The 71,038-nt window shown below is 31.4% G+C and overlaps 2 protein-coding genes across 3 annotated transcripts; one reads left to right on the top strand and one right to left on the bottom strand.

The window, feature by feature from the left end:
- Positions 1 to 14,902: 14,902 nt before the first annotated feature.
- LOC115883617 (solute carrier family 66 member 2) lies at positions 14,903 to 24,796 on the bottom strand. Of its 2 annotated transcripts, XM_030901973.1 has the most exons (5): positions 24,462 to 24,796; positions 24,264 to 24,400; positions 21,408 to 21,476; positions 18,373 to 18,589; positions 14,903 to 16,488 (listed from the first exon to the last, which is right to left on the bottom strand). In XM_030901973.1, exons 1-5 carry the CDS (start codon positions 24,662 to 24,664, stop codon positions 16,296 to 16,298), a joined length of 819 nt encoding a protein of 272 aa, XP_030757833.1. In that variant the 5' UTR covers positions 24,665 to 24,796; the 3' UTR covers positions 14,903 to 16,295. The 2 variants fall into 2 exon arrangements, with proteins under 2 accessions (XP_030757833.1, XP_030757834.1); XM_030901974.1 differs by lacking the exon at positions 21,408 to 21,476 and having other exon boundaries at positions 16,147 to 16,488.
- Positions 24,797 to 25,682: 886 nt separating this feature from the next.
- Positions 25,683 to 34,528, top strand: LOC115883621. The gene is made up of 7 exons (XM_030901978.1): positions 25,683 to 25,776; positions 26,156 to 26,223; positions 26,286 to 26,701; positions 26,790 to 26,980; positions 30,653 to 30,800; positions 30,863 to 31,118; positions 34,058 to 34,528. The coding sequence occupies exons 2-7, from the start codon at positions 26,187 to 26,189 to the stop codon at positions 34,291 to 34,293; spliced, it is 1,284 nt and encodes a 427-aa protein (XP_030757838.1). The 5' UTR covers positions 25,683 to 25,776; positions 26,156 to 26,186; the 3' UTR covers positions 34,294 to 34,528.
- Positions 34,529 to 71,038: the final 36,510 nt, after the last annotated feature.

Here is a 71,038-nt window from a genome sequence, read left to right as displayed (position 1 = left end):
AAAATTATTGCATTATTTAATAATCTTTATACACATATTTATTTAATTCTGTCTTAAATCTTGTTTGGCTTAATAAAATGAAAAATATACGAAATAAAATAAATGTACTAATTTCTTTCGAAAATCGACAACTATGAAAATATGAACCTTTCCTGGACACAAACGGTACATTGTGAGACAGGAAATTGGTAGAGAGAAACAAGCCCTATAACATAGGATACAACATTTTAATGAACAGTGCTTTCCATAAAATCAATCATTTGAAAAATATACTAAATAAAATAAATGTACTGATTTCTTTCGAAAATCGACAACAATGAAAATATGAACCCTTCCTGGACACAAACGGTACATTGTGAGACAGGAAATTGTAGAGAGAAACAAGCCCTATAACATAGGATACAACATTTTAATGAACAGTGCTTTCCATAAAATCAATAATTTGAAAAATATACTAAATAAAATAAATGTACTGATTTCTTTCGAAAATCGACAACAATGAAAATATGAACCCTTCCTGGACACAAACGGTACATTGTGAGACAGAAAATTGTAGAGAGAAACAAGCCCTATAACATAGGATACAACATTTTAATGAACAGTGCTTTCCATAAAATCAATAAAATGAAAAATATACGAAATAATATAAATGTTCTGATTTCTTTCGAAAATCGACATCTATGAAACTATGAACCCTTTCTGGACACAAACGGTACATTGTGAGACAGGAAAATGTAGAGAGAAACAAGCCCTATAACATAGGATACAACATTTTAATGAACAGCGCTTTCCATAAAATCAATAAAATGAAGATATGACGAGACATAAACATATAGAAAATAGAAAACATTAAAAATAGTAGTTAAAAAATAGGAAGCCTGCCTAATATTTTCAATATTAATGTATGGCTCTCAGTCCTGGACAATGAGACAGTCAGAAATAAAATTAAATTGACTAGTGAATTCCATATTTAAAAAAGTACTTTTTCTACGATCGTGCAAATTAATAATTGACTTTTAGCTTAAACACACATTTCTGTCGCATTGATTTAAGGAGTTAAATACTTTTTGATATGTCTTTCCATCAGGATGAAATTTCTTTCAATCATATTTTTTTCCTTGTAACAATACAGGGTTTTTATTTTTCTGGTAATAAACTGAGAAAATTATTGCATTATTTAATAATCTTTATTGACATATTTATTTAATTCTTTCTTAAATCTTGTTTGGCTTATCCATTTTTTGCATTCTTCATTAATTCAATTTATCTCTGTTTATTATTTTTTAACCAATTGTGGAAATAATATAGCACCTTAAAGACAGTTTTAAGCTATTTTACTTAACATTTCTGTAACAATTTTTTCTGAAATATTATAAAAATATATTTAAAATAGTTTAAATGATGGAATGACTTAAGTAAGCATTATAAAAAAATATATAACTAGTTTCCATTTAAATTACTCTGTTTATTTCTCCTTGTTTCCAAGATACAATAAATGTAAAATATATTATAAGACCAGGAAATGTAAAATCCGTAACACAAATCAAACAATAAGAAAAATAAATATGACATAATTTAGTTCATGTAGACTTTGATTTTAAATTTTAAGTAGTAAAACTTTTAACTGTATGATAAATGATGCACGACCTGAATTATTTAATCAATATTTACACTGAAAAATTTATATTTGATAAAAATACTTTATTTTGAGGATTATTTTCATCATACTAATAATTGTAGATATTCTAATGAAATGGAAATTAACCTATTATTTCTAGAGTTCATATTTTTAGAATAAACTCATGCGGACTTTATTTAGAGAGAAGAAAAAAGTCTTTTAGAATAGAAAAAAATAAAAATCTTCTTTATTTAAATTTTTATATTATTTTTTTTATAAATACAGGGTGGAGCCTCTCATATAACGCGGAGACTTCAAGAAGAACAATAGTTTGTATTGAAATGAAATTTAGTGAGTATATGTAGATTTATTTAAAGCATTTTCAAAATGATATAGAGATATACAGTCTCCAAAAAAAGTTACACATCAAAGTAGTCTTTTTTGTAATGAAACACCTTATATGTTAATTGATTTTCGGATTCTAAAAAATAAATTAAGGAAACTTTCATTAGAAAAGCGTGTGACTAAAATGTAAGGTTTTTGATATATTTAACATTTTCTAAAAACGAAGAATAAATTTTAAATTTCAAAAAAGCTACCTAAAATGGAATTTACAAGGTAGCTTAATGAGTAGGATAGCTCAATAAGTAGGATAGCTTAATAAGTAGTTAAAATAAACATTGTAATTTAAATCAAATAAAAACTTAACCCGAAAAGTTATACAGGGTAAGGCAAACTTAATATTGAACATTGGTCACTTTTAAAAGCAAGTTACCCTTTTATTTTTAATGGAACACCCAGTATAATATTCCGATATTTAATGGAGAATTCGTATGTCTCTTCCAAATACGTTTAAATTACTTATACCGCAGCCTCCCCATTAGAGCAATGAGAGAATTTATGTCCCACTTTGAATAAGAAGACTAAGGAAGGAGCATAATGCTATCCCTGTATTCGTGCATGGTGGGCGGAAAAGGCACCATAAAAGCTCTCTAGGGTGGGGATACTTGACAGTTCTGTTTGACGATTCATTTGACACATTTGAATTTGATTTGAAATTTTGTGGATTTGTCAGTCTTTATGGAGCTTATTTTATGTTATTTATTATTTATTCTACTACTGATAGTTGTATAAAGGTAGTAAATCTAGATGGAAATTGTGGCAGAACTTAAATTAACAGTGACACTATCGCGATTTATCGAAAAAGACTCTAAAATAGTTGGTTGTGTAGCGTGCGGTAGATCTCGGCAAAAATTGAGTGAAATAATGGAACAACTTTTCGCTAGTAAGTGACTATAGGTATAATATACATACGTGTAGTAAACCGATCATTTATGAAATTCACTTAAATTAACTAAATTATATATTTTTCTTGCATTTTAGCTTTTATTTATTACTTGTCAAAGATTTAATGTCAAAGAATTTAGATATGTTAATTTGACTTACCTGCTTCAGTAGCGTATCGGATGTTTGTGTTAATAAATACTTATTATAACTTATCTATTTTTATTACAATTATATATTTTTATAACAATTTTAATAACTACCAACATTTATTCACAACGTAAAATAAAACAACAAATTATTGAGTCTACCCCACGTCTACTCTACATCATAGTTTTACATTTTTTAAATAAAATTAGAACGACACTGATAAACCGGAATTTAAGTCGGCCATATTTGAGGCCCATCGCGGTGTACCTAAGATTTTTGATATGCTCCTTCCTTAGTCTTCTTATTCAAAGATGTCCCAGTATTGAAGGAGGACAGAAAATCGAGTCGAATGGTTTCAAGACATAGGTTCATCCTTGTTTAGTCAAACCTCCTACCACACAAGGATAGACTTATGTAGGAAATGCATTGAAATTCTATAGCCATCCTTTAACATCGGGACAGGAATTTAAGCGGTACCCTCCGTATAGGTAATTTAAACGTATTTGGTCTCTTCAAAACACTATGTTAGCCTACCCCTTAGGCAAATATTTCCCTAGATATTTTCATTTTTATGATTTTGTGTCAGTAAGGTAGTAGGTACTGTAAATCAGAAAATAATGGTTTTTCATTATAACACAGAATATATAGCTACGCAATTTGTGTCTTTATTCTATGATTATAGTTTTCTAGATGGACATATATTTATAGACATTATAGAATGATTATCAAAACATTAGTTTTAAGTTACCTACTAAACTACATTGATAAAATACTTATAAGATTAGTTCTATTTATTTTGCCAAACTTTTAGATTTGCTATAGTATGGAATTAGAAAACGACCTTCAAAATAGATTAAAAATGACTATTACATTGTTCTGGTGATCTGGGTTATGCAATTATTATTTAAATTAGGTTGAGTGTATTTTAGTTTTACCGAAATATTAGACGCAAACCCAATTCAATAGAAAATTTAATTTAGTTCATGTGTACATTTGATTTATAAATTTTAAAAGTCTGCATAGGTTTTAAGCACATAAAATGAATAAATTCCAGTTTAAAATTCTATAACATAAATTTTGAATTAATTTTCCAAATGATTTATTAAAACAAAAAGAATTCTACTCTTGTTTATACAGGGTGTCCCAGAAATAAGCGCAAGTATTTTAAGGGACGGTAGATCTGGCCAAAAGAAACATATTTTCTCTTTACCATTTTTAAAATAAATTGATAATAACCGTATTATTTAACTTTGAAAATTTAAAAATATTATGGCAACATTTTGAGAGCCGCCGCGCCTCGTCGGCAGCAATCGATAATCAGACGCGAATACCAAGCAATTACCCAGATCTCCGCTTGTTCGTCGCCCAGTGTTGACACATCGACTAGAAAGACTAGAAACGACTTGGAAAATTCAAATTACAAGTAAAAAACTTACCAAATATTAGAAAACGGGACTGCGATAGATAGCAGATTGATGTAATTAGGTCAGAGCGTCGTTTTATCGCTTTACCAAAAACCGCACTGTACACTTAACAACACTACATTTCACTGCGATACTTGACAGCACTGCACTTACACTTGTATTTGACACAAAATACATTCATATGCCATCTGAATTATTTAGGATTATTTTTTGAGAATTTATACTCCTCTGTTTTTCTATTAATCCAGTAAAATTGCATCGCCGTATAGAGAGTGAAAAAAAAATTACGGGCAAGCTGATTTTTTCAGAGTTTGTCAACGACTGTCTTCCGAGTTTAAAATTAACAAAATCGGAAATTTTCCCCTTGCAGTTTTTGAGCAATAGGGGTAGTTTTTTAAAACTGTACTATAACAAAATAATTAGACGCAATATTATTGTACATAAGAACATTCTCTATAAGTTCGCCTAATGATTTTTTTTATAAGTTTATTATATGTGGACTTTGCGGCCGTTTCATGAGTCCTTTGGCGTGATTTTTCAGAAAGTTTGTTTTACAGCAAATTGACCCGTATGAAAGTTGTTCATAATAAATGGACAAGCAACTTTTCCTCATGAATTTTTTTGTAGCTTGATTATTTTTGGAGATAGCGTCCAGTTCATGAACAAATTAGGGTAGTTTTCAATGTTACTCTTTTTTCAGCAAATTCACCCTAGGAAACTCGTTCAAAATAAGAGCACATATAACTTTGCAAAAAAAAGAAACCAACAATAAATCTAAGGAGTCAATGTCAGGTCCATCACACAAAAGAAGACGATACAAATCAAAAAAAAATCATAATATTCGTTCACTTGATGAATTCCATGTTTCGTTTTGGGGAAATAAATACATATCATAGGGAAGTTTGCATGTAATTTTAATATAAACACCTTTAAGTTGGTAAATTTGTAGAACTAAACAAAAATGAAACTACCCCAATTTGTTCATGAACTGGACGCTATCTCCAAAAATAATAAACTTATAAAAAAAATCATTAGGCGAACTTATAAAGATTGTTCTTATGTACAATTTGCGTCTAATTATTTTGTTGTAGTACAGTTTTAAAAAAACCACCCCTATTGCTCAAAAACCGCAAGGGAAAAATTTCCGATTTTGTTCATTTTACACTCAGAAGACAGTCGCTGACAAACTCAGAAAAAATCAGCTTGCCCGTATTTTTTTTTAAATGACAATTTTATTGGATTATCTCACACTCTTGTTTTTGTGAATAAACACCAAAATACTTGATATATCTATTCGAATAAAAAAACATATTTTACAGGCTTACCTTTACACTTGCCTTCTTTTCGTTTTGTCAGAGGTTTACTGTCCAGAGTAAAATCTCAAATGAATTGGATAACCTAAAAATTCATTCAGCTGATCTGTTTAAATGTAAGTCAAACGTTGACTATTTACATATCTATCCCTGATTGTGAACTGTTGAATAATTGCTATAATTGTTCATTATTTAGTTTCATTATTTCAGTTTACTAAACTTTTAAAAATATATTTAAAATATAATAGACGTTGCACTACACTTAATAATAATCTACAATGATTAAAAAATCTACAGCGAATAAAATTAATTTAAGTATTTTTTTGGTAGAAATTTAAAAATGTGAACTGGTAAACTTATAACTTAAAAACATACAGAATGTGGATAATGTAGGAGGTGGCAACATTGCATTCGCTCGAAGCACTATAAACAATTCCCGGAAATTAAACAAGCGGCACTCAAAAGTTTTTCAATATACTCCCGAAAATTCAGAAACCGTCTACCACATAACGTCAATATTTTGACACGTTTTCTACCAAAATATTTCGGTGAAAAGAATAAACAAGGTGTGTATATAACGAATTTTATTGTTATCCAAAAAAATATAAAATGCACAACATATCTTTTCGAATAATTGACACTTAATGATGACTAGTTAACGACAAAATTAGTACAAATCACAGGAATACAACATAGGCATATAGTTTTAAAAATCATCGGTCAAAAATAGTTATTACGTATCAACAACAATTTTGCAAATTGCATTATATTTATTTCTTGACTGAAAGTTTTCCACCTTTGTGTTTATATATTTTTCTTTTTTTTTATATGTCAATTTAACAATTTTAAACAAAACACGGCAGGTTACAATTTAAAGAAATGTTGAAGAGTCTATTTTTTAAGGGATGCGGCGCAAAAGTACCTAATTTTGTTTATCAAAGTTTTTTAACTCGCTTAATGAATGAACATATATTAATCGATAAAATCCCACCATATATTATTTCTGTATCATATAAAAATAGCTTGATATACTACCCACCACAATGACCCTAGACACAGGCTATTATAATATAATTAGAGTGCAAAAAAATCAAGATTTAAAAAAATAATAAAAAAATCGATTTCAGCTTTTCTATTTTAATCGATTGCTGTTTTGAGTTTATTTTTATTTATTTTAAAACCCTATTTTTTTTATTTTAATCAATTTTCCTTTTAAAGTCCTCTTTCTTAAATGGCTAAATTTTCGTAACTCTGTCCGAAATCGATAATATTAATATTTCGACGGCGCGTGTCGTTTTTCCACATCGGTCACCGATATATTTTATTCTGTAAACTTTGCCGATGCCCCTATTTCCGCAAAAAATCGCCCACTTAGAGCAAAGGGATTTTTTTGAAAATATTTAGTCACGACTGTCTTAAGTCGAGAATAAAATTAGTACAATCTAATGTTCAAAGTGCAAAGTACTTATTGCAGAACAAAATGTCGGTAGAAATTTGGAATTAACTAAAAGACAAATTTATAAATTAAGAATTAAAAAATCCATCGATTTAAATCAAGTTGATTTAAATCACTGCACCCTAAATATAATTATAGTAATTTATTTTAACTCTATTTGTACTAATTTTAGCTTAAATTTTCTTACATTAAGTTACAAAAAGCATTTAAAAAAGGAAAAAATAATGTTTACATAAAATTACCTTAAATATCTGACAAAACCCAGCTGTCAAACCAAAATAAATAATAAAATTAACAATCTCAAAGGGGGAAAACTTTCAATCTTCACTATTTAATACTTTTACGGTATTGACAATAAATTCTCTCCCGAAAAATTAAAAAAAAATATATTTACCTAAAAGTGTAAAATAAAATATTAAAATCTACAGATAACTTTCTTCTTATCTATTTGTATTCTATAAACGTCATACTTGTTTCTTCCTTATCATTATAACGTCCTTACCTGTCCTTACATGTATTAAATCAAGAGAATAAAATACTTTAAAATCTAAAGGAAAGCCTATACGTTACGTCGTGATGTATTGTATATTCCATAAAATTAGCAAGTTATAATTTATAGTAGGGGAAGATGTAGTTCAAGATGCTAAATGAATTACTCGAGTGTCGTGGAGACCTGTATTGTGAAAATTAGATGCTAAAAAGAAATAAAGGTTATACTACGGGCTGCAAAGGTCAGTTTTGGGTCTAGATTTCTGTATGTAAGAAGAGTACAATGCGTTTATAATGTACTGAACTAGGGATCGAAATATTGTCTTGACAAGCAATTTCTTGTCTTGTCTTGAAATATTTTCAAGAATTAAAAAAAATCTTGTCTTGACCATTTCTTGAGAGTTGATTTCTTGTCTTGATTCAAGAAATCTTGAAATTTCTTGATATCTTGACAAAAGGGGAACCCCCGTTTAAAATTCGTTTATTAAAGGGGAACCCCTGTTTAAAAGTCGCGGAGATATTGGTTAATGTGATGTTTATGCTTTATGCGTAAAATCGAGGGTCAGGCATCTAATTTTCAAAAAATTCAAAAACTTTGGGCTCATACTACAGTAGCCAAAATCATCAGATTTACATAATTTTGTTAATTATTATTACTATTATCTAACATTAAAATGAGTGATTGTGATGGTTCGTTGAGCAGCAAATCTGAGCCATTCGTAATTGAATCTGGTTCAGAATACCTACCACCTCAGACACCTGGACGTAGAAGTTTAATTAGCGACCTTGACAGTAGTGACGGTGATAATACTACTACAGATAAAAACAGTCAAAACAACGATAAAAGCTACTCTACTTCAGTGGCGTACATTAAAATGTATTATTTTTTTTATTTTAAAATTTTACGTTCATTCAAAAAGTCTGTATGCCACTGATGTAGATTTTTTCTAATATCGTAGGCCATAACATATCCAAAAAATTATAAAAAAAAACATTTAAAAATTAAAAAATTATTAGGCATTAAAAAAGGTTCCAATTTAATTTGGCCCACAGTATACCAACTTTGGACGTACTTATGTCAACTTTGGACATTGGACATCCGACAAAGTGCCGCTTCGTACAAATATTTTTTGCTTAATAATTTTTTATCCATCAATTAATGGATATTCATATAATATACAAATACCTAAGTAAATGAGTATTTCTTTTTTATTTTATATTTTCAAGAAATTTCAAGATTTTCTTGATTTCTTGTCAAGAAATCTTGATCTTGAGAAGTAATTTCTTGTCTTGTCTTGAAAACTAAAAATCATTTCTTGTCTTGTCTTGAAATCAAGACAAGATCAAGAAGTTGTCAAAAAAATGACGACCCCTATACTGAACAGAGAGAGAGAACAGTAAAAACGTTGCCAAACGTACGAAATAAACCAAGAAACTGTGCACATTGCTAAGAGACGTGGAAGGGGATATAACAGATTCGTCGCGGTCGTATTTAAATTCTAGGAAAGTGTGTACACCATGCGTTCACCTTCACGATTTAATTACGTCCCGTGATACTTTATTTGTTTATTTATTAACGAGTCGTTGTAATTTTCCCTATAGCTTGAAAAATTTTAAGTGCAAGTTAGAAACACTTGCATTTTTGGTAAAAATAAGTGGAATTGCGTTGGTGTTCGACAGTGGTCGCGCTATCGATATCTCAAAATCCATTAGAAACATTTGATTGTAGTTTTTTCAAATACTTTCTTAATATTTCTGATATATTCTCTTCGCAGACAGTATATGAAAATCTTTACAAATAAAAAGTTACATGATTGTTGAAAATTGCTATGCACTAAAACTAAATGGACGGTTTTTTAAATTTTTCAATGAAAAAAAAAAACAAGTCTATCCAATTTTTCTCATTTAAACATCTTGTAAAAGATCCGAACTTCAAAATAAAAAAAAATTAATAACTAAAGGGGTTCTTGAGTTATCGCGTGTTATGTGTTAAAAAGTTGAGTTCTTAAATTATCGCGATTGCTGACGTTTTCTCGTTATAAAAAATTGACACCCTAACGATATTTTTATAATTCCATTTCAGATGCTCAGAAACATATCTAATAATTTTATCTAGTTATCTTATCGAAAAAAAGTATTTTAAAAATAAGCGATTTGCTATCGTGATTTTACCTTACTTGATATGGAAAGACGTACCGGAGAAATGTGGCAACGCCGCAACAGCACACCGTTGCATTTCTCTCATTCCGACTTAATAAGATCCCTATACGATTTACTTCCACACATGTGAATACCGACCCAAAAGTAAGAGTTGCCAGCACGGTATAAGGTATAACTTATCGTATCGTATAGGCTAGCCTTAATGAATTACGTATATTTTGCATTGATTAAGAATTATTTTAGAAATGTTTCATTTTGATTTTTTTTGATAAGGAGGAAAAAATTATTACTTATAATCGAAAATCTATTTTAAACTGATCCAAATGAAGCAACATGTTAAAAGTGGTAAACAAACATAATTTATCAATATGATAATAAATATATCAATAACACACTGGATCGAAATTATTTTGTCTGGAACCAAGAAATTGGAACATATAGTCGAGCCAGAGTATAGAGGCGCGTGACCTATATCGAGGTAATTTATTAATTACAATTAACAGTAAAAAATAATCATTTCTCATATAGCTCTCACAAGGGCAATTCACAGTTCATTTACTCTTAATAAAGTAGTGGGCCTTTTTTAGTAAAGAATACTATAGTTTGTAATGTTTTTTTAATAAACCCCATAAAAGATTTAAAATTAACTGTGAATCGCCCAGTACATTTTCAAAAATTACATAATTCATTTTGTCACATAAATTCTGGAATGTACGAATACAGTAACTTATTAATCATAGTAAATATAATTCATACATTTAAAAAAAGTTTGAACAGATGGTTAAAAATATACCGTATGGTCGAAAAAACGGCGTCCAGTTGGCTTGGAAATGACGATCATTGACATTCTCTATACAGGGTGTCCCATATATAAGTATTTTAAGGGGTGGTAGATCTCGATAAAAGAAACATATTTTCTCTTTATCGTTTTTCAAATAAGTCCAAAATAACGGAGTTATTTTACTTTGAAAATTTCCAAAAAAATAATTTTTTGCTAAAATTCTGAGAACCACTTGATCTTTTTTGGATTTTCTTTCTTGTAAATTTAATCTAATACCTTGTTGCCATATTATTAAGAAATTATGTTTTTTAACTAAAAACTAAAAAAAATTCCAAATAATTTCAAATTTTCAAAAAAAAATTTCGCGAAAAAAACCTCATATTGTGTTTCTGGAGTTGAACTACACTACCAGTTAAAATACTTGCACTTATTTCTGGGACACCCTGTATAATTTTACGTACAAACGACAGTGATCTTCATTTGCAAGATCTGAGGCCGTTTTTTAGATCGTATGCCCAAAAAATAATTTAAATATGTATAAGTAGGATTAGATCAGTTAAAAGTTGTTTAGAATTCAATTTTACGTCTATGTACCAATTCTCATACATAGGGGCTTTCAGAAAATATAACTTTTTGTCCCATAATAATAATGAAAAATTTAAAATATCAATGTTCAATATACCTATTAAATGTGTTTTTTTACATAAGTAATAGAGAATCACATCTTTGAAAAACAAGTCTTTCTAAGATTTCATTGAAATAATAGCATTTAAATGTATTTTACTATGATTAATACACTACATAGACTTTTACAAAAAAAGAATATTATCACCAATAATTCAGTTATTATAATTAAATGAGCACTACAAGTTTTATTGCTTATAAATAAACTAAAATCTAATAACTAGATACCAATTTTCGGTATCTATTATCTGGTTAAAAATACTTTTATTATAGCTTTGGTTAATATGGCTTTTAATAGTCTGCTTCTATTAGTGAGTTACTAAAACGCTAGCAGATAGATCGGTGGGTTTGCAATCTGATAATAGCTACATTGCTAGAACCAGAAATAAAAAAATAATTGGGCCCACCTATTCATATTTTTTAAATAAAATATTCAGGATTTTTGACTAGTAAACTAATCATCTTTACTTAACACACTGGCTAAATAACAGCCGGCGGTATTGTTATACCGGCGGTATACAGAAAGATACCGCCAACCGGCGGTATGAGATTTCTATATCTGTGAATACCGATGGCAAATTAAATTAATTTGTTGTTGACGGCGGTATGCACTTAACCTGGTAGATAAAGGTCATCCAACGGCGGCATAGCATATTTTAAATATCTTATACCGTCGAAATATACTAAATTCAAACCGCTGACTTTAACTTACTATCCCGAATTTACAATCCAAGAGGATCTATACAGCAGCTGACTGAAAATCTGATGTGAGAAGTTCAATTTTAAAATCAAGACATTCAAAGCAATCAAATTCGTATTAAAATTGAAAAAAGGTAGCGGTCACAACATAATCTTTATTTTTGCATTTCAATCAGATGATCAAAAAAAGTTTAGTGTTTGTTGCTATCATATTTTGCATCTAACATGTCCTCTATGAAAACGGCTATTTTTGTACGCATTGTAGTTTTATTTTGACGACAGTACCTAATCGCGCATCTTATGTTGATAAAAACAATACCACATAGAATTTAGTAAAATAAGGGCGGTATTTCTGTTCAAAAAATATGTATACCGGCGGTATAGCTGTATTTAAAAAAGTATACCGGCGGTACATCTGTATTTAAAAAATATACCGGCGGTATATATGCATACAAAAAAGTATACCGGCGGTATATATGCATACAAAAAAGTATACCGGCGGTATATCTGTATTTAAAAAGTATACCGGCGGTATATATGTATACAAAGTATACCGGCGGTATTCTTTACGTATTTAACGACAACGGCCCAAGTTACCTCGTTGTTAGGCGGTATTCAACGGCGATATATCTGTATTTACAAAAAAAGTATACCGGCGGTATATCTGTATTTAAAGAAGTATACCGGCGGTATTCTTTACGTATTTAACGACAACGGCCCAACTTACCTCGTTGTTTGGCGGCATTCAATGCCAATAAATATTTAAAACCGTCGAACAGCGGTTTTTCTTTTGTCAATTGTCTATACCGCTGGCAGTAATTTAGCCAGTTTGTTTTTTACAAATAAAACAATATAAAGTTATTAAAATAATAAGACATGTTTGAGCTACTATATATGGCTAATAAAACTTAACTGTTTTATTACAGGTTTTTAACAGTCATAGATATTTTATGGTGAATAAAATAAATGAAATGAATGGGTCCTCTTATTTCACAATTCATGACAAATATCTTTGGAAGTATTTTTGCAAAAAGACAAATATAAGGAAGTAATTGTTACAACAAATTAAATATATGTTCGTATACAGAACCTAGAATAATATTCCTAACTAAATAATATAGTTATTATTAAAATAGTCAGGTTATTTCAAGAATCACCATTGAAAATAAATTTATAAATATTTTTTTCTTCAGAAATCTTTGTTTCTCTAGCTATTATATTTCTCTGTATACTTTTCTATGTCTTATGTATCATTTAATGTGGTACCCTCTTTGTAATTCAGCTGCTTTGCAGATAATTTATTGTTATTTATGCTAAAGATAAAATAGGCATCTTGAAAAAAGTGTAATAATTAGAGTAATCATAAAAACATTTTATTATGATGTATATTTTAAGGAAGTTTTAGCCTTACAAAAAACCACAGCCTTATACAAAAAAAAATATTTTGTTAACCCTTTGAAATGTAAACCACCTAAAAATGTTATGGTTTATGATTACTATTCTGTAGTTTTTCTTTCACTAAATACCTACAGCATGTAATGTAAATATAAAAAAAATTGTTTTAAAGAAACGAATCTTTAGGTTAAAACTCCACTTTGGTTTTAGAATCACAAAATAGGTCATATACTGTAGCATACCTATTTGTACACTTAATTCATGATACCTAATAAAAATAAATTTGTTAAAACATATTTAAACAAATTTACAATAGTGGTCAATTATATCATGCAGTCAAAAAAAAATCGGCATCGTGGTGGCCTTTGAAAAGATCTGCCAGTGTCTACTGCCAGTTCCAACCATGCCATTCTTACTCAATATACTTTTTCCTACATTAAAGGATATTTTTTTAGAGTTTTATTTCTATGCCAACCTTGACGTCGTTTATTTTCGTATTATACAATATTATAAAGTAATAAATACTTAAGTTGGAATTATATTTAAAAAATTATACCAAATTTCAAGCCTATTTTCAGCGGATGGAATATTTGGAGCTTACTACTGACGCCCAGTTGGTTGCAACACCAAATCATATATATAACCGTGGATTCGTGACACCCTAAAGTTTGTAAAATAACTATAATTTCTATTAGGATTGTTATAGTTTCAATATGGAAGTGCGCTAAAAAACTGTTATATCTATGTAACAGTTGAAACTTGAAACTAACAGTTAACTGTTACATTTTTATTTAGAAATAACAGCGTAAAACAACAGGTTTCTGTTATATTTATCGATTTTATTAATAAGTTAAACAGTCAATATATAAAAAATAAATGAGTACATTTTAATACACATTTCTTATTATGACCATAGGAACATCCCAGTGTCTGTTATTTTCTATTTATTTAAAAATGTTTTTTTCTAACAAACAGCAATAAGGAGCAAAAAGTACTAATATATGATAAAACCAGTACCTTTGCAACCTCACAACACTTACAACCCTACAAAAAAAGTGAGATTGTTATTTACCCGCTATCGAAATTAAACTGTAAGCTTGGAAAATTTAGTCGCTCAGGGATCCAGCTTCATTGAGCTACAGATGACAATGAACTGTTATTTTCATGTAATTGTTTGGAACTAGCAATTGCGGTATTGTTGCGACCCTGAGAAAAATCCCCGTGGCGATGTGAGAGCTTGGAAGAACTTCGTAGCGAAGAGATCCCGTCTTCCCATCATGGGCCATCAATATCGGCGTACTGTTATTTTCATACCTGTTATTTTTTGAAAATAACAGCTGTTCCGAGTCTGCAATCACTCTATCCGCACTGTTATTTCCATATCTGTTATTTCTTGGCTTGGAATTACAACATCGCGAGCCTTCGATGTCGGCAAATTGTTATTTTTTTGGAAGCTAGTCATAGCTTGTCCACACTGTTATTTTCATAACTGTTAAATCGGGAAAAACAACAGTTAGCAGCGAGCTTGCTAAAATTTGGTTGTTTGACAAATCCAATTTTACATTGTGAGCTATAGATTTCAGCGTGCTATTATATATGTTAGTTTTTCTAAGTAACAACTGTGGCGAGCCTGCCATCGTTCTATTCGCACTGTTACTTTCATTTCTGTTACTTTTACGTGAGAACAAGATACCGGCTACACATCGCGAACCGTTGATGTCAGTAAACTTTTATTTATATAACTGTTATTTTTTAGAAGTAATAACTGCAGCGAGCGGTATCTGTATGTCCACTGTTATTTTCTTACCTGATATTTTTTGGAATTACAACATCGCGAGCCTTTGATGTTGGCAAAATTTATTTTTTAGAAATAATAACTGTTGCGAGCCAGTCATAGCTTGTCTGTACTGTTATTTTCATACCTGTTATATTGAGAAAAAGTTGCTAAAATTTGGTGGTTTGACAAATCCAATTTTACATCGCGAGCCGTTGATGATAATAAACATTTATTTATAATCTGTAATTTTTTAGAAGTAATAACTCTAGCCAGCGGTATCTGCAGGTGGACTGTTATTTTCTTATATTATTATTAGTTTATTGAAGTAACACCTGTTGCAAACTTTTTTTTAAATAACAGTTGGGAAATACCCGAACGTTAAATAGCATTGCTTCTCTAGGCAGGAAAAATATCGTTAAATAATAAGAGGGATTAACTTAGCTTTACCCACAAAAGTATATATGATCTAGTGTTGTAACAAATCTATTTTCACTTATTCACCAAGAAAAATATGTTTTGTTGTTTTGGCTACGTATCAATGACCACTACTGCCTTTAATCTAGAACCTTAGTCTATCATATACCCATGGCAAGCTGTACGGCTTGAAAACGTCCAAAAACGGAAGCACTAAAAGGAATCAACTAGAATCTTTCGTCATAATGTATGCCTGTGTATAAGCATGCTAACGTTTGCGCTCTTCTTATAAGTAACGTTGCTAGTCCGTACTTTCTTATCACCACCCGCATGACAGTCACCGTTAACATTTCTATACGTGTTCTCTACTACACAGTCGTTAGTATTGTCACCTGTCTCGAAATTAACACAACTCTCGTTATGCACCTCCGCACTAACTACTATGTTATTACTATTCTCCGAACCGGTACCGCTGGTACTTTTCAAGTCTTCCTGTTCGTTTCGGCACTTACCGTTACCCAAAGCGAACTCTAAGTTATCACAGCTGCCGCTGATGCTGTTATTCTCGGAGACCAGCTCGTTGACGACGGTGATTTCCGGTTGGCTTGGTTTGTGCTGCTTGGATTCGTCGTGAGTCCACATGATAATCACTCAGTCTATCCTGTGCGGCCCGAGTCGAGCGGTGTCCGGGTTGCCCTTGTAGATGTAGACTTGGAGGAGGATGAGCAGGTCGATGGCGACCTGCATCGAACCGCACACCCAGAACTGGAGAGGGGCGGATCGGAGCAGGAAGTATAAAGTCTTGAAGATATCACCGCAGGTCCACAGCACGACCATGGTCAAGCTGGAAAGGGAAAAAGTAGTAGGTAACGAAAAATACTAAGTAAGCTTTTAAAGGGACTGTTGGTTATGACTCAATAAAGTGGGACGAAGTGGTCACGGATTGTGTGGGAGTTAGTAAAGGTTATTAAATTAAACAGGTTGCCTCGTAACTTGACATTAGCCGCCATATTGCGCGTCATCGAGTAATACTTGTGGGTGGTACTTTCGTTTACAGCTTGATTACAAATATTTTTATATTGTTTTCCGTGCATTAAGTGGACTTTTCATGTAATAGAAAAGTTTTAGTGGACTATATTATTTTTAGTTTTAGTGTACTTAACGTATTATAATTGATGAACTAGATATTTTTTATTATTTGCCAAAATCAACCACAAGTATTATACACATGACTATAATATGTTGCACTAACCTTCCCCGACCCCCTAAAAGAAAACAATTAAAAAATAGTAAAATATACCCATCACTTTTAAACTAAGTGTTGCAAATTTGAGAGCGATTTTGTTTAAGCAAAAAATTATGGCTATTTCTTTATACCTCTTAGGTCTTTCACACACATAAATGGGGTAAAAAGTGTTTTTTTCTGTAAATTGAGAACCTCAAAATATTCGGAAATGTACTTTTTCAACCAAATCAAATAAATAATGACTAATTCGTCTTTTCAACTTTTTTGAATCCGCTATTTTGTCTTTATGAAAAGAAACACTAAATTAAGATCTTAACAACTGCAATGTCCAAATGTCAAATTAAGAGTCAATTGGAAAAGTGTGAGATGGTAAAAAATTTCTTACAAAATTAGATTAGATATACAGGATGGTCCGAACTGTATTCAAGACACTTCAGCAGCATGTTCTGTATATAAAAATAAGTAAAAAAGTTCGTATAAATGTATGTCCTAAAATGCTTAGTTTCAGAGATACAGAATAAAGAAAAAAACTATTTAAAATATTTAAATTCAACTATTCGAGAACACACAAGTTTTTTAAAACAGATACTTCTACAAAAATCGTTGACGTTCTGTTAAAATGACATTATATCAAGTTAAACTTCAAAATTAATAATTACTATCTGATAGCAATTACTTATGGCGATTTCGACTGGCTGCACTAAGCCGCACTCAATGCGAACTCGAACAGAATTACAATTTCGACTGGTAAGAGCAAAGCAAGAGCAATGTAAAATTGTGTTCAACTCGCGTCGCACTGACCCGGTGCGGATTGTTTTTTCGTTCGGCTGCATCAGAGCAGTTTCGTAAACTAGCACTCAGTGCAATAATTTTGGAACCGTAATACATGGTCGGTTCTGTCTAGTTCGCTCCAGCACTGTGCAAGTGCAACTCTTTGAGCAGTTGCTCGCCCTGAGAGCATTCGAATAGAACCGGTGCAGCCCAGTCGAAATCGTCACTAATAAGGCAAAACCAAAAGCCCCAAACTTTCTGTATGATTATTTTTAAATTTTACGTATGTTATGTTCTTTAAAATCAAAGAAGCGATTGCCATACATTACTAACATCTACAGATGCATGAGCAATACATTTATTTTTATTATATTTGTAGACGTATCTGTTTTAAAAAAGTAAAGTGTTCTCGAATAGTTGAATTTAAATATTTTAAATAGTTTTTTCTTTGTTCTTTGTATTTTTTTGCTTCCGACGACGGAAAGAGATAAACTTTCCGGAACGTTCAGCATTTTTTTCTTTGTTAGGCAAATTTGTATAACTGCAAACCTAACTTCTGACAAGTAGTTTCCGTTTGGGTTTAACGCAGAAGTGTTTACAAAAAATAACTATTTTATTTTGTAGATTTTTTTGTTGCAGTGGCGAAATACCCATATAGGATTTTTTGGAAAGACTTATTAACAGAGTATTACTTATACGGTACAAACATACCTCATGCCCTCTGTGGACTTGCTCCTGTAATTCTTGATAAGTTGGGGCACGCCGAGCAGCGCCTCCGTGAACACGGCCATGAATCCGACCAGCTCGACGAAAATCTTATACTCTATAAATATGTACATCAGCAGCGAAGCGAGTATCGTGAACACAAGCATACAATCCAGGTACGAATGAAAATCCGACCAATTCCAGAAGTTTTTCGCTTCGAAATCTACAACATAAAGTTAAACGATGGGTATACGACGTAATGAGAAAAAAACACATGCATATCCCTCTATGATCACATTCCAACAAAAAAAGTCAATCAATATGATTTTAATAGCACAGCACTGCAGCCTTAACAGCGCTTTCACATGCGACGGATCGTCCGTCGTGTTTTTTCAAGATAGCCGTCGGACGAACTCCGTCGGCCGGAGCATACGCGCCCATGTGAAATTGTTCATATAAGGTCTGTTCTCAGAAGAATCCCTGACTAGTCAGCACGTTTCTCATTGGTTAAATGCATAGAAACCTGATTGTTAGTCTGGTTTCTACACATTTCAACCAATAAGAAACGCGCTGACTAGTCAGGGATTCTTTTGAGAACAGGGCCCTAAACTCTTGGTACTTGCTCGAAGTTGCGGACGCTCCGTCGCGGACGCTCCGCTCCATTTGAAAGCGCTGTAAGGCTTATTCTTCTTAGTTATTACTCTGAATCCTTTTTATACCTGAGTGACTATTAATAAGCTTGATTATATCCATATATCCTCTAAAATAGTCTCTTAAGTTCCTTAAACATTGAACACGTCGCATTATGTTTTTATAATTAATGTTTCTTAGGTCTGTCTAAGTCTTCTAATTTCATCTCTTTATTACCTTTTTTAATTACAAATTCTAAATTAGAAAATAAAACAACCGATCGGATACCAAAAATAGTTTCGTTGAATCTTCTCATTTGAAAATATTGACAATATAAAAAAACGAAATACCGCCACTTTTTTTATTTAAATTTACAAAATAATATGTAGCATTTTAAAACATATCAGTGGGTCAGACTTCATAGAACACTTACACTTACTGTCCGCTAGATGGGTTAAATGTAGAATGTATTAATTAGTGTGGTCTCTGGGAAATAGTTGTCAACCATGTATGTCAGAGGTCCTGAAATGACGTTTTTTTCTTATGGCATAAACTCTCTTTAGACATATGTCACTCAAAGATATTTCTTCTGATCATATGATAGAAACCACAGTGCTACCAGAATAGATCTATCAAGAATACCAATCAATAGTAAAAACTATGATGATCAAGCAAATATTGAATTTTTCGCTCTTTGTAAGAAAAAAAAATATCTTTGTGTATATTCAATGAGACTGCAAAAAAAATGATGTCCACATTCAATCAATCATCCCCAACCTCCAACTAGTTTTTATACAGATTTATCTACAGTGTGTTGAACTTAATATGAAGACATCCACCTATGATTTTAATATCCCCACAAGTTTAATTTAAAAAATTAGTAAAAATAAAAGAATTATAAAAATAATTTATTTAAAAAGTGATTACACACATCATGACAAAAATGTATATACCAACCTGCATAAATATATAAAGATGTAAACCTTTATTCTTTAAAAGATAACAAAAAATTCAAAGTGGTGTCAACTTAATTGCAACATACTGTATATACTTCAAGGTATAATTTTTTTCTTAAAGTAATGTAATAATAAGCCTTAAAACTAAACGAAAAACGAGTTTTAATAACGTCACCATTTTTGAAATACAGGGTGGTCCTTAAATAAATATGTCAAGACAATTTTGAAGTTTTAAATTACATTACTTACATCCCAGTTATATCCATAAAAATAATATAGACGGTGTTGCATTTAAAAAAATTGAGATATAATATTTTAAATATTGTGATGTTAAATGTTGTGAATATCTAATAATTAAGATATTAATAACAGTGAACAAGAAACGATGATTCAGTGAAGTCATGGTAGGCTTTGAAAAAAAGTTGCTTTTGACGTAATAGTATAAACGTCAAATTGTTATTAGATCAACATTTTGATAGTCTTAGCAGCGTTTTTTATCTTTTGATTGCTTTTTCAAAATTCCAACAATTTCACCTACTTCAAATAATAAAGGAAAAATATGTTGGATTCTGATCATAAAATTTTGTTGGATTCTGATCATCCAGTCCGGAGTTATTAACATTTAAATAAAGATAGATCTAACCTTCCACCACCACTTTATTTAAGCAGATAGGGGAAAATGGTTCTAACAAAGAAAATCCAAAATTTACTGAAGATTATGAAGCTATTATTTATAGTACCCATTATCTAGGCAAAATTCTGTAAAAATTCTATTTTCTTATTTTCCATAGCAGTTACGCCCCCTAGCGGCTGTTTTACAAACTTGAAAGTAATTTCTCATAGCCCGTTTAGTTATAAATATTTTTTTCCGTAAGCCCTACGGCTAATACTTTCCGAGATATAGCCGAGAGCTATTCTTAGTGGGACACCCTGTACAGGAAAATGAGGAGTGCATTTAAAAAATAAGACTTTATCATACCTTTTTTTGATGACACCCTGTATTCAACAAAATATTTTTAGAATATGCCCCTTTATAAACCATGCAACACCTGTGTAAAAAGATTTTTTTTGTATATTTGGCAACGAGGACGATATTGGACTTCCTCGCACTAATGGGCCACCCTGTATATTTTTTTAATTTCTGCTTAAATAAAAAAAATAATAAGTTAATACAGCAAAAGGAGATATTAATAACAAATGCTATATTTTGTTTCTGTTTTAAAATTATGTCAAGAAATCTAGCCCCAGCCAAATTAATTCCACATAAATGTACTTTAGGACCACCCTGTATAAATTATGTGCTTCACACCAGATTAATAACGCCCCTCGATGAAAATGAACGAATCGAAATACGAACACAAAACTTAAAAATAATATGTTAGTATCATTTTTCTTGGGGGGTTAGTCGAAAGCAGAAAATTTAGATGGATAAGCAGAAGCGTGCAGGCCAATTACCACAGATACGTTGAGGAGGGCGAGGCTTTGCGGAGAGAAGTTTTAATCTCTTTACTTCTTGGGTATTAGCTGCCAAATAAAAAAGTAAGCATCAAAAAAATTGAGCCAATTTGTAAAATAAAGTAATTTATACACATATAATAATCACTCTATGTGATAGCATATTATACCGTATGATCGAAAAAAAACGGCGTCAGCGATGGCTATGAAATGAAGATGGCTGTCATTTTATATGTAGGTAAATTTATATGGGAAATCATCGATAGTCATTTCCCAGCCAACTGGACGCCGTTTTTTTTTCAGGTAAAAGACACGAAAAGGTAAAAGACACGAAGCTTTTTTTATTTAAATATAAAAAAGATAGTTAAGTATGTTGTTTCTTCTAAAATGATGCTATTTAGAGCTTAAGTAATATACAGGGTGGTCCAAACTGTATTCTGGAAATTTCGGCAGTATAAAAATAAGTAAAAAAGTCCGTATAAATGTATGTCATAAAATGCTTAGTTTCGAAGATACAGGGTGGTGAAGTTTCATTTTTATTTCAATTTTTTCCAAATAATTTAAGTAGGTAACGTCAATATTTGGATGAAAATTGGTGTCTGGGAGTTCTTTAACGTAAGAAATTTGATTTTGATGTCATTATGACTCCCATTTGTAGAGGGCGCCACCTACATATTTTTTAAATGATTTGAAGAGTAATAACTTTTCGTCCGTAACTGTATAAAACTACTGAGTAAAAAAATATTCATTTACGACGTTTTTTACGTAAAAAAAGTCTCTTGGTATAAATCGCTACGAGTAATGGTTTTCGAGATACTTATTTGGAATTGAAATTATCAATACCTGTCATCATTGACATAAATTAAACATGTTGACTAAATAGTTATTAGACTGAAATCATAAATTTTAAGTGTTTTTGTGCCAAAAATTCAACAGAAACTGTTTTATCATCATTTTTTCGAAGAAAAATTTATTATTAATTTAAAAAATAAAAAGTTCCGAGAAAAGTTCTCAATTTTATCATTTTAGTCGTATAACTATCTACTCAACATGTTTATTTTTTGTCAATAATGACATGTATTGACTGTTCCACTGTTGAAATCACGGAAATATATATTTTTTCACTCATTAGTTTTATACAGGTACGGACGAAAAGTTATTACTCTTCAAAACAGTTGTTAAAATACATGTAGTTGGCGCCCCCTACAAAGAGGGGTCATATTGACATCAAAATCAAATTTCTCATGTCAAAAAACTCCCAGACACCAATTTTCATTCAAATATTAACGTTACTTCAGAAATTATTTGGAAAAAATCGAAATAAAAATGAAACTTCTACACTCTGTATCTCCGAAACTAAGCATTTTAGGACATACATTTATACGAACTTTTTTGCTTATTTTTATCTGCAGAATATGCTGCCAAAGTTTCCGAAATACAATTCGGACCACCCTGTATAATAGTAATTAAGAAGTACTAAATTAAATCATTAATGTTTGCTAATGAATAAAATTATTGGTATTATTTACAAGCTAATTAAGTAATTAGGAAGCTAAAAGGGTATAGATACAATTATTATATTTATTAAATACCAGAGAAATTCTATAAAACTACCATAGAATTAAAATTTTTAAGTCTATAAAAACTATCCATATCTATACAAGGTAGCCAAGCATTGTAAAAAAGATCCATTTGAGATTTTCTATTTGGGATTTTTACCTATTTTTTTGTAAAATACAGCGTGTCCAAAAATTATGCAGTCAAAGAACTACTATGTATTTTTAGAATCAAAATAAGTTAATTGCACACAATTTACTTCTATACGAAAGTGCTTCATTTGTCCTTTACAGTTAAAGTTCAGTATTACAAACAGTATGCTTATCATAAACGAACCCAGGTTTTACCTAATTTAGATAAGGATTTCCATTTTTTAAAATTTATATGTATTGAATAATTTTTTAAAATACCTACAGCACACAATTTGCCTACCTTTTTTTACTTAATATGAGAATTGTCTCATTGAAAGATATATTATCTAGTAACAACAAATTTGGGGATGTAGTGAAGATGTTTTTTTTTGGAAAATAAAAATTATTTTTTGATATACTTCACCAAATAAAAAAAATAATCAAAACATAAAGTTGAATAATAACTACAACAATTTAGTTCATAAAATACTGGGTGTTCCATTAGAAACAGTGAAGAAATATAATACAAAATATAGGTTTATCCAACCCTGGAATATTTTTTTTTTAAATGTATTTTTTGTATTTTGAAGTGGAATATAACATATTTTTTTAATATAATTAGTTCAAAAATGTATATCACTTCATAAACCACTCAATAAAGATTAGATATGACAATACAGTAATTACTGAATAAAAATGTTAATTTCTTTTTAAACATGTGTAACCAATGCTAACATAGTTTATAAAAAAGATGTGTAGAAATTTCTAATTTAAGCCTTAAAATGGAGCTTTTTTGTAAAACTGAGATACCTTGTATAGCTACTAATAAATCTATTATGAAGAAAAATAGAGGGCCCTTTAATTTATACATTTTTTAGAAAGATTTAAACCACTGAAATTCTATAGAAAATACTAGTTTAGTTTTATATCTATCTACACTGTAAATGTACTGTAATATGCTTTGACCTTTCCATCTATGATAATCTCGATTATCAAAAATAGTTGATTTATATGGACTAGCTTACACAAAAGGATTATGTTTTACTAAAATTAGATTTCCCTGTCGCAGTCATTTACATGTGACCTTTGAAAATATCAGGCTTAAAAGTCAAAAGTTCAAATTAAATACTACAGAAACAGAAAGATATTGTTACTAACAGAGTCGTACCTGTAAAAATCCTTTGCCTAGCCTGATGCAGCTGATTCTTGTTTCGAATTCTAACACACAAATGGATCATTGCGAACATAGTAACGTTCATTATTAAACTTTGAATTAGAAGTGGGTATTCAAAATGTTTTCCAAACCTATCAATAATGAATGTTTAAAAAAAAGGTTCAGGGGTTTATTTTTCACATAATTAATTACCAAAACATTATCCTTAAAGTATTGGCTATAAGTAGGGCTAAACAAACTAGCAGGGAAAAACCTTCAGCATCTTTGGTTCTCTTTATTTGCCTGTATTGGGGTATATATGGAATTACACCCCCAATTATCATAGCTCCGGCGCTGACCCAGCCAACGACATGCCCAACGGTCAACGACAACTCATCAGAGATTACCCAATCCATTCTTGAAAATGCTTGTTGAAACTATTTACACGTTTTCACATAATTTTTACAACAAATTAATTGAACAATATATTTTCAACATGACAGACACAGATCACAGATTTTTTAAATTGTCAGTGTTCTGTCTGTGGTTCTGTGTTCTGTCAACTATTGTCACTGTCATATGACTGTCATAAAACCACAGAAAATATAAAAAGTTTCAACCGTTTTCGATTACTAAACTTGGTTTTATAGATATCATATATAATTATAGTCATATATTTTATTTTTAAGAAAACAGCAATTGTATATGATTTTTTCTTCAACCGCATCAAATAAAATGGAACAAGTTCTCGTCCTCGAATTAAATTGTTTTTTTTTTTAAATTTGAGAATGTTTATGCTCCTTTACTAACCATACGAATAATAAACAAACTTACACTAATAATATTAAAAAATTGTAATTTTTTAACCGGTCACAAAAATATAACCGAGAGAAATCGTCCAAATCTTTTCTAATTTAATTAAATCATGTTTCTATTGCTCTGCCAGATAATTAATAAAATATCAACTATAGCAAGCTTATCACGATAAAGAATTATCCGCTTCCGTAAAAAAGTACATAATAATCCATAAATAAACAGTAAATGACAACAAACATGAATCATTAACTTTAATAACCGGAAAAATACCTAGAAAATATCCAATATCCAATTAATCCAAGTTTCTGGTGCGTATAAAAAAACAAAAGAACAAAAGTCAACGTCATCAACAGACTTTCTACTGAGAACTTTCAATTTATTGAACGGTTAACAATCTAAGAATACTACCAGTTTTAAATTTATTAAGATATACTTTTTAATAAACTCAAAATTCTACAATCTATACAGAAATTTAAAATAAGCAGAAAAGTTATTTAAAAATGAAAAAATACCGCCATATTCTTTTATATCTCCTAACCAAAAGTACTGTGACGTCATGAAACCATTCTCCGACCGAGTTTTTCGGTACCCGAGGTATTGATTGGTTAATAGAAATTTCTTTAAAGAACGCTTCGTCGAAAAAAGGTGTGTGAGGAGTGCAAAGCCGAGTCTGAAAAAGGTTCTAAAATAGTGTTTTTATCCAGGATTACAGGTAATTATACATATTTATTGTTTTATTAGACGTTTAGAAGTGACAAAACATATCTATGTCTTGTTTAAAACGTCAAACTAACCTGAAATTGACAATATTGACATGACATTCGTTGACATTTACTGAAATTTTTGTCATCTATCATCCTAATTCAAAAATTTCCTTATTTATTTGTTTATTTCACCCCTTGTGTAACAATTTTGTTCGTTGTTAAAGTCTTGGGCCAAAAAAAATGAATCCTCAAACCCCTCCCTTTTTCGTCGACGTCAGCCATTGCTACAGCGTTGCCTTACGCAGTTTACAAATTTTCTATATTAAATAATGACATAGTTATGTACTTTGTTATTAAACATTATAACATTAAAAACAATGTTTATAGGTGATAAAAGGGCAAACTACGTTAGAAAAACATGTCGTCTTCGCCTCAGTATGAGATACAAGAAGCAGGTGAGTACAATGCATGTACTTATATAACAGTAAATTTATAGCCATTTATTTCATTTGCCTAGATGCACAATATGTTATTACGGAACAGTCAAGATTTCAAACAAGTAGTGCTGAAGAGAATGAGTCTGCTTCTGATGAAGAGCAACAAATTCTCTATACACAATATGAGCCTACTTATGAGACCCAATATGAGACCTATTTACCAAGAACAGTTAAAAGAAGAGGTCATTTACCGAAAGATTCTGTAAAAATTTTGAAAAACTGGCTGTATGAGCATAGGTTCAATGCCTATCCAACAGAAATAGAAAAGCACGTTCTTTCACAAGAAACAAACTTGACTGTTTTGCAAATTAGTAATTGGTTTATTAATGCCAGAAGAAGATACTTGCCAGATATGATGCGGAGGGAAGGATATGATTCTATGCAGTATACTATCACTAGGAGAAGAAAGGCACCATCAAGGAGAGGCTCAGAAGAGGTAAAAATGTCTACATTACTATTTTTATTCTAACATTGCAAAAAACTTGATTTAATTTCTTTTTTTCTTAAATAATTTTTTATCATAGGTGTTGTATCAAAAAGGAAATAAAATAATGCGCCTTCAAAGAGTCAAAAGTGTTGGGGATGGTGAAGAATATGAAGACAACGGTAGTGAATATCTTATTGGTGAAAATGGAGAAATTATTACGGAGAAGAGGTTTAATCCCTGGAATGCTGATATACATTATGGACTTACGGTTAATCCAGCTGATAGGAGGTATGTATTGATCAAGAAAAACTACTATAATGTTTTCAAAATTCTATCTAACAACTGTTTATTTTGATGATTTTAATTCTATAGCTTTGAAAGTTATTAAAATAATAATATAGGTAGCTTGCCACTTTTATTTAGTACTTTGAATAAAAATCAGTAAATTTTATATGACGAAAAACTTGAACCAACCGCACTTTTTTAAACTGCATACTTTTAATCAAATTTGTGACTGAATTTTTCATTTGGCAACGTTGCCTAAGTCGCGTAGTAATCTTGCTTAAAAAAGTAGGTTTTATTGGGTAGTTTTTTACATTGTATGAAAACGTTTACAAATTAATCAAGTTTCTCTAAAAACACTGTTAATGACCTTTGTAAAAAATAGATCTTAATTTATTTCGCTATGTTTGGTCACTTTATTGATAATATAGGTACATTTTTATATGTAGAAATTTAAATTTAGGCAGAAATAATAGACAATATATGCTGGGAAGAAAGACATATTATCGCATTCTGTTTATTTTTTTACGTTTATGACGTGTTTTTACATATTTTTACATATTTTTACTGTTTTTACGTTTTTTTCCTGCATTATATTACAAGCGAAAACTAAGTTTGTTTAATGCCATAAACATACTGAATTTCAATGAATTATTTCAATATATAATGTCTTTGGGCCACCCTATACAAAATGGGTCTTAAATAAATGCAAATATTTTTAGCGGTGGTATATTTATTTATTTATTTATAATAAATATCTTTCTTGATGAGAAAATTAATTTCTTGGTGAGAAAATTGTTTTTTTTTTATTTTTTGGAAAAAATCTAGTGGTTTTCAAATTTTTTTTCCATTTTTTTTTATTTTCAAAGTAAAATATCTGGGCTATTTATCTCGACTTATATTTGAAAAACGACATGGAGAAAATATTTTTTCTTTATCGAGATCTACCAGCCTTGCAAATGTTTGCACTTATTTAAGACTCTCCCTGTATAACTAAGTAACTTTGGCTGTATTCCGCTGTAAAACCAGCTTAACCAGGTTGGTACACTATAGTAAGAGTCGGGTCCTGAAAAATATCGGTTTAATACGCAGCAGTTTGATAAAATAGTAGAAACGTCTGGAAATGTCAAATATTGACGTTTTTTGAGTTTCAATATTTCTTTTCATTTCATGCTTGATTCGTCTTTTCAATAGAGTTTAATGTCGAAAAAATAATTTGTAAATGAGCTGTTTAAATCGTCAGTTCAAGTTATTTTACAACAAAAAAAATTGAAGGATATACAGGGTGGTCCGAACTGTATTCCGGAAAGTTCATATAAATGTATGTCCTAAAATACTTAGTTTCGGAGATACAGGGTGTAGAAGTTTCATTTTTATTTCGATTTTTTCTAAATAATTTCTGAAGTAACGTCAATATTTGGATAAAAATTGGTGTCTGGGAGTTTTGTGACCTAAGAAATTTGATTTTGATGTCAAAATGACTCCTATTTGTAGGGGGCGCCACCTACATGCGGTTTGACTGTTTTGAAGAGTAATAACTTTTCGACGGTACCTGTATAAAACTACTGACTAAAAAATATACATTTCTATAACATTACGTAAAAAAATGTCTCTTGGTAAAAATCGCTACGAGCAACCGTTCTCAAGATATTTAAAATGGAAATAGTCAATACATGTCATTATTGACAAAAAATAAGCACATGCGTTGAATAGAGTTGTTTGACTGAAATAATAAATTTTTATTTTTTTAAATTAATCATAAATTTTTCTGCGAAAAAATGATGATTAAACAGTTTCTGTTGAACTTTTGGCACAAAAAGATTTTAAATTTAAGATTTCAGTCTAATAACTATTTGGTCAACATGTTTAATTTGTCAATGATGACAGGTATTGATAATTTCAATTTCAAATATCTCGAGAACCATTACTCGTAGCGATTTTTACCAAGAGACCTTTTTTATGTAAAAAAAGTTGTAAATGTATATTTTTTTACTCAGTAGTTTTATACAGGTATGGATGAAAAGTTATTACTCTTCAAACCAATTAAAGAATATGTAGGTGGCGCCCTCTACAAGCAGGAGTCAGATTGACATGGAAATCAAATTTCTCATGTCCAAAAACTCCCAGACACCAATTTTCATCCAAATATTGATGTTACTTCTTAAATTATTTGGAAAAAATCGAAATAAAAATGAAATTTCTACACCCTGTATCTCCGAAACTAAGCATTTTAGGACATACATTTGTATGAACTTTTTTACTTATTTTAATCTGCAGTATATGCTGCCGAAGTTTCCGGAATACAGTTCGGACCACCCTGTATAGGGTTGTTCACCACATACTACACAGAGTATTGTAGCTAAACGATTAGATTTTTACAAATTGGAAGTTTTGGGTTCGTTCAAGGATTATTAGAGCTACAATTTAAAAATAATTTTACAAGATACAGAGTGTCCCAAATATGTAAGTAAAAAATTTTATAGTTGTTTTTTTTTTAAATGGACCTCGTATATTATTCTATTTTTAGATTCTACAATTGAAATAAATATAAATTTGATTAAGGTTTATCACACTTAAACCTTACCGTTTTTGAAATTTTTTCAATTTGGTGAAATTGCAGTAAAAATTTTAAGGGTTTATTTCTCCAAAGGTATCAAAGTTTTTAATACTAAGTAATTATTTACTGAGGTTTATTTATTGTAAATATAAGAAAATGCATTTTCTACGAAACTTGAAGAGATAGGGAAAAAATGGTATAATACAATTTGATAGCCAATTAAATTGTGCATCTGATTCACTTAAAATATACAGGGTGTTCTATTTGAATTAAACAAGTTATTGCCATTTAAATCTAGTAATTATTTAATATAAATTTTTGGATACTCTGTATAAGGGTGTATAATTTTTATTATTGCAACACAATATCTGATCAATAAATAATCTTCAGTAAATATTTAGTTTTAAAACCTTTAATACCCTTGGAGAAATGAAGCCTTACATGTTTTACTGCGATTTCACAAAATTGAAAATATTTCAAAAACGGCAAGGTTTAAGTGTGATAAACCTTAATCAAATTTACATTTATTTTAATCATAGAATCTAAAAATAGAATAATATACAGGGTGTTGCATTTAAAAAAATACAACTATAATATTTTTTACTTATTGGGACACTCTGTATCTTGTAAAAATATGTTCAAATTGTAGCTCTAATAGTTCTTCAACGGACCTAAAACTTACAATTTGTAAAAATCTAATCGTTTAGCTATAATACTCCGTGTCGTATGTGGTGAACAACCCTGTATAACCTTGCAGTAGTTGCAGTGCAGTGGCGAAATACCCATAAAGGATTTTTTTGGAGAGATGAATCCGCCACATAGGTATAGACATTTTTTACAACCCTGTATAATTTCAAACAAAAAAAAAGCCTTTTTTGCGCTGGTTAATTTGGTGACAATAATGGCAGATATTTTTCAGGAACTGTGTTCTTTGATAATCAAAATTCCAGCCAGTTCATAGAAACAAAATAGAAAACCTTAACCAGGGTTGCAAAGGAATACAGCTTTTAAATAGTCCTCTCCCCTTTCCTTTTAAAGCAATCATCTTGTGTATTTTTTCACAATAATTAATTTACACCATGTATATTATTAATATGAGATTTTTTTGTATTTTTATCTAGTTCATCTAGTATTGAAGGAACTCCAATTGCGAAAAGCAGTACACAGACCGTTACAAAACAGCCTACATTTGCCTCAAATTTGGTTATGGTAAAAACAGCCTCCGGTAAAAACGTAATCCTAAAAGTGGTTCCACAAGGAAGCGGTAATGTGAGTCTTCCTAACCTCAAATTTTAAATATCTTTATTAATTTATTATATTGACGTGTTCAGTTGCCCAAAGCGGTTATTCTGAAACCAGCAAAGATCATTAAGAAACCGGTTGTACAAACTCAAGTCGTACAAGAGGAGGAACAGATCCAAGTGTTGGAAGAGGAAGAAGTGGGCATCGACGAGAGCGAGTTTGCGTGTCAGTCTTTGAAACAGGAGATTTTTGTGGACGATCTGGCAACGTCCGAACCTGACGAATCGCTGGTGCACGAAGAGGAAGTGATTCAAGAAGAGGAATACATAGAGCAGGATCCAGAAGGTAATTATTGTTTGATTAATAGAGTGTTTATATTTTATGTATGATATGATAGCAAAATATAAACGCTATATCACCACAATACACCAAAACACTTGTACTTTTACACAGGACGCGCATTTCGCAGGTCATCAGCAGGTCATTATAAACTAAACTACAATCTACAATTTGAGCGTTTATATACTCGCTCAGTGGGCACCGAGTGGGCGTGGCAAGATCTAGCCAATAGTAGTAGGAACAAAGAACTTGAAGGAATTGGACCGTTGTTTCTGTTCATACTATCTTTACATTTATTAATTCTGATGCTTTGATATGCATCTAATCGCCTGCAATTTGAGACTTGTTTAATTATTTTAAATTATTAAAATCTATACATGTACAACGCAAGATTTATCCGGTCTACCATATCTTATCTGAGCTAAATATTTAAATCTAGTTAATATTGATCTTCTAGTTTGCCCAACATATTTCTGATTACAATCTTTACAAGAAATTTTATAAATACCCGACCTTTCCAGTGGAGGTGTTTTATCCTTTGGATTACCTAATAATTGTTGTAATTTATTATTAACACTAAACACAAGTTTATAATTGACATTCTTAAACATTCCTTTTAGACCACGGGATAACTCTCATCAAACGGTATTGAAAAATATTTTGACGTATCTTTCTCCACTTGAAAAGTCGAATTTTCAGAAATCCTTAACCTATACCTACGTTTTCTAATTATTTTATCAACTAGTGAAGGAGAATATCCATTACACTCAGCTACATTCCTAATGTAATCTCTTTCTATTTCATATCTTTCGTTGGACAGTGGAAAACTAAGTAATCTATGAACTAAGAAATTTAAACTAGCCATTTTATGTTCAACACTATGATATGATTTATTGGGAATATATCTACGTGTAGTGGTATTTTTCCTATAGATATCAAAATTGCCTGGAATTTGAGCGTTTAATAATTGAACTTATCTTTTTTATTTCCGGAAATATGGCGGAAAACTTAAAAAAACTGAAGTCTGTATAAGTAGTTTCTCTTAAAAAATGCATAAAGCTTGATTTTCATGCATCCGTTGTCCGACGATACGTTGATACAATATTAATTTTATTGGTAGAATTTAAAGACTTTGATTGGTTAGAAAATAACGCAGTTTTTAAATTTATTGCATTTTCATGCCTCCGTTTATCGGATATACGTTGGTGTGATTTTATATTTTCGTTTCCATAACGATTTTGCTATTTTACTTATATTTTTATTAAGGTTAGATTAAATTTGTCAAAAAAGTGTCAAAACGTAGAAAATTAATTTTCTACGTGTCGTAAACTCTAAATATTATTTATATATAAATTTATAAGTAAAGGCGCGAATAGTCAGACGCTAAATTGATTTATGTGGTAGATGGAAACTCAGAAAACTACTTCTCTTGCTTAGTATGAAATAAATGAACCAATCTCGAAGCATTTCTCACGCTTGCGTAGTTCAAAGCTGTTGAACGAAAAGGACCGACTTATGTGGATTTGGTATAGTTCCATCTCAAAAATTTGGCTTCAATTTCTGTTCCTTACTAGCAATATAGCCCTATAACTAGCGTGTACCAGCGACTTCGTTCGCATCGAATTAATCATTTGTAATGGTGATGATAAAGCAAAGCAAGAATTTCCATTAACATACAAACTGGATAAAATGTTCTCACATTTATGTCAGCATGAGAAAAAACAATATGGCGATATTATTATATAACTTGGTAATATTTGAGAGGTAGTTTCATCTCGTTGGAATTTGACTTTCGAAAAATCCGTTTGCCAAAAATAAGCTTTTTACGTCAAGTAGTTTAAGCAGAATCGTGGTTAAGAAATTACCCAACTTTTTGGAACACCCTGTATGATTTTTAAAAAATTTCAAAATGTGTAAAAAACCAAATAAATTATGCTTGTCTAAGCGTTTTCCCGAAAGACTAACCGTTTTTTAAATAACAAATATTGTAATATTTGAGGGGCGTTTTCACCCTCTTGGAATTTTAGATTCGAGAAACCCCTCCTTATCGAACCTCTACACCCCACAGTCAATCCGTTTGCCAAAAATCAGCTTTAAACGTCGAGCAGTTTAAGCAGAATCGTGATTACTCAATGGTCATATTTTATGAAACATTCTGTATAAATTTATAAAAAATCTTAAAATATGTAAAACAACAAAATAAAATATACGTGTTTAAGAGTTTTTCCGAAAAACTCACCGGTTTTTAAATAAAAAAATATTTTAATATTTGAGGGATAGTTTCACCCCCTTAGAATTCGAGTTTCGAAAAATCCCTTCTTATCGAACCGCTACACTCTAAAGTCAATCTGTTTTCCAAAAATCAGCTTTTTACGTCAAGCGCTTTAAGCAGGATCGTGATTAATCAATGACCAGATTTTTCGAAACACCCTGTACACATTTTTAAAAAATCTTAAAATATGTAAAAAAACAAAATAAAATATACGTGTTTAAGCGTTTTTTCGGAAATTTTACCGTTTTTTAAATAAAAAAATATTGTAATATTTGAAGGGTGGTTTCACCATCTTGGAACTGGAATTTCGAAAAATTCTTTATATCGAACCTCTACACCCTAGAATCAACCTGTATACCAAAATTGAGCTTCTTACGTTGTGTGGTTTGAGTAGGATCGTGATTAATCAGTATGTCAGTCACTTAGGGATTTTATATATTAGTATAGATAACTGCACTAACTAAAACGCAAAAAACTAAAATACTTAAATATTATGACAAAACCAAGATTTTAATATTACATTAATGCGGTCAACGTGACGGCGCGGCGCTGCGCCGACGTGAAATACATTTGATTTCCGCTGTTGAAGCGCTGCGGTCGGAATTTGTTGAAATCAACTAAAATGCACCAAGCCTGTACTGCACTAAGTCGACACCTTATATAATTGTTACAGGTGTATTTGAAGAAGAGCTGGTTCACGTCCAAGAAGAAGAGGAGGACGAGTCGCAAGACGAAGAGGTGACCATAGACGAGCACACGTTCCTGAGCGAGAACATTTTCTGCGAGACTGTCCATTCCGAATCCGACGAGGTCGGAGTTCGAGAGGTGTGCGTCAACGAGGTCACGCTAGAGGAGGAGGTGAACGAGGTAACTATAGAAGAGAGCAACGATGTCGCTGTTGACAATTAGATAAAATATTTATTTATGAGTCTGGAGAGGTACCGCAACAATTTAATTTATACATTTTTATTGATACAGAATTTGTAATGTTTTTGTTTTTCGATTAGGGAGGAGTTTGAAATTGTAGGTTGCGCAGAGTGTTTTAGAATAAAAGTAAAAAATTTCCTTTATTTTGTTCAAGGTGATATATTTTTTAAATTAAAAAAAAATCACCCCATTTTTGTCGTATTATTATAGAAAAAGGGTTTGTGATACTTAAATTTCAAAATTATTGAATTTTTTCCTATTTTAGGTTATTTTAAATTTAATTTATCAAAAAACTTTTTAAAAATACGAAACTTTCAACATGTTTTTTTTTTCGCTATATAACTTTATACAGGGTGCTACAAATTCGAGGTACGAGCATTGGTAACTCGGAAACCGTAATAGATACGAAGATGGTTAAATTGGGGCAAAGTTGCGCCTTGGGATAATCACCAAGATGGCATCAAAAAAGTTTCAAAAATTTCAAGGATTGCTGAGTTTTTTGGAAAAAAACGGATTTTTTTGAAAATCAGTTTTGCTTTTTTCCTGTCGTTACTTTTTAGAAAATCAAAAAAACAATTGCACATTCTCATGGCCACTTTATTAGGGCTATCTGATAGTATTTTTAGATTTTTAAATTAGCTGATAATTTGTGAGATACAGAGGCCAACTTAATTTTTTTTAAATACGGACCTGCATTTTTTATTTCAGGTTTTGAAAGAATTTGGTCTCCTGAGTACAATGATATGCCACACTATACTATTTTTTTGTTTTGGGTATTTTAAACAACAAAACTATTTAATTATAATTTAAAATAATTTCAAGTCCGACTCTGTTTTTTTAAATTATATAATCTGATTATATTCATCGCAACAATATTGATCGGCGCTAATTAACATTGAATTAGGAAAATCCAGCCAATAGAAAGAATTCAAATAAATAATATCCAGGTCAGCAATTTAAAGATATAATTTTATAACTTTTTTTTATTGTGAATTTGAAATCTCAGTGGACGATCTAATAATATGCATAATATTAATGGTAGTTATAAGTCAACTATAATTATAAATAAGTCAACTTCTGCAGACTACTTTCTAATTCCCTACATGTTTGAAAGGGTTACCACCCTTCCTATTGTACAAATTTATTATTCATTCAATTTTATTTATAGCTCTTTGGACATATCTTCTTATACTTCCGAATGCATTTTGTACTCTTTACTGTAAATGTTGAAAAATACGAGGTAAAATATTGATTTGGTTTGGTTTGGATTTTTTATTACATTTGATTTTCTATTCAATGTTTTACCCCACATCATGTTGTCACGTTTGAAGGCTTATCAATATTATAATGATGAATAGATTAAATATTTAAAATAAACAGAACCGGACTTGAAATTAGTGTAAATAAATTGTGGTCAAATGTTTGAAACAAAAAAAAAGTATCAAGTGTGGCATATCGTTGTACTGAAGAGACCGAGTTCTTTCAAAATCTTAAATAAAAAATGCAGGTTGTATTTAAAAAAATTAAGTCGGCCTCTGTATCTCAAATTATCAGCTAATTTGAAAATCTAAAAATACTGTCAGATAGCCCTAATAAAGTGGCTATGAGAATGTGCAATTAGTTTTTTGATTTTCTAAAAAGTAAGACAGGAAAAAATAAAATTTATTTTCAAAAAATATGGTTTTTCCTAAAAACTCAGCAATCCTTGAAACTTTGAAAAAAATTTTGATGACGCCCCAATTTAACCATATTCGTATCTATTATGGTTACCGAGATACCAATGCTCGTACCTCGAATTTGTAGCACCCTGTATACGTGTTTCTGGGTCGAAATATACCACCACTAAAAATACAATATGATCGAAAAAAAAAACGGCGTCAGCGATGGCTATGAATTGAAGATCTTGGTCATTTTAAATGTAAAATTGTATGGGAAAAGTCAATATCGTCATTTCCAAGCCAACTGGACGCCGTTTTTTTTCGATCATATGGTTTTTGCACACTTACAAGGGCGGAAAAATAGTAATAATTGGTTGCACTTTTAGGTAGAAAAAATAATACCATACAATCGAAAAAAAGGAGTCAGGGTTGGCTTTAAAACGGAGATCACTGCCATAAGGTGAATGTCACTGATTCTCATTTCAAAACCAACTCGACGTGATTTTTTTTGAAAATACCTTATTTTTATAAAAATAAAGGAGATTTAACCAAAAGCGTTTAACAGACACAAAGACTTAAAAATATTAATTTTAGAGCTTTAAAAAAAATATCGTATAATCGGAAAAAACGGCGTCGGAATTGGCTTGGAAATGAACATCGCTGTCATTTTATATTTAAAATTATATGGCGAATGTCATCAATCGTCATTACAAAGCCATCTGACGCTTTTTTTTAATCATACGATTTTTTCAAGCGTGACATAAAAACAAAAAAATTATTACTACCATAATAATTTTTATTCATGTTTTTATGTGAATTTCATCGCTCACTCTGACGCTTTTTTTTTGATAGGGGACATTAAAATTAAATTGAAAAATGATGAGAATTATCATTTTACTCGATTTAAAAATACTACAGATTTTTATTCTGAAACATTCTGTATATACTGTATAAAAATTGACAAATTGTCGTTAAGTCTGTTCAAATTATGTGTTTTTCTCCAAGCAAAACACGATGTAAAATAGTATATTTTTTTTATGCTACTATACTAGTGAATTTAATTTTATTGGTATAATGTTACATTTAGGATAGACTAGCTAATTAATTATTTTAATTATCATTTTACACAATCGAATGGAATCCATGAATAAGTTGTAATGCTTATATTCCCGCTTTATATGTCAAATCTAAGTTACATAGCATCAAGTAAGTGTCATTAAACTATATAGGTTGCTTGATAACTACTGTCGTTTTAATTCAGCTGTATTTTCTGTCATTTTTTGGATGTTTTCTGTCAAAATCATCACTTACTTGTTGGACATACTATACCTAGTTATTACCAAACCTTTCTATTTTAATGACACTGAAAAGAAATAAATATTTTGTTATAAAAATATGTTGATCAATTAAATAAAAACTTTGTGTGCACTATGTGCACTTATTTGAAGTGGAACTTCTTACTAACAGCTACTAAATTGGAGTATATGAAGGACACGTTTGAAAAAGTGACATACAATGCTGTTTTAGTATAAATATTATTTTCAATTTATTTCTGTAATCTGTACATTTTCTGTTTCCTCAATAGCTTGCAAATTTGTGGAATACCACCCAAAATACACACTTTTATGCAAATACCTAATAATGTTAACGCTTAAATTTATTTAAGAAGAGAAAAAAAGTTGAACCTAACCAACAATTTGTATTTATAGTCGTTATACTGGTACCTTACCACTTTTTTTCTCGCTAGTTCATGCTTCAAGGCATGGTCAAGGTCAAGGCCGTGGTGTGTGACGGCCTTGAATTTTTACTCCCATCGCGCGTAAAGAAGTTTCACTTCACAATGTATCACAAAGTCAAAATTAGGGATATTAAGTATGTATTTGGATTCTAACCATCTCAAATTTGTTATTTTCAATCTTATGAAATAGTATAGATGTAGGCCACTATTTTTGTCTTTGGATTTTGGTATCATGTGTAGATTTTAGCAATAAGAAAATGGTTATTAAAGGCTTTTTTATTACAACATATAGTTAAAGTCATTTAAGAATCCCTGGTTTTGACATCTTCTGTTTTATCACTAAAAATAAAGTGAGAAAGAAAATGTTAATAAAAATAAAGATATCTTTTATGGGAATTCTTAAAAGACGCCGACTATACTTATTTGTACAGCAGGACAAACAGATTTGATATAAATAAATTACCGTTAGATGTTTTTTCTTAGATTATTTGAACATATGGTGTTATGCTTTTAGTTGTATGGAGTGTATCTACGTATGTAATATATTTATTAAAATGGACAACTAGAACGATAAGTATTTAAAATTGGTTTTGTTTATTTTTTGGATCCCCATTAATATTGGAATTCTACATCTTTTAAAACATAGACTAAGTAATTGATTCTAATTTTGTTAAATGTAGGTATAAAACTGAGTAGTTTTATTTTTAGGCTATTGGCTTCTAGCCTGGTATAAACAATGCTTCTAGTCACTTTATAAAGACTTAAAGAGATTTACCTAGCAGTGGCGTGCATATAATGTATGCAAAAAGTCTTTGCCTACCCCAGGTAATATCATAAAATCTTTTTTTTATATCATTACATTTTAACTTATTATTAATCCAACAAATAAAAAGGGTAAAGGATCTTCCACGTACTCTACAGACCGCAATGACTGGAAGGCCAATGTGTAAGAACGAGATTGAAAAAGTAAGTAACGCCTGGTTTTTGCCAGCGTCGCGCATACTGCTGCCTTGTGCAGTGATGCCAAATATGAAAAAATTTTCCCAATTTATATAAAAAATAATTATTTGGGCTACTTAATTAAATACTTACGCTAACCTTATTTTATTATTTTGATAATTGTCGTAGCCTTCTTTGGGTGACGTCACGCTAAAGACGTGCGTTAGGTCTTCTTTTCTCGATGGTAATGGTCTCGTCAAAGTTTTATTTTATTCCGACTGGTCAGGTGCTTTAGGAATTTTCTGCACTTGTTTTGATTTAGTTTTGGTGTTAACAAGTAAGTTGAGAACAAATTAAGAATTACTGATTTTTTACATTATCTTAAGCTGAAGGGAATTACTGAAATTAAAGGAGACAGATTTATATTAAAAAAAAAATAAAAGGCTCAAACATGCTTTTTTAAATTAATTGCTTTTCAATATAGAAGTAACAGAAATGAAATAAATCTGTGGAGTTGCATTCACAGTATTTACACATTTGTTATAAAGCAGTGGTGATCGAACAAAAAACAGCGTCATATTACCTTATAGATGTTAGTTTTTGGTATTCGTCGTATAAAATGTTGATGGCCATTTCTTGGATAATTTTTTATTCTATCAATATTTTTGCAAATAGCGTATGCTATAAAAAAATGGCGTCAGCGATGGTTGTGAAATGAAGATCGCTGTCATTTTATATGTAAATTTATATGGGAAATATCATCGATCGTCGCATTTCCCAGCCAACTGGACCCCGGTTTTTTCGATCATACGGTAGCTAATCAATAAAAATATAAAAATAGAAAAATGCAGTCAAGTAATTTATATACTGTAAAATATTTATGATAAAATTGCAGCAATAAATTACACTATCGCGTAAGCTTATAAAAACACACGGGTACTGGCACAGCCTTTCATTAGACAGCCAGTCGACTTCGCTTGTTTGAGAGAAGAGGGAATCTATCAATCTATATAAACTAAGTGTTATGCAGGGTGAGTCTCAAAGAAGTGCAAATATTTTCAGGGCTGGTAGATCTTGATTTAACTAAAAATTTAATAAATTTCCAAAACTTCAAAAAATTCCAAATTTTTGTTTTTGCAAAAAACTCATATACGTGTTTTTGGGGTCCAAATATACTACATCTAAAAATATTTGCATTTATTTAAGACTCATCCTGTATAGTAGACTTCTTTTAATATCAGCGAGGGAAAAATGTAAAACACTGTACGCGGACTGGAGCTGTTTGGACACCCTGTAAAATACAAGTAATATTCTACGTATAAACGTGCTTTGGTAAGTTAACTGCACATACGAAAAATAATTTTTATAGCGTGAAAGCTTTTTGAAAAAGTTGATGTTTTTTTTTGTTCACCCGGCCTATAAGACAAAATAACATATGATCGAAAAAACGGCGTCAGGGATGGCTATGAAATGAAGATCGCTGTAATTTTATATGTAAAATTATATGGGGAATGTCAACAATCGCTATTTTTAAGCCAACTGGACGCCGTTTTTTTTTCGATTATACGGTACCTTTTGAAGGGAACCCGTATATTATTTTTACTTAATTTTATTGAAAACTACTTTGATTTTTTGTAATAAAGAAATTTATCAAAATTAAACACTAAATTCAGAGCACAATATACCAAAACACTACTTTTGTACTGGCCGCGCGTTTCGCTAACCATCAAAAGTTAAGTGTTTTGGTGTATTGTGGTGAATTAGTGTTTTATTTTGTTGTTGTAAGACCAAAGGTTCCAACCCCCAACTGTAATTTTTTGTCGTTATTTATTTATATCCAATTTTTTTTCCAAAAATTTTACTAAAAAAATCCGCATTAAACTAAAAAAAATCAACTAAAAAATTCGCATATGTATCTTTTTTTGATATATAAAATAATATCAGTCCTAATCTTCTAAACACACAAATTATAATTTATTACAATTATTCAAACTATATCACGAAGAAACTCCGATTAAAACGAGATATTTTGAAATTTAAACAATTACCAATATTATCGCACCAAAAAATAACAATAAATTTTCCCTATCTTTAATCGTTCAAACATTATGACGTAACACCGTATGCATTTGCAGATGCCAGATAAAAAACATCGGTCATGCACAATATTTTTTCAGTTACTTTTTTTTTAATTCAGTCTCCAAGAAAGAAACGTTAAAATATTTTAAGGGTATGCAACCAGATATACACAACGCGATTTTTGAATTTATTTTTAGTAGAATTTTAGCACGTTTGAGTATTTTCTTAGCAAAAGTGTGTTGTATTGTAAAAGAGAAATGTTCTTTGATAGAATTAGGATGAAAAATGGTTAGTTTGTGGAAAAACAAGTGAAAAAATCGAGGTTTCGGTCGGCGTCTTGCCGATGGCATCGCGAAAAACTTCAGGTAGGCCGCGCGCGCCGGTTCCATCTGATCCAAATAGCGCTGATGCGTTTTCGGACCTTTTCTGCTGCTTTCTGGCTTTTAGTAGCGCATTTCGGGTGGCGTGTAGAGGGTGATTTCGAGGCCCGTTCTTCTCTCAAAACATATCGCTCGCGCGAGATAAACGAAACAAGAAACACTGACTGATCTTCCAGAAGCCATGACGACTCGCGTCGGCTTTGCGGTTCTAGTGTTGGTGTTGTGCTCTAGTAGTGTTGCCAGGGCGAAAAACGTGGATAGCAGGATCAGGAGGCGGGATCTGGGCCCCGAATCCTGCGATCTGAGCTTCGTCGAGTCGAGGAATTTGAGCTTTACCGCAGGACGCATTCAGAAAGGTGAGTTTTTTGTGGCTCTTGATTTTCGGCAGTGTTTTTTTTTTGTTTATTGTTGAATATAAATAAACACATGTCTTGATCTGTTTGAGAGTTTTTTATAAATATAATTATTATTGTTTATTATTAGTTCTTTTAACTAAACGCATTGTAATTTTCGATTCAAATTTTAAATATTTAAATTTAAAGTCCTTTTTAGGAATAAACACAACTTTGTTTTTATTTGTCTGCAATGCTCTTTTAATATTTTACAATTATTACATAATTTGATTTTTTAGTAACCTACACATAGTTGAATATTTTTTGTCGAATATTTAACTCGCGTTTTTGTTTATATTTGTGTTATTTAATATATAATACATGAATTGGTGTAGTAAGTAAAATTTTTGGTATATTGTGGTGAAATAGTGTTTTATTTCGCTATTGTAACACCAAAGTGAAATCAAAAATATTATAGCATTTTTTGAATGAAAAAATAGTTGATAATAATTAATTTGTAACACTCTGTATATTGATTATATATGATTATATAATTCGTATTAACTGTTGCGGTTAGATTGTTTTTAATGTTTTAAGTGATTTTTTATTAGAAATTGTGCAGCAAAATCGAGGGCAAAATAATACCGAGCAAAATAATATATAACTATAATGTAAATAAAAAATTTGAAATTCGATTTTTTTTCAAAAAATCTATTTGAAACCTGTTCTAGACGTTAGAGGGTAAACATTACAAATAAAAGTGTAGGATATACCGTATGATCGAAAAAAAAAACGGTGTCAATCGATGATAATTTTGGCGCCTTCAATCTCTAGTAATTTACTAAAAGTTGACATAAAACTTGTCAAAATTTAAAACTAATTATCGAAAGATTAAAAAAGGATAGAACGTTTTCAGACACATAAATCTATTTCCAAAAACTATTTTTTTTCGAATATTAAACTACGAGTACACCATTTAAAAATAATTTTTACTCAATATAAAAATTTAAGTTACAATCTTCTTAAAACCAACTGGCAGCAACTGCCATTAAAAAATAAAGAAGAGAATAGGCCATGTAAATGACATCTAGTGCTTGACCTCGCTAAAATTTTCATTGATTGTCATTCCCCTGCCGTCTTCGACGCCGTTTTTTTTCGATCGTATGGTAATATACCTGTATGTTTAGTTTGTTAAGAAAATATAAGAAATACTGGCTTGCGAAGATGTTATACAAGTATGTTAATGAAAAACTATTAAAATTTTTATTAGAAATTGAACAGTAACTAGGAAAATAATTAATTTAGTTGATCTTATTTTTATAACGAAAAACTTCTGTTGATTTATTACTTTATTTATGTTTTAGCCTTGATATGTTTTGCTTTTAATAGCTTTATAATTACATTATTAATTTTTTTCAATATCGTTCATTTCCGAGTTCCCTTAATTTACATTATTAAAATTATCTTATAATAAATATAATATTTAAATTATTTGTGAGATGTTAAAATAATATGTATTTCTTTCTAATTCCCGGTTGATTAAAAGAGATACCATATTATCAGAAAAAAAGGCGTCACAGTAGCCTTTATGAAATGACAATAGCTGTTATTTTCTTGTACATCGACCTCTAGTTGGTCTTTATTGAAATTTGTCATAAAAATGCGCCAAAAATTAATAAGTAAAAAAGTAAAAAGGTACGATCGAAATAAAAACGGTGTCAAAGACGGTTGGGTAATGACAATCGATGATAATTTTAGCGAGGTCATTTACCTGGCCCGTATTCTTCTTTACTTATTAATGGTTAAAAATTATTTTCAAATGGTGTATTTATACATATTTATTTTTTTTTTGTCAATTTTTAGTAATTATATATGTCAAATTTTAACATTATCGCTTAAAAAATAATCATATTTTAAATTTCAATCTAGAGCGCCATCATGGTTGTGTTAAAAACACTAATTTTTAATCAATGAGCCTTGGAAAAATAGATTTGATCATCTAATGTTTTTAGTGTCTTGTCCTGGCCGGCTAAAACATGCCCAAATCGTATTTTTAATCAAATCTCAATGTTTTCAAATGGAACGAGGGTGGCTCATTAGCATATTTAGAAAAAGCATTTTTTTACAAATAATTTGGTACCACACACTTGCTATTTCGAGTCAAATTGTCGGTATGAATTGCATGTTACAATTTCAAATAAAAAAATAGTGTCATCATTTTCTATCGAATAAAGTAAAAAAATATAGAGGGTGTCATTTAAAAATCAATTGTTTTAGTTATTTCCACGATTAAAACATATTTTAATGTAATAAATCTTGTATTTTTGTCTGAAAAAAAGTTATAGGGGTGACCACTTTTTAGACCACCCGGTATTTTGAGTGCCTGTTTTTATATGGCGCCATTTTCAAAATATTAACTTGTAAAAATAGATTAAACTATAATATAGGTACAATGTCATAGAGACCTATATTATACTTATTTGTTCAGCCGATTTATGTTTAAGAGGATTAAAATAAATCATATAACAAGTATAGGTAATACAGAAATAAATATTTGTAATTATACAGAATACAGTAATCGCTTGTAAGTACTTAAAGGATTTTCTGTTTGTTGAATTTTCGAAATAAATGAGGATTTTATATTTCGTTTTGTACAAATTTTACATTACACGTGTTTTCCCCAAGGATTAAATAAATAACCTTACGAACATTGTGATTTTTTTCATAGTCTATAAAGTTTGAGTTTCCTTTGAAGCCAAGTTTATAGGCCATTGCTTTGGCATTTAATAGCGGACATATTGGCATTCTTCTTTGTTAAAAATAGAGTTATATTTATTTCACTTTTTTTTGTATGTATTTAGTGATTTTTTTTGTATGTATTTAGTGATTTTTTTTGGATCGCAATTTATTTAACACTAGTTGAAGCCTGGCGCATCCGCCACGACATAAGGAAAAAAATACTTTTTATTTTTTTTTTACCAAACCAAATCTGGCGACGACAGTTTTTAGAAGAGCCAATTAGCTATCTTTTAGTAAAAAAAGCAACTTTCTAGAGCAAGTCGTTACTTCAGTAGAGACGACACAGAAAAACATTAGCATTTTATATATCGTTGGCTTTATGACGAAAAGGCGTATCTCGATTTTTGCTACTTTTCAGGAGAGCAATTTAAAGAAAATCGCTTACTTTATTTGTCCAATAAATGTAAAGTCTTTAATTTTTTAATAGTGTTTTTGTATTAACACTTAAAGGGATACATTGAGGAAACGCTCTGAAGATAAATTGAGCGTAAATTCTAATAAATAATTTATTTTTAGTTGTTTAATAGAGATAGGCCTTTTTATTATGATAATAATAAATTTATTTCCGAACGAATAGTATACATACGCCCATGTAAAATAAATTTAAAAATGACGGTAAAGTGTTCTTAATAAGAAAAAAAAATACAATATTCACATTATGGAATACTTACAAGAAAATACAATACATACATACAAGAAAAAATCTGAAAATTACCAAAAAATCAGAAAAAATATTTTTAAATACTTTTATTCGCGTTGGATTAGATCAACTGAAAACAAAAGCAATTTTCATTCCAGAAGCAAAGACAATAATCAATTAAAATACTCTTATCTAGCTTATTTTAATAATATTGTTTTTTTATACAAAAATGCATTTTTTAACTAATATATTTTTAGTAATTATTTACTTAATTGAGGGCGTTTATACAGGGTATTTAAACTCACGGTTCATTTAATAAAAACCAAACTAAACAAAAACAAAACATGTTTCTTGGAGGAGTTTCTTTTGTGGAGTAACAGTTTCTGTTTTCCCTGTTCAATGATAACAAATTCGACTTCCATTCTACGTGTTTATGCTGGATGATGATAGGCACAATAAATAAAATTTTCCAAATATTGGCAGGGATGACAATGCCAATGGCCTGACAATGATAATGAGATAAAAATTATTGTATTTTTCGGGCAAGTTTTTGGTTCGCTAAAATGTTCTTAGAGAAATTATGATTTCGGGAAATTTTCCATCAGGGCAATTTTAGTTTCGTTGTTTTGCTTTCGATCAAAATTTTCCTTTTATTCGGTCATTTATTCTCGGACAATCTTTTGCATACCCGATACAGCTATGTGCACAGTCTAGCTCATTCTAACAATGGTTTTTGGCAAAAAAACAGACTCTAAAATCACACTGTAAAAGAGAGGTGGTGCCATGATAGAAGTTTTATTTTGTCCCAAACAACCGTCAGAAAATAATTAGGTAGAATGGTGTGATTTTCTCTCGCATGCATTTTCATATCTTAAAATAAAAGGACCTATCTCAAATTCCATCTTTCTTGTAGTATAATAATTGGTATAACAATAATTGATATAACAAAGAGCCCTATCTCAACATACGTCTCTTCGTCATAACGAAGAATTGGAGTATTTGAGATGGGGCAAATTTTTAAACGAATATAAAATGAAAAAGGTACAATATTGAGATGCGCAATTTCGCTATGTTAAAATATGACCCATTTGGCATGTTATGACGTTGATATCTCAAAATCGCCAAAAATCGAGATACGCCTTTTCGTCATAAAGCCGACGAATATGTAGATTTTTGTAAAATTATATCTTCATTATTAAGTAATGAAAGTCATCTCATTTTATTTAAAAAAATAAAAAAATATAATTAAATAGGATATCACATTAAAACAAAAAAAACTTGTATCACAAATTTTTTTGGTACATACTGTATAAATTGTTTGTTGAATTATTAAGTAATTCATTTTAAATAAAATCTTATACCATATGATCGAAAAAAAAACGGCGTCAAAGACGGCTGGGAAATGACAATCTATGATAATTTTGACGTCATTTACTGGGCCCGTATTCTTCTTTATTTTTTAATGGCCACTGCCAGCTGGCTTTAAAGAAGGTTTTTTTTATTTTTATATTGAATAAAAATTAGTTTTAAATGGTGTAGTTGAAAATTCAAGAAATTTTTTTTTGGAAATAGATTTGTGTGTCTGGAAATGTAAATTTTTAGTAAATGATGTCTAGAGATTGACCTCGTCAAAATTATCATCGATTGTCATTCTCTAGCCGTCTTTTGACACCATTTTTTTTTTCGATCATTATCTATCTTCTATACAGAAATCTTATGATATTTAAAAAATATAAATCTATGTAGTTTTAGACAAAGAGTACTTAGAGCTTTTGTTTAAAAAATATTTTTAGTATCTATAGAATTACATTATCAGGAACATTGAATTTTTATTATTAAATAAAGTAGATATTTTTGCTATAATAACCTTCTTATAAGATTAATATTGTTTTAATTAATACCGATAACAGAATTCCTAAAACCAAACAATAATTTAGATTATTTTTTTAATGGATCTATTCAAAATCTGAGGATTTAGACATTATTTTTTTAAACAATACACGAGACAATACGCACGTGGTTCAATTTGATATTGTAAAATGTTTAGTCACATGTATGATGAAAATAAAATAATTTCTTTGAAATAATGAAATATACAGGGTGTCCATCCCAGAAACACGCCCATGAGGTTTTTTAGCCAATTTTTTTTGGAAAATTTGAGATTTTTGGAAAAAAATTTAGGAACAATTTTTAACACAACTATATGGCCACATAAGTACTAGATTAAATTTACAAGAAAGGAAACCCAAAAAAGATCCAGTGGTTCTCAAAATTTAAGCGAAAAATATATTTTTTTAAATTTTGGAAGTAAAGTAACTCGGTTATTTTGGATTTAAAAACGGTAAAGAGCAAATATGTTGACGCCTTAAAAATATTTGCACCTATTTAAGACTCACCCTGTATAGTGAGTGACTATATAATTCAGAAAATGACCCTAGATGTTATGTCACGAGTAACGAGAATGATAGGTTGGGAGAAACACTACGCTCGATATGGTTAGTAAAGAACAGGTGATTGAGAATGTCGGGTTGCTGTTATGTAATCCTGAGTACTACGACGGAATAATGGAGTTATAAAGGAAATCCAGTTTTTATTTGGAAAATACGCACTATATTCTGATATCAGAAGTGGGATATACCTACTAAAAAGTACCACAAAAGTTCTGAAAAGTGCCAATGTTGTGTGTGAATCCATTAGTGCTGGAAAATGTGAAAAAAACATAAATCAACAAGCTCAGCAGTGTTAGTGAATAAAAAGGATCATATAGTCCCTACAGGAAAATTTGGAAATTGGCTATTAAGTAAAAATTCTTTGGAAAAATATCACACCTATTTCAAAAATGGTAAAACCCAAGGCTGTTACGATGTGCCAGATGCAAACTACAAGTCATATTTCCTAAAGGTCCTAAAAGGTCTTTTGGGTGGCCATGTTAGCATAAAAACTAAAACAGTGAAAAAGTAAAACTTCGCAGGATACATTTGAATAAGATAAGTACAGAAATATCAATTAAGTTTCGAATATGAAAGGTTTGGTTGCTTGCTTGTGTTTTTTGAAATTAATATTCCAATACATATACTCAAGCAAATAAAAATAAAAACGTTCAACAAAAGAATCCAAATAATCAACGATATCTTATTTATTCATCATAACCGTCTGTGTGATTTGCGAATCACTCAGTAGAGACTATTAAATATTAGGAGATAGGACAGTGACATCCTGTATGACTAAAACAGTATAATAAGACGCAAATTGAACAACACATTACTGTCACCATTTTTTTTAGTATATAACCTTGCCGAATATTAATAGTTGCTTTTGCCATATTTTTAATTAATAAAAGTGAGACTTTACTTTGTTACATTCTATTCCATATATCAAAAAAAAACTTTAATTTAGACTATATCAGGTCATTTTTGAGTACAATAGAAATTATCCACTTTTTTTAAATTCTGCTTATAAAAAGGTATATCAAGATCTTTATCTGCTGAGATAATTAATTACATTTCAAAGGTAATCTGTTTAATAAGTAGTCGTGTTTTAATTGAATAGATATCAGAGTAGATACACCAATTATTTTACAAGTAAAAAAATTCTGTTATCTATATCTATTGAATTGAAAATTATCACTGTTTCAAGAGTATTGACATTTGTGGTATTTTTTATTGTTTTGTTGTATAAACTTAAGGACTGATTAAGTTCGTTTATTTTACTGACATTTTACACGTAAATGTTTCTATTCTTAGTGGTAACTTTTAAGTAAAACTGGCTTTATACAGTACGTCCCCGGATCGTCTTTACAAAAGGAAAAGTACCGTTACTTCGGACAGTTTTTGAGTTTTTTTGTAAGTTTCTTGACCTAAGTGTGTTCAAATTCAACCAATATTTTTTGTGTTGGTTATTACATCTTTCCCCTATGTCTAACTAAAAAAATGTTAAACTTTCTTTTTCTAACGTATATATTTTTTTGTTTGAAAAATGGTTTAAACTTCATTAGAGTTGAAGGTTTCTTAATTCCCAACCTTAACACCATCAGAATTCAGTAGCGTGGCAAATTCTCGCGGGGCCCCCCCGCAAACTTTTTTAGGGGCCCCCTTAACTATACTCAAACAATCCTTCAAATACATCATTATTGTGATATCTGCTTGAAACATATTCTGTAACAAGAGCCACAATGTGATATTTTTTATATTTTGATAATTGTTTTAACCTTTATTTATTTATTATTATAGTACTCTTAAAATACTTAAACTAGAAAACAAACATTTATGCTTCTAATTAATCAAAGTTTTACTAGAAAAAAACATCTCAGCATTTAACTACTAATAACTAAAACACAAATGTGAACAAGTAAATTTTAAATATTTATGAAGTTATTATGTTATATTAGAAAGTCTATTCCTTTTTCCTCGACCTAAACAAAATGAACTTGTTTACGAGGCTGTCCAAATCTACCTCTTTTGCTCGATTATTCTCAACTGATATTATGGCCAGTGAGCTTAGGCGATTTTGGGACATAGTAGACCTCGCAAAACTTTTTATTATTTTCACCTTAGAAAAAATTCTTTCTGGTTTAGCGGATGTTACAGGGAGAACCAGAAACACCTGGAATACAGTGGAAATCTCAGGTATACTGTTAATCAGTAATTGTTTTTTTTTCAAAAATAAAATCAGAAAACTCTCTGATACTGTGAAAATTTTTGATTTTTTCATAAAGTAAATTTTTTGCTTGAATTAGCTCCGATGCTAGATTTTGTGTTAGGTCGTTAGGATATTTGTCTACTAATACTTTGACATTAGCTAAAATATCAGATTCCTGGGATTTTAACAATGTTTGTTGGTTTAAAATTTCAAATTTTGAATAAATATTTTGAAATGCGTCACACCTGATTCTAAACTGAGTTATTATTATATCTAAACAAGCATAAAAAACTGTGACTGTTAAACGATTTTTAGGATTTTCAATGGGCTCATCAGCTGCTATTTCATCAAAAAAATTTTGACTCTACGAACTCTTTTGTTTTTTAACTGAGGTTCAATATTCCAAGATTTCGCAATTGAAATTGATTTATTGATGACATATACACACTTTCAAAATTGTCTCAAAGATTTTCTATTTTAACAAGAACTGATATTAGATCTGGCCAGTTCTATGTCAATATCATTTTTTTGTGAACATTTTGAAAGCAAGTTAGTATTTTCCAATATTGGAAATTTAGTAAGAAAATAAATTCGATATTTTCTATTTTATCTAACATCTTGGCCTCATCTCTATCAGTACAATCGTACGTTTTTTTTTCAGTATTAATCTTAAATTTGATAGACACTTGACGACGAGCAAAAAATTAGTTTTTATCGATAGTATATGTTTTCGTCGCAACCATCTAGTTGGACATAATTTTTTAAAGTTAAACAAACAGCTTTACTATTTTTTCTTTCGCAGTTTAGGCTTTGCCAACGTGGTAGACTTTCACTGAAAAATATATAAAGACTCTGAACCGTGTCAAAAAAATTTCTTATCTCGCTAATATTGCTCACAGAGTCATTTAAAATAAGTGTGTATTATGGAAAAAGTCTACCGATATGATACTTCAAAAACTCCGTGAAAACATGATAATCGCTGTGTGTTGTGTCTCCTAAACATATTTACAACTAAACCCAATTCCAAATTGACCCGTACAATAATTATTATTATTATATTTTTATAGTTTTATATCAGCCTAATTATTGCTGAAAAAAGGATTGTGTGCCTAAATGTAATTTCAGTTTTTGGTTTGTTTGATAATTGTTTTTGAAGGATGAGGTGCGGGGGCCCTCAAATTACACGGGGCCCCCCCGCCTAGCTGGGTCCGCGGGGGCCTTTGCCACGCGCCTGTCAGAATTGTATATTTTTTGCTGTTTTAAAATGTTAAAAAAGCACAAAATTTATAATCGCCCTTTCCGCAGCATATTGAATTAAATAAAATTTGTGCTTCCTTAACATTTTAAAAGAACAAAGAATTTAACATTAATCATTGTATATTTTGTTCGTGTATTTCCAGATTCCGTTTTACAGACCTTTTAAGAGAATTTCAAACTAATCTTATTATTTGGAAAATTTTCAGAAGAAAATATCTAATTTTCGCCTTGATGCTTCGCGTATGTTTAGATTAGACCAATCCAATTAAAGAACAACAAACAAAAACCATTTAGTAAAAATTCACTAGTACTGGAAAATGGAAATTTTTTTCTGGAATCGGAAAATTGAAAAACTTTTCGAAGAAAAATATTCTCTAAATAATCTGTTTATTTCGGATACTGACTTTTAAGTACAATTTTCACATCTGTGATTCTTTTTAGTCTCAAATATTGCGAAATATGGTAATATATTTCTTTGGAAGTCTTGCTGATTATTTTTGTAGCATAATATTTTTTTACACAGATTTGCAAATTGTTAAAACATATAATATATATATTTTTTCCCACAGCTATAATACCGTATGATCGAAAAAAAAATTTGAAATGACGATCGATGACGCTTCCTAAACAGGGTGAGTTTCCTAGGATGTTCTCTATGAGTATCTCGGAAACTACTGGAGATAGAGAGTCGGTTAAATAGGGAAAGAATTGCAGTTTTGTGGAGTCATAAACATGCGCCTTTCAGATTTTTGAAAAAGTTCATGACTTACTAGATATTTCGAAAAAAACAAATTTCGCTTATTTCAAAAATTCTCCCTAATTCCATAATAATCTATTTTAGACAAAAAGTTTTCACATAAAAGTTGTAGATAATAACATCCTTAATGATATTGTGTCCTCCGTTTTTTTCTCTAAAGCATGTCATTTTTGACATATGACACACGCATATGTTTTTTTAAATGGAAACTATAGTTGGCCGCAACTTCATAAAAAGCGCCATTTTTTAAGCTTTTTAGCGATATAAGCTATATATAACACGTTTCTTTCGAAAAATTATTCAGTTATAGCCAATTCTTATAATTTTTAAACAATTTCACATAGTTAGCCGTGGGAACAATTTCAGTCGTCGTTGCTATCAGTAATGTGAAACTGTCACATCCAAACTTTGTAAATTAAAATAAACAGAAATTGTAAATATGGATTTTTTAAATGAAGAAAAGCGTGTAGGTAATTATTGGTTCAACTTTTCTTGGCTATACATTTTAGGAAAAATCTCAGAACACAAACTCATTAGGGATGTGATTATCTAGAACTTTTATATGAAATTTTTTTGTCTAAAATAGATTATAATGGAATTAGAGACAATTTTTAAAATAGCCGAAATTTGTTTTCTTTTCGAAATATCTAGTAAGCCATGAACTTTTTCAAAAATCTGAAAGGCGCCATTTATGACCCCACAAAGCTGCAATTCTTTCCCCATTTAACCGACTCTCTATCTTCAGTAGTTTCCGAGATACCCATAGAGAACATCGTAGGAAACTCACCCTGTATAATTTAACATATACAGAGTGAGTCTTAAATAAGTGCAACTATTTTCAGGGCTGGTAGATCTCGATAAAAGAAACATATTTTCTCTTTACCGTTTTTCAAATAAGTCCAAAATAACCGAGTTATTTTACTTTGAAAAAATGATTTTTTGCTTAAATTTTGAGAACCACTGGATCTTTTCTCGGTTTTCTTTCTTCTAAATTTAATATATTACCTGCATTGTCATATTATGAAGAAATTATGTTTTTTAACTAAAAATTTTCTTCAAAAATTTCCAAATCTTAAAAAAATTGCGAAAAAAACTTCATAATCCTGTTTCTGGGGATTTACGCAAAAACATTTTTAGCTTAAATTTTTAGCAATTATCAAGAAATTGTGTTTGTTTTGCTGCCATATATTATCAAGAAATTATGTTTTTAACTAAAAACTGAAAAAAATCCTTTTTTTTTCAAAAATTCAAATTTTCAAAAAAATGTTTTTCGCGAAATAAAACTCATGGTCGTGTTTCTGGGGTCGAGATATACTATCCCTAAAATATTTGCCCTTATTTAAAACTCTTATTTAAGACCCTGTATTTAAAAAAATATCTGTGAAGAATAAAATGAAAAAATAATATCTTTGATGTCATGCTAGGTCCATAAAAAGATTGGTAGAAACACAGGCGTTACTTTTAATACTAGTTTGGACATGTCTAGACCAGTCCGAACCAGTAACCCAGAGATTCATTCCGATTCGAACAGATCCTCATCCTTCAAAGAAGAAATACCGAAAGTATTAGTAAACCTTCTCATTCAAGAGGGTCAAAAACAACTTGGCTATGCAAACTTTGACGTAGTAGAGGGTTTATAATAACTGAAACCGCCACAGATTAGTCACAAAATTCAGGAATGTCTACAGGTAGTTTAGCCTGTTCGGCCGTTTTATTTTCAGGTAATAAAAATTCCGTGTCGAGGAACGAAGAAAAAAAGGAAAGGTGAGCGAGCCTGTGAAATGGGCCCTTTCTCATCTCGGTAATGATTTATTACTGTCTCTTAATTTTGAAAAATCTATACACAAGCCGAAAGGCCCAAAGAAAAATGGACGGAAGTTATTAAAGTAGGCGAATGACATCACTAAAAACAGGCTTTTTTCTGTGTTGGGTATAATTTGATTGTTTGGGAAAATATGAGGTGGATGGTGTTTTTACACTGATTTGTGGAATTTCTGATGTGCTATCTTTATACTGTATGTCCCCGGATTGTCTTTATAAAAGGAAAAACTTTTTCGTTATTAATATTTTGAGAAAAATGGCATTCTTGAAAGGCTACTTAATTAGTGGTTTCAATTATACTTTATATTAAGAATTTACGATCAGGTTCAATGTCTAAAGTATTTTTTTTTCTTATGAAGAGACATTAAATTTGGTGGTTTACGTGGATATGCGTACTTATTGAAAAACAAATAAATGGAACCAACACTGTTCATAGAATAGGTAGGTACTACAGAGATGTCATGTTTATTATACAATGTTTTCCAAGACAAGGTAATAAATTTAAACGCAATTGTGCGACGATGCCAATTCTATACAAGTCCGATCTCTTTTTAAAGAAGTACCCTCAATACAATAGGTAAACGACCTTACCGAAAATATCTTGAATACAATACGCAAAACCTCTTAGAGATAGGTATATATAGGTAGATAAATATAGGGAGATTTTCTAATATATATCATATAGCTGTGATAAAAACAAGGTAATTATGCATAACACATACATAAAACTCACAGTCACTGCTGCACAACCACAGTCACTGCTGCACAACAGATTTTTTTCCATCACGCCCTAAAATCGAACCGATTGTTACCTTTACAAATGCACCGCCGCGCCGCAGTGTCCCAAACGAAAATCCAATTCTCTCGCCAATTTGGATAAGTTAAATCGGTACGATCGGTGTAACGACCACAATTCCGCGGGCTATAATAACCTCAGAGTGGTAAAACAGTGGTAAGTTCTGTACAGAGTGTCCCATTTTCGGGTATTTTACGGGGTATCTCGCTTATGTGTAGAGATACAAAGATGCGTTTTCACATCACTGTGCGTTTTTAATTTTTTTATGAAACTAAACTCTTAGTTCCTGAAATACAGGGCGAAATTGAAAATGTTGTATTTTTCCCCGACCCCCTTAATATCTAGGTTATCTGGTAACTTATCGAAAAGGTGAAAACTGAGCCCAGTAGACATTTTGGCGTAATTAGTTTTTCGTTGGGAGCTGTCGTTCTCGAAATATAACCTAAACTTATGTTTTTTTTTAATGGGATACCCTGTACAGTATTTTTTTATTAAATTTTCCCACAACTATAATACCGTATGATCGAAAAAAAACTTTGAAATGACGATCGATGACGCTTCCTATACAGGGTGAGTTTCCTAGGATGTTCTCTATGAGTATCTCGGAAACTACTGGAGATAGAGAGTCGGTTAAATAGGGAAAGAATTGCAGTTTTGTGGAGTCATAAACATGCGCCTTTCAGATTTTTGAAAAAGTTCATGACTTACTAGATATTTCGAAAAAAACAAATTTCGGTTATTTCAAAAATTGTCCCTAATTCCATTATAATCTATTTTAGACAAAAAGTTTTCACATAAAAGTTGTAGATAATCACATCCTTAATGATATTGTGTCCTCCGTTTTTTTTCTCTAAAGCATGTCATTTTTGACATATGACACATATGCATATATGTTTTTTTAAATGGAAACTATAGTTGGCCGCAACTTCATAAAAAGCGCCATTTTTTAAGCTTTTTAGCGATATAAGCTATATATAACATGTTTCTTTCGAAAAATTATTCAGTTATAGCCAATTCTTATAATTTTTAAACAATTTCACATAGTTAGCCGTGGGAACAATTTCAATCGTCGTTGCTATCAGTAATATGAAACTGTCACATCCAAACTTCGTAAATTAAAATAAACAAAAATTGTAAATATGGATTTTTTAAATGAAGAAAAGCGTGTAGGTAATGAGTTTTCTAAAAATATAATATACCCTAGACTTATTTTTTATAAATAAGGTAAAAAATACATTTTTTAACTTTTTAACATTGGCAGCCGGTTTATGATAATGAATCATGACAATTGAATAATTTATTCAACTTTAAATTTTGGCTATTGTCTTTTCCATGCTAGTTTCCGTGTTGTGTTTTGATATACTCTAGGTGAACATGTCAGAACAACAAAATTTTGATTATTTTGAAAAATATGACATGAATAAATGTTTTATATTAGCCAACGAAGATTCTGATGCAGCGGCAGAGTAGGTTATCATGTGGACAGGTAGGGTTTCCAGGTACAGGTATCCTTGTAATTAAAACATTTTAATAATTAAAATGTTTTAACTAATTATTATATGAGAAAAGAGCATATTTCGGAAAATACAGAGCAACCTAATTCAATAAGTATGTTTTAACAAACCCAGATCAAAAAGATATAACAAAGAAAATGAAGCATCTGAGGTAAATGTTTTGGCATCAGTTGAAGCCACACCAGAGACATCTTGTAAATGCATAGAGGAAGATGTGGGTGTATCTAAAACCAAAGTGCAAAAAATGTTAAAACAATTTTAATTCAAACCTTATAAATATAAACTTGTGCATCATTTTTACTCTGGGGATTCTGCGCGTAGAGTTTTGCAACTGGTACATCAACATATGTGTGGAAGAGTGAATAATTTTCTCAAGATCATTTGGTCGGACAAAGCGTGTTTTACTAGCACGGGTATCCGAAATAGGCAGAATTCAAGATTTTTACTTATTCTGTATTTTTATTTTGAAAGTTGACAATCAAATCTAAAAGCTGCATAAATGACCTAAATACAAAATATTTTCATGGTGTCTGTCTGTCCGTCTGTAACACGATAACTCAAAAACCGCTAAATCGATTTTAACCAAATTTGCCACAAAAACACTGTGGCACCCGAGAATCTGGCTATTAGTTTTTGGTGGGGGTGGGGGGTTGGTAAGGGGGTATGGGAGGAGGTTAAAAATTTAAAAAAATCGTAACTCCAAAATTAAAGTAGCTAGCTAACACGGTTTTCAATTTAAGATTAGAAATAATATTTGCAACAAAATTTGTAATAACATCAAAATCAATCAAAGTCGCAGTTTTTGAGATATTCCGTGTTTCCGTAGTCCGTTTTTGAGAAAATCCGTGTGGAGAACTTCAAACTCCCATCGGACGCGACCCCAGGTGGCGGATAGGGGAAATAACCGCGGACCAAAATTGGAAAAATTCCTTTTCTTTGAAACTAAAAGAACTGCATACCAACTTTTTATTAACATATTTTAGTATGGGCGGCTATACGTGCCTCCCGGCGCCAATTTTTTTACCTTATTTATGAAAATAAGTCTAGGATATATTATATTTTTAGAAAGCTCATGACAAAGCAAATTTAATAAACAAAAATAATATACAGGGAGTCCCATTAAAAAAACATAAGTTTAGGTTATATTTCGAGAATGCCAGCTCCCAACGAAAAACTAGTTACGTCACTGGAGTTCTACGTGAAAATGTCTACTGAGCTCAGTTTTCACCTTTTCAATAAGTTATAAGATAACGGAGATACGAAGGGCTCTATATATTTATATGATATGTAGCATCTTTAGTTTCATAAAAAAGTAGCACTGTGATGTGAAAATCGCATCTTTGTATCTCTACCCATAAGCGAGATACCGTGTAAAACACACGAAAATGGGACACACCCTGTACACTTATTGAAGTAACAGCTGAAAAGTTGAAATTAAATATTGTCTTGGACTGATATCGTCTTTCACATTGAAATTACCACAACTTTTTACTCAACTGTATCACTAGATGTTATCAAATGTTACCTAAACTGAATTGTAAATTGTATGTATTTTCCATCTCAATAACAAAATACTATTTATTAATAATAGTCACTAAATTGTCCATCCTGTCTTTTTTTGTTATATGAAATTAAATGTCAATGACAAAGTAATTATAAACTGAAGGCTCTCTGAAAATAAAAGAATTAGAGGAAGACCTCAGATGATATCGGCGAACCATCTGAGGAAGCATGTAAGAACTCGATGTACTATTAGAACAGGAGCAACATGATGACAGACACAGAAGAGTGGAAAAGCTTGGAGGAGGCCTATATCCAACGATAGACCCAAGAATGCTAAATAGATAGATAGTTTTATTTAGTAAATAATAGACAGGTTTAGTTTATTTAAATTAGTTTTTTTTTCAAGCAGAAGCACAAATTTGTTTGTCTACGTGCACTTGTACACTCATGCTCTATCCGTGGTCCATTTATCTTGAATTTTCAGGCTTCTTGAGAATAGTCCTGTATTTAGTCTTCTACTCTGCCGTCTCTGTGACATTGTCGATAATAAAATATTACGATTATTCTCCTGGCACCAGACTATGTTTCCTTATTACTCTGCGGTAATAACCGACCTGCAAACACTTCCCGATGAATTATCGTGATCGGGGCGACCAGTCCTGCCGGCGGCCGGACTAATCCTGAGGCCCGCATGGAATAAACAGCCATAGCAACGTGCCGCCAACGACGACAGGCAGACAGGTAGACACGGAGTGGCAGGACCTGTTCCTGTTCGATTTTCGCAGAGCACGTCTAGACTGGTAGACGGTGCTAACGGTACCGCCACGCGGAAAACTATCATTTATTCGCTTCCTTTATTATTTTCCATGGGGGTAATCGTATTAGGCTCTACAGTACTCTACAGGCGTCGATTGCGAAAAGGCATTAATTTGAATTTTCAACTGGCGCTACTATAATACTATACTGGCTGACACGGCTGAACCTCGCACCGCCTAAGAATGAAGTAAATGAGATGTGTTTTTGTCCGTCTTGTGGTACGGATGAATAATTGACTGAATGGTCTGGAATGATTGAGACTAGTCGATTTCACAGTTGTCATTTCGACCCAAGTCAAGTCAAGAGTGTCACATCATGGATCACTGAGCGATCCCTTCCTAACAAATACAGGAGTTAGGCAGGGATGTGTCTTAGCGCCTCTCCTATTCAACATATTCATGGAAGCGTACATTCCATTATAGTGGACAGCAAACTGCAGGGGAGAGAATTGATTTTATGGAAAGCACTGTTCATTAAAATGTTGTATCCCATGTTATAGGGCTTGTTTGTCTCTACAATTTCCTGTCTCACAATGTACCGTTTGTGTCCGGGAAGGGTTCATAGTTTCATTTTTGTTTATAGTTGTCGATTTTCGAAAGAAATCAGTACATGTATATTTTTCATTTTATTGATTTTATGGAAAGCACTGTTCATTAAAATGTTGTATCCTATGTTATAGGGCTTGTTTCTCTCTACAATTTCCTGTCTCACAAGGTACCGTTTGTGTCCGGGAAGGGTTCATAGTTTCATAGTTGTCGATTTTCGAAAGAAATCAGTACATGTATATGATTTCGTATATTTTTCATTTTATTGATTTTATGGAAAGCACTGTTCATTAAAATGTTGTATCCTATGTTATAGGGCTTGTTTTTCTCTACAATTTCCTGTCTCACAATGTATCGTTTGTGTCCGGGAAGGGTTCATAGTTTCATAGTTGTCGATTTTCGAAAGAAATCAGTACATGTATATTATTTCGTATATTTTTAATTTTATTGATTTTATGGAAAGCACTGTTCATTAAAATGTTGTATCCCATGTTATAGGGCTTGTTTGTCTCTACAATTTCCTGTCTCACAATGTACCGTTTGTGTCCGGGAAGGGTTCATAGTTTCATTTTTGTTTATAGTTGTCGATTTTCGAAAGAAATCAGTACATGTATATTTTTCATTTTATTGATTTTATGGAAAGCACTGTTCATTAAAATGTTGTATTTTATGTTATAGGGCTTGTTTCTCCCTACAATTTCCTGTCTCACAAGGTACCGTTTGTGTCCGGGAAGGGTTCATAGTTTCATAGTTGTCGATTTTCGAAAGAAATCAGTACATGTATATAATTTTTTTTAGTTTCTAGACTTCGCAACCAAACCAAACTCTTCGAAGAAAGTAACTCGAATTTGTTTTGTTTAGATTACTAAAGAAATAAAATAAAATAAACAGTAATATGCATTTGCATGTTCTGTCTGTCTAGACCTAATCGACTTCCTCTATTCGCAGACCATCTTCGTGCCTATAAGGAAAGCGACGAAGACCGATTGTTGATTAGTACCGTGGAAGAAAATCCGTAGGTACTGCAACAGTACATAAAAAGTTCTTCTTTTATTTGCTAATTAACATATAAATAAACTTCCGTGTGATCCAGGAAATTAGCTTTTTCGTAAACGAATTTGCATCGAATTATTAGAAGATAAAAAATGTTCATAAGGCAAACAATAGATGTGTTATTCAATTCTATGTGATGTTTTATATTCTATGTGCCTCAGAAAAATAATATAAATAGATAAACCTTACTGTACAATACGAAGGTACAAATCAGATGTAGACAAAGAGAAAAATATGAGGTTGTAACTTATTTAATAAAAAAGTTTGTTAACAAAGATCATATATTTGATTAATACATAATAATAATGATTCGGGATAACACTGTTCTAACAACTTAAAGAGGTTGAGAAAATAAATACAGATCCTCCAGTCTGTACCTCAGCCCAGGGGGGTGACAGTGAAATAGGAAAATTGGAAACAGTCATTAGTGTCATTCCTGTCATTCTCCTCACGACAAGTATGGCCGCCGAGACAAGGACAGCAATGTTTCTGTCTAACTATTGTCTAACTTCACAGTGTTTAGAATTGACAGATTTCAGTTTCAGAGACAACTTCAGATTTCTCTACAACATGAAGATCCCCATGCCCCATGTATGATGAGTTCACTCAAGAAAGGGGGACACAAGGTCTTTCAGGTGGCGATGGATTGGTTATATTAACCCGCCTTCCACTAATTCTTCATTCTACATAGTATTTCATTAAATTATAGTAATTTTTACCACACATTTTTATTTAGCGTGTACGCTCTCGTGTCATTTATGATTGAATATACCTAAATACTAGTCAATTTTATGAATTTTACTTACAAGTAAAACCTATAATAATAATAATATATAGCTCGCGTATATAGCGTTTAACGCCTTGGGAGTAGCAAGGTACAGCTTACCTGGCTTGCCATGCTAGAGCTGTTCGGTATACAAGGAAGGTAATGTGGCTAGTACTACGCTTCAACCGCCTATTATTACCTCAGGATTGTGAATCCCAAGTACTCATTTAAGGCTGAGTCGACCTAGGTACCCAAACTATTTTTATTTTATTAAAAATAGTCGGCTGATGAAATGCCGGCTGCAGGATTCGAACCCACAACCTTGAGATTGGTAGACGAGAGCTGTACCTCTACGCTACCGGGTACCTACAAGTAAAACCTACTTACCTAGAAAATCGTGGAAAGTTCAAAAAACATATTTTTTTTTAGTTTTCTATGTATAGGTACCATATCAATTATTAATGTAATGTATAAAAGCTTATACAAAGAAGAAAATTAAACATATTTTTTCTTGAAATAAATCAATGTAGAGGTACAAAAATTGATTAAAATTATCGAAAATTTGACAATCTTACAATCGATTAATTTATCCTTCTATGTTAAAAGCCGGCTTTTAATTGAAGGCGTCCGTCAGCGCCGAATAAGGCAATAATTGAGGAAAAATGCAGTCCAAACGACCACTTAGCGGTATACCATAAACAGCTATATAATGGAGCTAATTGGAAATAGACAGGAGAATTTGTATATGACGGCGCTTATATTACTTTTAATCAGCATATTCGATTATATGATTTTATTTATATCTAATTAAAAATTATGAGTTAAAAGCGGTATGTTGTGGGTGTCGTATCGGGATATTTCACGTGTCATTAGTCTCTAACTGATTGGTCAAATCTTAGTAGAAGGTGGAAATATATACATGTTTAGTGTTAAATTTACATTATTAATGTTTAGATTATTCCTAATAAGTAAAATAATTTTTGTTTTTTTCTGTTATCTGTCAGTTGCTATTTGCATTTTAAATATAAAACAACGTTGCTTTGGTTTTGTCATATTTTATCAAATTAAAAAATCTTTGTAATTTGATAAAATACTGTAATTATTGTAAGAAAGTGGAAATATATACATGTTTAGTGTTAAATTTACATTATTAATGTTTAGATTATTCCTAATAAGTAAAATATTTTTTTTTTGTTACCTGTCAGTTGCTATTTGCATTTAAAATATAAAACAACGTTGCTTTGGTTTTGTCATATTTTACCAAATTAAAAAATTGGCGCCGGGAGGCACGTATAGCCGCACATACTAAAATATGTTAATATCTCGAAAACTGCGACTTTGACTGATTTTGATGTTATTACAAATTTTGTTGCAAATATTATTCCTAATCTTAATTTGAAAACCGCGTTTCGCTAGCTGCTGTAATTTTGGAGTTACGATTTTTTAAATTTTTAACCTTCTCCCATACCCCTTACCCAACACCCCACCCCCCACCAAAAACTAATGGCCAGATTCTCGGGTGTCACAGTATTTTTGTGCCAAATTTGGTTAAAATCGGTTCAGCGGTTTTTGAGTTATCGTGTTACAGACGGACAGACAGACAGACACCACGAAAATATTTTGTATTTAGGTCATTTATGATCCAAATAACTCATTTTGGGTGAAATTAAAAAACTTTTTTTTTCACGATCATAATAGCCTACCATACCTTGGTATGGTCGGTAGAAGAAGACCAATTGGTTGAATAAGCTGAAAATGGTGATGATATTGTTTGTATATCATGGGTACCTTTCATATCTATTGTATAGCAAACCAAAGTTCCAAAGCACATATTTTTATACTATTATTAGTATTAGAAAATGTTATTGCTTATATATTCCCACAATTTTTGAATATTCCTATACAGAATGAGATATCAAGGGTAATTCAAAAAGAGCAAAAATGTAATTGTTGACAGAATAATAATCATAAAATTCCATTTTTATTAAATTTTACGTTTGTTTGTAAATAGTTTCGATGTTACAAATTGCAAAACTGTTTAGGCATTTATCGTATTTTATACGTGTTCGAATTTTCGCTTAAACAGAAAATTATGCAATTAAATTTGATGTTTGTTTTTCCGGAAAAACTTCATTACGAATGTGGAAAATTGCCGACGTTCTATATTCCTGATAATGACTTTTCCGATTTGAACAGTTTGGAATTAGTAGAAAATAGTAATGGGTAGTTATGTCTTTATTTTGTTAAAACTCTTGTTTATACATTTGTTAGAGAGAATATGAAATTATGCTATGTTTTTAGAGAAATAATTAAAGAAAGAATTAAATTTAAAGCACCATTAGTCAAATAATATTTAAAGTTTAATTTAGCGATTATAAATGTCACTCTGAGACCGAATGCAATATTTGGCAATCTATTTTAATCTTATTTGCGTCTAGAAATTATTAATGACGCCTGATTTAGCGATCGATATCGATTACTAATAAGTATTTCAGTAGCTTCACCTCCACGTGGATCCCTAACATAATTTCCGACATTATTTATTCGGTAGATAAGTAATTATGAGGAATTGTTACGATGTGTAACAGATGTATGAAACGACTAGGATATTATTGTTTATAAGGATAAATATAAATTAGAGTTAATTTTTAATAAAAAATGTTCTATTTATATTTTAAGCTAAACAGTAGGATATTAATAATTGGCAAGCTAGTAATATTTATATTTTCTTCATCTCACTGAACATCTCTCTTAATCATCTTTTCAAACTCCTCCGACTCTCAATAATGGATGATATTCCAAGAATGTATTACAATCTCATCCCTATTATAGTATTGATCAATAAAAGGATTAAGAGAGACGTTTGCTTAGCAGATAAAAGTCCAAACCATAACGTGGTCTACTAATATGACAAAGCAGGAACAGGTATTAGAGTATTGGACCGAAAACTAAATAAACTAAACATTAAAAAAAAAAAAAAAAAAAGATAGGAACTATCGGAAACAATAAGTAGCCATCTTATCCGGTAGCCAAGCAGCATTAAAAACGAACAACTCAGTAACCATCAATTGAAGTTGGTCAAAGAGAAGCTGAACAAATGAAGCAAAATATGCAATGAAAATGCAAACGATCTATCTAGAAAAAGGAGAGAACACCACCAATCCGGGACCAGAACCGTTCTGCTTCCTAAGTGGAAGCTAACTTAAAGCGGAATTCAAGAATCTGGAAGACTTCAACTGCAAATCAGGAATTGAACCTCCAATGATTCTAAGATTAACTCGGAAGTGAATGAAATGATTTTGGTGAAGACCAAATTTAAATAGTCACGGGGTTTAACAGGATACTGCCTCCTCAGTGAACACCTCGGTAGATTAAAGCATAACGACGAATGGAGATTCTGTGTGGGGAAAGCTAAAAACTTCATTGCTTAGTGCGCTGAGACGATAACCATTGATGTTATGGAATGAAGCTTTGGAAAGTTTGATATCGGAGATGGAGCCTTTATAGAACCGTCTAAGATTTTGTCAAAGCCCTTGAGACTGTCTGGTTATAACTCAAGAAAGGGGACACCTATGCGCTTTCGCTTCTGTTCTTCCTTGAGCTAGTATTAGCTAAAGTTTGGCTTGATTCAAAGCTTACATTCGGCGAGCATATAAATCAAGTTATATGAAAGGCGGAAAGAACTTTGACAGCACTGGGTAGGCTGATGCCTAATATAGGAGGGCCAATTGCTTCTAAACGTAGAATCCTAACCTGTGTAGCACACTCTCAACTGTTATATGCCTGGCACTTCGTAATATCAAAGGGATATATATATATGGCAAAAACCAAAACAAGCACTGCAACCTGAACCCTCAAGATTCAGTAAAGATAGAAACCTGTCTCCGCTGCGAGCGGCCATGTCACATCCGGGTGCCTCCCTATCTCACACCTGGCAATTTTGTGTAGAGATGAGAGAAGACAAGACAATACAATACAAGGGGACATCAAAACTGGAGGCAAGAAGCATACTGATTAATGAATTGCAAAAGGAGTGGGATCTAAATAGATATGGTAGATGGACATATGATCTCATACCAGACATTAATACCTGGTTAGAGAGAAGCTTTAGAGAGACAGACTACTTTCTAACACAGGCATTGACAGGGCACGAATGCTTTAACAGCTATTTGTATAAAAGGAGATCCACCTCACTTAGCATGTATTGGTAAGGGAAGTTGATAGTACGAACACACAATATTCCTCTGCAATGAATGGATGCAGTTTAGAGAGACATTCCAAGGGCTGTTAAGCGGTGAAATATAATGGCAAATTACATATAGATCCATTCGAGAAATAATACAAACCAAAGAAAATACAATGCGGTGCCTTCCAGCTGAAGTATTAGCTTCGATTAGCTTCTGTCGCTCGCGTGGTTGGTCCGTGCCACAGTGTATAAAGGGAATATAACTTTTGCAACTTTTTGTCTCTTGCTCATTACAGGCTTCTGACATTAATCTTTTCGTGGCGCCGTATAAAACAAAATTCATCGACACCCTTTAAAAAGTGTCCGATAATAAATAATGGGAATTAAGAACAACGACCTCCAGTCCTTCTTTGCTGCTTCGAATATTCGACTATATGTCGGTATCTCGAAGCTTGTTTCGCTTTTTCTCAACAGAAGAGCCAGTTGGCCGGTCGATAAGACGCCCACGTCAGCGTTTTACCGTTTGGCATTAAATCGAAAGAGGCGCCTCCGAATATGGCGTTAATAAAAAAAATTCTCCTTTTTTCTTTCTACGTCGCGTCTCTTTTCGACGGACTTAAATGCTCTCAAGTCCGTAAACGGGCGTATGATGTCGGTTAATTGGAGATGGGCAGTCGAATTTGTCTTTATCTTGGAGAGGATTGTCATTATTTTTGAAGCTTAGGGAATGCAGTAAAAGGTTTCATGCTTACTGAGAAACATTCAGTGATTATTTATCACCCTTGGTAAAGCTACAAAGATGGTGATTAACGCAGATTAACTAACAGGTGCAAGATCTTTGAATTTTCTTTTGGTGACAGTAGACTTTAAAAATATATTTACATTAATAGTACTTCCAGTTGCAAACATGTTGTCATCATCATCTCCTCATCTTATTCAACAATTTCCAGTTATGGTGTAGCTTCCCGCACATATATTTAGATACTTTGTAGCTGGGTCCATTGTTGTCTATTGCTGACTATGTGTGGCCCAAGTTATGCCTGCTAATTGTCTAATATCATGGTTCCATTTCATCTTTGGTCTTCCTCTAGGTCTCGTGATTCTTTCTGGGTACCATTCTGGCCACTTTGTGGGTCCATCCGTTCCTGGGTAGGTTGTAGAGTCCTGCCCACGCTACTTGAGGGATTATTCCGCGTGGATGGCATTTATTACCTGGGTCTTTGTCGTATCCACTCTATTCTTTTGCGGTCTTTCTTAGTGGTTCCCCGCATATTTCGTTCTATTGAGAGTTGTGCGACCCAGTTGCTTTATGATGCCCGTTTTAAACGTTCAGGTTTCGCATGCACAGATCATGACTGGTAGTACGCATTGGCGAATGTTTTCTTCTTTAGATAGAGTGGCATTCTAGATTTTGAATACATGATTGAGTTTTTTCCAAGTACTCCATAACTTAATTCTTCTGTTGATTTCTTGGTAGTAGAGATCCTCAGCTGTGTATTAGTTGTCCCAAATATATGTATATTCTTCTACTATTTCCATTGTTTTGTTATTTTGTGATATTTATTAAAAATAAAAAAAAAAAAAAAAAAAAAAAAAGTTAAAAAAATATATTAATTGGCGTCTTTATGTATATCGTATCCCTGTCAAAGATTTGATCTAATTTGGTATAATTATCTGAGGCACAATACAGCGTATCAGCGTCCCAAATATACTCACTAATTGATTTCAACTATAACGCTTAACTGAATATTAATCTCAGTCTGTATTAGAACCAATAATATCTATTGTTCATTCGAGCATTATATTGAATCATAAATAAGCCAAAGGGTGATTTTATTATATTTCTACCCTTTTTATGTAAACATATTCATATATGACATTTATATTTCTTATTGAGTTGTTTTTTCAGATTACTAATTATGCCATTATTGGAATCTGATTAAATATCATGATTAAACTCTTTATAATTGTGGTAATAAAAATAGCAAAATAAACATCGTTTAGCTACTGGGCACATATACTCAAAACAAGACCGGACGGGCTGAGCTGATGATGCTAACATGGTTAGCGAAAGGCGTGTTTAAAGTAAAGTATTTTGGTGTATTGTGGTAAACTATTTTTTTATTTTGCTGTTGTAACGCCATAGATTCCAACCTCATCTGTATCCTTCATAAAATTGTTTTAAAAATAACACTGCATTATTTTTCAGTAACTAATAACTAAAGTAAAACAAATATGGGTGCAAACGTTTTCCATCTGATCAAACCTTGTTTTAGTCCCGTTGATAGGTATGTGCTATCGCCGCGCTGCTCGTGCGTAACTATAGCGATTGAATTTTTCATTTTCGATATCTGACGCCATCGCCATCGCGAGCTTTGGTTTATAACCAAGTTATAACTTGGGAACATAAAATTATTTTTGAGTAAATCTGTATCGTCCGTTAGAATTTCAACGGAAAGTGTTGTAGTTACATTATTTTCACTGTATATTTTTAGGAAAGAGGTCTTATTCTAAGATATCCATATTTAGCACATTTGCGTTGACAAGATTATGTTTCCAAGCTAATTGATAGAGGAAATGCGGGACTTAATAATCATAGAGATCCTCGAGGTAAGCTTATAGTAATTATTAAGTGTTCAGGTAGTAAGTATAACGTTATTTTCGAGTTTTTATCTTTTTTTATTAAACAAAATTATGCCTTTTGTTAAGCTAGTAGATGTAATATATGTAATTACCCAATGCCCTTTGAAACTACTGTATGTAATACACTAGAATCAGCTGGCTTTTCCACGAATTGAGCTAAGCAATACTCGTACTAGAATAAATACAATATTGCACGCATTAATTAGCATACTGTGGCGGTATAGACTTCGATTAATTCGCCACATAATTATATTTGCTATTGTTTTAATAATGTTTAATCTGTTCGGATGCGTCACACTCTAACGCATCGAAACACATGAGCTCTTCCTAGCTGATAATTATATTTGTCGTCAACGAGTTTGCAACACTTATTTCAATTTATTTAACATTTTTCTGGATTTATTTTATAATTTTTATTATATTATTGTTTACTCTATTTTTTTATTAGAATTTTAGTTATAGTTCCTATAACTAAACGTTCTCCAACCCAGTGTGAGTACTGTGACCCTCGTCAGAGGTTTTACATAGTTCTTATAATTTGAACATTGCCATAAGTGGCGTCTTGATTTGGAAAAAATGACAACACGTCGCTTGTGGGTATCCTTTTTTATATTATCCATCCAACTTCAAAGTCCACGTTCAAATTACAAACTTTCAATTTTGTTAGAAAAATCACAGCAAAAGAAAACATTAATTACTTTTAACACAGGGCGCGCGTTTAGCTACACATAGTTGGCGTTAAAAGTAAATTGTTTTGATTGAATAATTGTCGTTACTGCGAACTGGTTGACAATGTCGAGCACACATTTTTCCATTGCGCAAGATGGAGCTTTATTAGACATGCTGTAGAAGAGAAAGTGGGTAAACTAACACCAGATCGCCACCATGCTGAAGAACGAAATATTTTGGAAGGAAATAAGCAAAATTGTTAAGAAAATCCTTATGAAAAAAAAAAGAAGAGAGAGAGAATGTATGATCCGATAGGTCCAAACCAGCTACATAGAACAAAACATCTACCGGGTGGCCAACTAAGGATGGACGCCGCGCCGGCTGTATCTCAAAAACTACGTATCGTATAACTTTGGGAAAAAAATTCTAATAAGTAAATCGACCAAGAGAAATCGCTGGAAATTATTTTCAAGTTCGAAAAATGCCCGCTAGGGGGCGTTTCTCTATGAACCAATCAGAAAACAGGGGTTTTCTCAAAAATATGCAGGTGAACAGGTATTTTAAATATTCCTATTGTAATAATCGGGAAATTTGTAATTTTTTTGATATAGAGTATTTTGCTCTATCTCGTAAAATAAAGTGGTGGGGGAGGGTTAAAATTTCTTTTATTATAATAAGGATAACTCAGGTTTGGGTTACGCGATTTAAACAAACTAGGGCTCGTTTAAAAGAACTTTTCTTCCTTAATGATCTCCAGTAAAATTTTGTTTCCACAATGTTCTTCGTAATAGCTAGAGGGCGCTGTTTGACATCATAACATATATTGCGCTTTTGCGTTAAAAAAACATAAATAGGAGTCTATATTTCTCTTTGCACAGTTAAATAGAGCACAAAATTTCCAAAATATCAGCGCAAACCGCAACTTTCGATCTTCTCTCTAACCGGAGATATTAAGAGAACAAATCATGTTAGGCTGCCGCTTAGGATTATATGGTCTAAAAATTATAGTAGTAGGCTAAGAAACAAAAAGAGGGTAAATTGGTTACGTCAAAATATCAAAACATATATTTTAATTTCATTCTAATACCATTTAATTATTATTTATCCATGTTCGTTCTTGATTCGACCCCATAAATTAAAACCCAGGCTTATTGAATCCGATGACCCAGCTGGCTATGGAAATATGCCGCTCCAGCGTCTCTATCTACTAAGTAAGTGGTAGAAGAAAAGAGCCAAGAAGCTTCTAGTAAGCGGTAGAAGAAAGAACCAAGAAACCCCACACATTCATAGCAAAATAAGCGGCACCACTGCCGCAACTACACCAACTGCATTCATGCTGATGAAATTGCAACAAATGCAATTTCATCATGATGGAACGAAAACAAAATTGGCAATTCATTTCTTAGAAATTATGGATAGTTCATTTCATTCAGATAATTAAAAAAGGCCAATCATTCGCCATCCTAGAATTCCTGCCTAAACATTTACCGACTAACAGTCTTGGTGCTGCACTACTTGCATCAAGGGTAGATTTGAACCAGTAGTGCATATTGTTAAGATTCGCACCTTCGTTCGGTGCTATATGAAAAGTGACCCAAACGACATAAACTTTATAATATAATAATAAATAACACAAAGAACAGGTAAAACACAAAACAAGTAAAATCAAGGACGAACTTGGATTAATAACTAAATGAAATAAACCCTTAGTTTTAGACAATATGAAATTCGGCGGCTTTCTGTTAAAAACAATATGGCGGCACAAAATTCCTGATTGTCCCATTTTAATCTGATAGCTACTTACGTATAATTAACCAAGAAATTCGTAAAAATTATATGGATGGATGATAATGTTACATAAGTACGTTTAAATAATTATGACGTCATTTTTTTAAGAAAACGCCCGAAATTCGGATGCATGAAAACTGAACTTAAACGTTTTGACATTTTGACGTAACCAATTTACCTCTCTTTGTTTCCTAGCCTACTACTATAATTTTTAGACCATATAATCCTAAGCGGCAGCCTAACATGATTTGTTCTCTTAATATCTCCGGCTAGAGGAAAAATGGAAAGTTGCGGTTTGCGCTGATATTTTGGAAATTTTGTGCTCTATTTAACAGTGTAAAGAGGAGTATAGCCTCCTACTTAATTTTTTTACGCAAAAGCACTATATCTGTTATGATGTCAGACAGCGCCCTCTAGCTACCACGAAGAACATTCTGGAAACAAAATTTATACTGGAAATCATTAAGGAAGAAAAGCTCTTTTAAACGAGCCCTAGTTTGTTTAAATCGCGTAACCTAAACCAGAGTTATCTTTATTTTAATAAAAGCAAATTTAACCTTCCCCCACCACTTTATTTTATGAGATAGAACAAAATACTCTATATCAAAAAAATTACAAATTTCTCGATGATTACAATAATAATATTTAAAATACCTGTTCACCTGCATATTTTTGAGAAAAACCCTGTTTTCTGATTGGCTCTTAGAGAAACGCCCCCTAGCGGGCATTTTTCGAACTTGAAAGTAATTTCCAGCGATTTCTCTTGGTCGATTTACTTAATAGAATTTTTTTCCCCAAAGCTATACGATAAGTAGTTTCTGAAATACAGCCGACGTCCATTCTTAGTTGGCCACCCGGCACATAGAACCCACCTTCACAAGTAGTGCTAACGCAAACGCGGTTCCAGAAGGAGGCGGATAAAGGTTATGAGGGTTGTTTTAGTCAGTAAGAGTCTGACACTACTTAGGTTGTCTTACCAAGCGCCCATGATGGTTTTTTTCCCCCAAAAAAAAATTGTTTTGATGTATTGGTGGTGAATTAGTGTTTCATTTTCCCGTGATTTCTCCAACCATTTTTCAAAAAAATTCAGTGTTGAAACTCTTCAGAAAAATCACCTTTTTTTGTCGACAAACATGGCAGACATAACTAAGTTACCGTCCGAATAAACCGCTAAAAACCTCGCAATTTTCCAACATTGTTGTCATCGTCGCGGCTCGGCCAGACGCAAAACCAAATCAAAATAGCCTTAAACGAAAAAAAAAAACGAATTGCGAATGGTCGCGTGCATATCAAATAGGATCGATGCCGATTCTAATTTATTCCTGTCATTTGAGCTGCTTCGGTCGTCCGTCGTCTGCGGTTTATTTATATGGGATACGTAACCGCTTCGCTATTTTTAATTCAGGATTC

Source organism: Sitophilus oryzae, unplaced genomic scaffold (assembly GCF_002938485.1).
Source record: "Sitophilus oryzae breed Bouriz unplaced genomic scaffold, Soryzae_2.0 scaffold_1973_pilon_pilon, whole genome shotgun sequence".
NCBI lineage: Eukaryota > Metazoa > Arthropoda > Insecta > Coleoptera > Curculionidae > Sitophilus > Sitophilus oryzae.
The sequence above is the reverse complement of the archived record's forward strand: the minus strand, read 5'-3'. Positions and strand labels throughout refer to the sequence as shown.

Bases quoted from the DNA above. Each gene is read 5' to 3' on its own strand.
- LOC115883617 (XM_030901973.1), bottom strand. From the start codon at position 24,664: ATGGATTGGGTAATCTCTGATGAGTTGTCGTTGACCGTTGGGCATGTC. The intron at 24,401-24,461 runs GTAATTAATTAT...CATTATTGATAG, and splicing joins ACTTTAAGGATAATGTTTTG to GTTTGGAAAACATTTTGAAT. The intron at 16,489-18,372 runs GTATGTTTGTAC...TTCCCTTTCCAG, and splicing joins AAGTCCACAGAGGGCATGAG to CTTGACCATGGTCGTGCTGT.
- LOC115883621 (XM_030901978.1), top strand. From the start codon at position 26,187: ATGTCGTCTTCGCCTCAGTATGAGATACAAGAAGCAG. The intron at 26,224-26,285 runs GTGAGTACAATG...TCATTTGCCTAG, and splicing joins GTATGAGATACAAGAAGCAG to ATGCACAATATGTTATTACG. The intron at 26,981-30,652 runs GTATGTATTGAT...ATTTTTATCTAG, and splicing joins GTTAATCCAGCTGATAGGAG to TTCATCTAGTATTGAAGGAA.